This window comes from Strix aluco, chromosome 3, assembly GCF_031877795.1.
Source record: "Strix aluco isolate bStrAlu1 chromosome 3, bStrAlu1.hap1, whole genome shotgun sequence".
NCBI lineage: Eukaryota > Metazoa > Chordata > Aves > Strigiformes > Strigidae > Strix > Strix aluco.
Window position 1 is genome coordinate 31,198,540 of NC_133933.1, and position 72,089 is coordinate 31,270,628.

The 72,089-nt window shown below is 38.7% G+C and overlaps 1 long non-coding RNA gene across 2 annotated transcripts; it reads left to right on the plus strand.

The window, feature by feature from the left end:
* Positions 1–1,356: 1,356 nt before the first annotated feature.
* On the plus strand, positions 1,357–48,602 carry LOC141921729 (uncharacterized). 2 transcript variants are annotated; one of them, XR_012622756.1, is made up of 4 exons: positions 1,357–1,484; positions 30,176–30,363; positions 40,828–40,935; positions 48,388–48,602. It is a non-coding gene; the product is annotated as an uncharacterized LOC141921729 (long non-coding RNA). The 2 variants fall into 2 exon arrangements; XR_012622755.1 differs by lacking the exon at positions 1,357–1,484 and adding an exon at positions 11,076–11,211.
* Positions 48,603–72,089: the final 23,487 nt, after the last annotated feature.

Consider the following 72,089-nt stretch of genomic DNA (forward strand, 5'->3'; position numbering starts at 1 on the left):
GAAATTAGTAACACCACCATGGGCATTCATCACTCTGAGAGAAAGCCTGAAAACAAGTGGGCCCTGTTGCCAGCTGAGGAGCTCTGGTAAGTTTGTATAGAGAGTGAAGGGGGTTGGATGGGCAGTGAGACACTGGTGAAGAATCTGAGAGAGATTTTCTTTCAACATGAGATAAAGGAGTTTAGTGTAAGTACAACTATTCCTAATGTGCTTTGCCCTGCCTCTCCCTGCTTCACTGAGGTATTTTGCTTAGTACTTCTACCAGCCATGACAACCAAGTTTCCTGTAAGATCTGTGAGAAGGATGGCAGAGTGGGGTGCAGGGAGGACAGCAGCTCGGAGTGGAGGCAGGTCTTCCTATTGCCAGTGGTGTAACTGTTGGGGACCACTGTCCTGGTCACGTGGTAGGTGCACAGTGAAGACCTTGTCCCTGCCTCTGAAAGTCACCTTATCAACTTGTACCACAGCTCATAAGTCATCAATGCAGCCTTCTGTTCATACCAGGTGAGCTCTGAGTAGGCTCAGAGACTAATCAGTCAGTCACAGACAAACATCCTGGAAAACATAGCTACCCACATGGGCTCTCTCTGCAATGGTTATGGAGAGCAGAGCCCCAGCATCTCCCCACGGGACTGCCCTTCAGGGCTGCTCTCCCACAGCCTGCTCTAACAGACACCCCGGGACATGCAGGAGGCATGTGTTACTAGGAGAATCGAAGGGAGACAAAATAGATACTGTTATTCCACTTCTACTGGTGCTGACTCTGTTACTGCTTATAAGGCCTCATGCCTTCATGCACTATTTAGAGAAAAAAGACACTCTTGTTGATAATAATTTAGATTAAGAAAATGATTTAGAGGACTTGTAATTCAAAGCATATGGAAGGTGATAGTGAACATCCAGAGATCATGTTATGTTGCCTGTCAGGAAGAAATATATGAATCCAGGGATGTTCAGACTTTAGTAGGGAGAGCCTTATCTTGTATTCTTTAGCACTAAATTCTTTGAAGACTGGCTAAAACCTACTATTGGGGAAAAAAAAAAAGGAAAAATGGAGTGGCAAGACTATTCACAATTTTTTCCAGGGAAACATATCCCTAACCTTTTGGTCAAAATGTGAAACACTGTTGAAAGAAGTCAGACAGATTTGGGTCGAGAAGGCTCGACTGAAGTTTTCATCAATCAACTGCAGAAAGAAGAAAATGGGGCTCAAAGAAGAGGAAGATGTGTGAAAAGCAGGCAGTATATAAAGACTTTATAATCATACCCTTCTTAATGATTTTTGAGATGTGATCATTTGATCCTTTTTTTTCTTAAGAAAACATTTTTTTTTTCTCTCTCTGAGTTTTAAGCAGGAGCGAGACACACCAGGCTGACTCGGGCTGACTGCCTCTGAGAGCTCCGAGGGCACATAGAGTCCATATCCTTCCTTCAGCGCAGACATGGACCTGGGCATTTTAATTCTAACGAGTAAGTTGCTTGCAAGTAAGTACAAGTGATTTTCTTCAAGTTGACATGTATGCTTTTAAAAGCTGCATTTTAAAAATGTGAAGGAAACAAAATGTTGTAGCTCTTCCCTTTGTAGTTGCATGCAATCAACAATAGCCTTTGTAAATTGTGTAATAGGTGCCCCACTTCCCCATGCAAACAGAGGGGAAATATAATTCAGTAGGAGCCGCCCTCATTATGGAACTGTCTGATGTCAAGCCAGAGGGCAAACAACACATTTATTAGAAATTGTGGTTTTTAAACAAAAAATTGCTGCTAACCACAGTTTTTCAGCAAATGACTGTGAAGCTGAGAAGGAAGACTAAACTTGGCTACTTGAAATGATAAAGGCAGATCTTAGTTTGATTTTACCAGTGTAATTCAGTTAATCCTTGATTAATGTTTACACAAAACAGAATCAGACTGTTAGATTTTAAAGTATCATTGGTGGAGTGGGAACTTAGTAAAACCTTCTTCTTGGACCTAAATGTTTGAACTATATAAGTGAGGAAAAATACACTGATTTTCCCATATATACACACATATGTGAGCACCTGTGTAGGTTCCTGTGACAGTTAAGCAATGACAACATGAAGAGTTACCTTACTTTAAGGTGGAAGCTTTAGCAAGACACAGCAAATTAAAGACATACTCTTGAATAAATAACCTTAGGAAAGGAATAAGATTTCTACACATTTACACTCACTGTTTAACAGGTATAATGCCATTCTTATTTATCATCCTCCTGCCGACTTCAAGTATGCCCTAAGAACAATTTCCAGTTTTCAATATTACAAGTACCTGGCATGTATGAAGATAATGGTACAAATTGGCATTTACGAACTGCAGCTTTCTATAAATACACTGGAAGGAATGTGGAGCAGCCAGTCTGACAAATAGATGACCAGGGGCACAGCGGCACTTTTAGAAGTGGGTGCACTTAATGTTTTATACAAGACCTTGGATTTGTACGAGTTCATGACCTATTAAAAACCTTATATGACTTACTAGCAGGTATTACCTCATTCTTGGACGCAAGCTGTTAATCAACATGAATGCTACTATTTCTACATGTTTTACTGTCCTGTCCTTTAGTTCCCAAGAGTAACAAACCTAGAGCCTGTTTGAGGAATGGAAACACTTCAATTAAATGTCAGGTTTTCATCTGTATACAGCTCTGATTTCTGCTTCATTTTAGAATTTTGATAAAAACCAGCTCTTAAGCAGAGAGAATATTACAGAGGCAAAAAATAATGCTCATTTTGTTGTATAGGCAATGAATTTGAAAACAGACTCTGCACAGTCTACCCAGAGAATTGAAATGTTTAATGACTTAGATTGTGGGTCAATGTGTCAGATGTGAAAAGAAATCACCATTTTGCTGCCTTATATTGCAATACATGTTCCATGACCTTTAATTATTCTGATATACAGTCCCGTTTCTTAAAGACTGAGCTAGAATCATGTGTTCATATGGGAACAAACTCCTCTTTGCTTCTTTTTACCAACTACTAAAGAGTATGAATAAAAGAGAACTCTATAAGTGTAATAATAATCTTGCAATTCAGAAACCACTGTAGCTGTAGTGCAACTGATTCTGCATGGCTTCTTTGCAGTAACAACCAATGGACAATAGTAGGTGACTGAAATTAGCAGTAATTCCAAAGTGGATGTTGATGCTAATCAAAAATATCACAGGATGTCAAACATATCTCATTCTAAAAGTAATAGAAAAGAGACATGAGAACTATATAGTAAAAAAGGTGTAAGAAAACCAGAGATACCATTTATATAATAATATTTGTATAATTTGCTGTGGGGGAAAACCAAATATGCAGTACCAAAAATTCCACTCTAAATCTCAGGAACAGATTAACTCTTACCTCTTTGAAGTCACCAGCCCATGCAATATCAGTTCTCAGTTTCTATGGTACACTTTGCAATTTATTTCTGCCCAAATCTCAGTCTTCCAGTTCTAGCTCAGAGATGGTAGACCCCTTGTGTGTGACAGAAGAAAACTGCAGCAATACGGTGACTGCTCAGCCGGACTTGGTTCTTGCTTCGTGTTGCAATTCCCTCACCAAAGTTACATAGAAGATGCCTTCAGCTTGCTTGGAATAAATTCCTTAACTACTAGTGTTCCTAATAAAAATTACTATGGACTGCTGGCAAAAGCTACCTTTTTCCTATGATGAGATAAAGCACCCTCCAATGCCATCTAGTGATGCTGATAGAATCTTATTCAAAAACCTACATCTTGTGCATTCTAAGTAAACTTTATGCATGTGTATACTATGGTGTATACTTATGTTTTCATAGCAAACCCAGAACAATTCTGCTTCAACTAATTTCAGCAGTTTTTACTAATGTATTCAGTTAATTTACTATACTAATATTGCCTTTTTTTTTCCTTCTGAATTGTTTGGCAATGTAAGAGGCCACTGAATCTGCTCCAGCTGTCACCTGGAAAGTTATTTGGTGCCATATTCCATGTTGATTGCCCTTAATTCAAACTCTACCACAGGACCATGTGAAGCTGGCTGTTCAGTGCCTTCCAAGGGGCATGCAGCTTACTTTAAAGCGGAGCTCGAGATGCAGAATCCTACAGAAAAATACTAATAATTAAAAAACTGCACATAATTTATTGTAGCAAACCATATATGAATGGCATCAAATTTCTGTTGCCATATCCCCTCGGAGCTGTTGAGGCTGATAAGATTTCATACAGCCACAGAAAATCTGGGGAACGGAACACAGAGGGGATGAAGGAGGGAATGGCAAATTTGCTGTGTTTCATGTATTGGACACCATCTGTATTTTATTCAAATAGGGTTATATATTTTGTGAAAATAAAAACCAGCTTCATGAGTCAGTGTGTGCAAGGCAGTCACTTGAATATCTATAATGGGAAACATGTTTTAGGTTGGAAGTTGCAAAGGGAAATCAAATGTTTGAAGTGTCAAAGTTGGAAAAATATAAAATACGCCTGACACCGTAGCTATTGAAGCCAAAATGAATAAATCATCATCTCAGGAAAGAAAACCCCACCAAGCTCTTGGCTATAACCTTCATTTTCCTACACTCAAATAAAATTACATACAACCTGATAATTTAACCAGACTTGTCAATAAGAACTGATGGCTTCAACAGACACTATCACTTCATGCTTCATTGTAGACTTCAGAAGCATCCAGTATATTATCCAAGAAATAAATTTAATGTCAAACTTTTCTCTTTAAGTTGATAGATAGAAGAACCTTACGCAGTGGAGCTGATGTAAAATATGTCATATTGCAGAACACTAGAGTAAAATGAAATTAATGCCAGCTCAGGAGTTTATTCCCCATGTACAGCTTTTCCTGAGCAGTTATATAAGAAGTATTTTAGTATCTTTCTAAGTAGGACAAGCATGACTTCCAAGAAGGAATTTGAGAGTAACTTTGAGGTTACAATAATAGGAGCCCAAGTTTACACTCCAATTTCTGTTACAGTCTCGGTATTGATTCTGGTCAAGTTTTAAGCCATTCACGTTAGGCTCAGTGTCAGAAATGTGATTTGAAATCATAATAGCACCTATCTGTGCCTGTCTGGGGAAAGATATTGGGGGACAGTGTTTTCTGGCTTTGTCTGACTCAAGTTTTTATTTATAACAAATGAAGTAGCCTGATGGAGAGATGAGAATACTGCCTTTTTAGCTACAACTTGACATGCAATAATTTGGGCAAACTGAGGACTTTCATTTACTTTTTAAGATGCATCCATACCTACTGATTTATTCATCAGAAGGGAATAGTCCCTGGAAATTGCAAATCAGAATAACAACTTACTTTTATTTGCTGAAAACAACCTAGCTGGCCTTTTACTTGCTAAAAATGCGTTAGCTGGTCTAAAGCCTCTGCTGTGCATAGCCTGATCTGAATGCACCAGTGAAGGAAAGAGTGATTGGGACTGGATTTGGCATCCCAAATCTCTCTTTCACTCTGGCCCTAGGTACATGTTGCAGAAGGCTTTCCTTACCTGTTTAGGCACTGTACAGGTCTGAGAGGACCATAGCCCCCTGGGGAGCTCTTGGAGTGCTCCACATACTCTGTCCTCTCTAAGTTCCTTCTCTTTCCCATCTGTGACCCATAGCGAGCAGTGCAGCTTGTTGGTCATGGGTTTACACTGTGAAAACTCTCAACCTTCACCACGCGAATTAGTTTAGGGATAAGTTGGACTTTTCCTGAATGGTGCCATGTAAGCAAACTGGGCAGAGGAAACAAACTCCAATACCTTCCCCCACACTAAGCAGCAATTAGATTTCAGAAGGTCCTGTTGGCTTTCAAACTATCACATGAAGTTAGATATCCAAAGCTGTAGTGACATGGAGAGTCTGTCACCCAGGCGACTTTCATCTGCTCCAAAATGACCCTGATGGGTCTGACCAAAAAGCCAATCACCCCGACTGCAATGTCTGACAGTGGCCAGCAACTGACCCCAGGGAAGAGTAAGTACAGACCTGACCTTTTTTCTGACACTCTCCTCCTCTGTCAAGCAGCAGTTCAGGATTTCCATGAGGTTAAATTATTAAACCAACTCCAGACATTATCTACAAGAGTGTCATATCACTTGTCTTGGCAGCTGTGGCAGGACTAGCATCTCCTACTTTGAAAATAAACTCCTCAGCTTTGGCTCAATGCATATACAGCAGCAGGAAATCGTTATTCTGTGACTGAGTGCTTTTCTATTGACATGATATCTTAATTAAATCTACAAATGGAACACGGCTTTGGTGTTTTCAGTAATTTTTTTCCTCTGTGAATTACTTTCAATATTTGTTTGTTCATCAGCCAGAAATGCAGTCCAAGGGAAGTTGGAAACAATGCTCCGCTTAGAATCTTGATATTAGCACAGTCAGTCCACATAAGGCCATTAAAAACATATACTTAGCAAACCCTCAACGTCCACAAAGAAGGTAGGGCTTTTTACCATCCTTGAAGATTAATTTAAACCTCTAGCAGTGGGTGATATTGCTACGTGTAGATTGGAATTTTTTATTACCTCTGGAATTTTTTATTACCTCTTCAACAGTTAGTTAGGAAAGTTTCTTAAAGCACCTCTGCTGATGGAACTAAAAAAAAAAAAGTGCAATACTGCAATCTTTTTGACATATATTACTATTATATAGATCTGGCCTAAGCAATAAGTTTCTGATTTTTCTGGACATAGTTTGCAAAAACAACTGAGGCAGATTCAGTACTATCTGATCCTGTAGTGCAGGATCTGCAATCTTAGTTGCTGAGTTCTGAGACACAATTACCTTGTTGAATGAATGGATTATAGGTTGAACTAATTCAGGAATTATGGTGAGGTAACTGAACACTGAATTTGATCTATTAACTTCAGACGACTGTGTGGAAATGAAATATATAATGTGTCTATTTTTTTACAGCATTACTGTTAAATTCACTGTTTGGAATGCAGGTCTTAAAGCATGTCCAAAATCTCTCTTTTGAGGTCACCTGTTAATCAACTGTACTTACTAGAAGACATTTATATGCATGAAATTGTTTTCCAATCTCCAGTTGCACTTAATGTGATAAACTTGAAAAGCCCGTTGATCAAAGGTATTAATTACTCTGCTTCATACAATGAATACCTTTGCTGTAAATGAATGTAAGAGATCTGATCTTCTTTTCAATCTGCATGAAGATTTTATGAACGATTCTTTATCTCCAAATGTCTAAGTTTCAAAGATACAGTTATGCAGCTTTCTGGTAACCATAGAAGACTACTAAGAACAAAATACAAATGGCTAAGGAATTGGACAACCTGAGATTCCCTTACTCTTGGGAACAATAACTTGTGCGAACAACTCGCATCCTATCTCCAAACCAGAAAAACGTTTGCGAAAAACTGCAGGAGTGCAGAAGAGAGAAGGAGAGAATGAAGCCTTCCTATTTTCCCTAAACTGTTATGTTCACTCATGGGACTCAACTCAAAAAGCTTATTGCTGTCACATGAGGTGCAAGAGAGGCAAAGGAGGCTTAAGACATTTACATTATAGCTACTTTAACTTGCCTTTCTTACTCCTTTTGGTTACTTGCTCTCTATCAAATTAACACTGTCTTTTATACATAGCAGTTGTATGTGAACGGATGGCTTAAGTCGGTTTTGTCATGAAAAGGTCAAATTCCCACTGCCAACCCATCCTTTCTGAACTAGACTGCAAAATGAGGGCTCCTCATGCAGCCTTTGCTCTCAGGCAAGTCCCAGCCCAATACAAACAAAGCCATTGACTTCAGCGTGCCTGCTTGTATGAATAAGGCTTGTAAGATACAGCCTGTACATTCCAAATTGCCTCTTTTTTATGCCATTCATGCCAGGGATTAATATCTGTGGGAGGCTTTTGTGAAGCCTTCACCCTCTTGCCCTTCCATGGTCCAGCAGTAGCTATGACTTCAAGGATGCAGCTAGTTTTTTTTTATCCGTACTGCCCTTTGTAAAACAGCCCTTTAGTTGAGATTGCAGAAACCAAAAATTTTCTTCTAGTCTGCAATTTAAAGTCCCAAATTGCCTTTCTTGGAATACTGTTGGAAGTGCTGAAAGCCAGGGCTTTTCAGTTCCCAGTACCAGCTGATACTTCCCTGCCCTCTGTCAAAATTTCAAAATTAGAGAATGGCAGCGGCTGTGGAATACAAGCTGTCCGTTAGCTCACCTAAGAAATGGCACATTGAATATTCATTGTTCCCTATTGCAAAATGTCATTTTTCCATGAGTACTGCTTGAAGCGGTACAGAGAATACATTTGCATAAACCATTTGTCAGAAACAGAAGACTCTTTGTGAAGAACTATTAAGAAACCACATAATCTACTTTTCTGTTCTTATGCAAGTTCCAGGGAGAACACAGAACTCCTTTGTAAACAGAATCTAAATACAAGTGCTGGGTATGTTTTTTCTGCAATCAAGATTCCATAAATAATAAAATTGGAGTTCAAAACCAGAAGTACCTGAAATTGTTAAATGTAATGTTAATGATTTCCTGTCAGTTTTTGAGATTCGGAAAGTTTAACACTATTAATATCCACATTATTTTGACTGAGCTGAACTCCCCCTCCCTGGTTCTGCTAAATAAAGCTGTAATTAATCTGCAATACAAATTTTGGTATCTCCAGTTCCTGGGGAAAAGCATTTTTATAATACATCAGGGGAAGTTGATTCTGTAAATTCAGTTGTGGGTTTTAATAGCCTTCATAATTCATTGCTGTCTCAATGATTTTCTGCTTTTATTGCCTGTCTGAGCCCTTTTGTCTAGATAGGTGGCCTTGAAGCTTGCTTTTTTTTTTTATGATACCACCTTTCCTCCTTAACGTTTCATTGCCCTTCTCCAGTAGCTGATCTCGTGCACACTTAAAGAGGCCCTCCACCACCTCCATGATCACACAGATTGGGATAAGTAAGCCAGATAAGTCAAGGCAAACAAAGCCCAAGTGTGGCACACTGAACAGCCAAAGAGATTACTGCTCATGCGATTAACATCTTTTCATGCCCCTTCTCCCACCGCAAGATGGTCTTGTTTCCTTTTCACTGGACAGCACAGTTCAAGTATTTACTTGTTGCATTTCCCTGCAGTGAATTACTCAGGCGTTTCTATCATTCCCTGGGAGCCCTCCCGTGCCTGGCTGTGCTGCAGAGGGGAGGCGCAGGGGCAGTGCCGCTCAGTGGGGAAGCACTGGCAAAAAAGCTCTGCACGTGTTTTGCTAGGCAGTCTTGGCAGAGAGCACATTAATGTAATCGCTTTCTGTTTTATTAATGGATAACTCCTTGTTTGAAATGAAATATGAAACCTTTGCAGATAACATATGCCCTCAGTGCACAGTGACAGTCATTTGGATTCGCAGAATGCAGCCAGTTACCTGTAATTATTATCAACAAAAGTCATATGGACTAATTATATATCACCTTTAATCCCAGTGTATCAGTCTCCTGCCAGCATTCATTTACATTGGCCAGTCATGCTAGGTGCTGAGTGCCTCCTGATACCAGGCAAAGTCAAGGTGCCCCAGCGTTTCCTGGGGCAGTGCTGGAAGCCCCACAATGCTGTTTTCTGCGTGCCTGGTTTTCCAGCTGATTACATTCCAGAATTCAAATAGAAAATAAATAAATCAATAAAGTTTAAAAAAACAAAGGGAAAAGTGTAGGAACCACAAAATGCAGGAGGCCTAGTTTAAATTACCCACATTTAAATGATTGTATAATGGTATTTTATAACTGCACAGTTCTAGATTCAGCACAGCCCCTACACACAAAAGCCCTGTGAGACTACAGTTGCACAGCAGGCTAAGTCCAAGCTTAAGCAGTCAGAAATATTCCTCACTACTCACCCCTTACAGTATATCCCAGACTTGGGGCTCAAATCCTTGATCCATCAGCTTCTTAGTTAATTACACCAGATAGCACGCATTCAGCAAGAGGAATTGAGATCTCTTTTTCTCAGGAGCTACAGATAGTGATACCAATTGAATTCTGTGAATGTTCTCCCCGGATTTTAAATTAATTTATTTGGCTCACAGCTCTTTGGTGTTTGTTTTCCATAATGTTTGTGTGATCAGATTTTACCAGCTCAAATATTTGCAGAAAGTGAGTTACTGGAAAACTTGAGGAAACACATTTCAACATAAACATGAAATGATTCCTTCCGGATGCATTTGTTCACACATTCAGTGCAGAAACAGAGCCAAATCAATCTGAAGCCTTTTGGCGAATCTTCTCTAAGCAGCACAACCCAAACGTGCTTATCAGTGACTCCAGCCAAAAATTTAAAGCACATCTGACTGAGTGGACTGAGTTGTGGTTGACTTGCATGTATTGAGAAAAGAGGCAAATTTAATCAAACAAAGTCTCATGGGCTTGCCAGAGCCCTGACTGAAACGGAAGGTAATTTCTCCTGCAGGGTTTTGCACTCTGGGATGTGGTGTGCATCCCATGCCTGCCTCCGTCTCCATCCCCTCCTTGTGCTCCCTCACCCCGCTCCTACCCTCAGTGGGGTGTGCCAGCTTCTGGTCAGAACAGATTTAAAACTATCCTCCAACCTCCTTTACCAAACTAACCAAGGACCAAACCAATGCAAATCAGAATAGTGTTTGGTGGAAAGAGGATGTATTTAATTTTAGCTCACATTTAATCAGACTCAAGAGGGTTTGTTACATGCTAAATGAAAAGCATGTAAGATAGTCAGGCGTGGTAAATGCCAAATGGAAAGCATGTAAGATAATCAGAATCAGGTTTAAATATTTTAAAATGCATTGATGGCAATATAATTATTTTTTTCATGATCATCTGTTCATTATTTATTTGTTTATTTCATAAATTTCTTTTAAGACACAGCAAAAAAAGTATTTACCTTTTGCTCTGAAGGTTTTCAACAGCAGATGAGTTTTAGGCACATATTTTTTCTTATCAGCATACCTCTGTTTTGAAATCCAGTACATAACAGCTCATTCAGTACTAGTCAACAAAGTTGGTTTGATAACTGATGGTGCAGGCAGAGAATCGAACAATTAACTCTGAGGTTAATAGTAAAAGTATAGCCCGTGTACCTGTTCGTCCATCTATAGATCCAAGAGTTTGAAAACAGCTGTGCACTTTAGGCAGATTATTTACTTTTTGTTAGTAACAACTTCTAGTTTAGTGTCTGTGGATTCAACAGTTAGCATCCTTGCTGGAATGCAGAAGTGTGCCAGGTAAGAGTGTTTTCTTCTATCGCGTTACTGCTCATGGCTGGGATGGATCAAGTGGCTTCAAACAGGAGCAGCCCTGTAGTGCTGTTGCGGGCTTTATATTGGAAAAGTGCATGCTCTTCAAAGATCCTGGTTTTGTTCAGTATTTATGAAATACACCGGCTGGGCGTCTGAGTTCTCAATTTCCAAGGCGGTAAAATTTTGTTCTGTTTTAAAATGTTTTTTAACTGTGGTTTTCGGACTGCCTCTGCAAAGTCCCCACAAGAATACAATTTTTCTGCTAGATTCTTGAACTGATAGCTGTCACATGGGCTTTTCAGGCTGAGATTTTTGATATTATTATTGTAGCCAAACAGTAACTGTCACCTATATTTATCAGGATTAAATCCCTAAACTCTTCTGAAAATCTCAGCCTTTCCAGTAAAGTCAAAATTTGGTTTTCTATACCATCCAGATGAAATTACTCTACAGAGTAACTGCACATAACAATGGGTAAAGGTAAACCTATGCACATATTGTGCACTATTGCTCTTCTGGCTGCAGAAACATGGCATTGGTGGAAAGAATTCGGGCAGCCAGCTGGAAAATTTAATCTTGAATATTTTACTAAAAAGAAATGATTGCTCTTTAAAGACAAAGAACAAAACAGTATGAAAATAATCCTTATATTCAAAGTATGTACCTAGATGTCCCTTTTCCGGGATTTTCTTCTGATCTTTATGTTCCCCATATTCCATATTTATATTGATTTAAAATTCTACCTGCATATTCCTCCTCTCATAGATGCATTAATTGGACATATATTTGTACTGAGAAAATGAGTTACTAAAAAGCAAACACTCCAAATGAATGGTATATTTTGTGGCATGCTGCAGCGAGGGGTGATTAATATGATCCCCAAATGCAAGAGGTTCAGTCAAATAAGATTACAAGCTTTGCCCTTCAAAACCCAAACTGGGCACATGAAGGTTTTTTTCAGAATGGAGGACTGCCCAGAGCCACAAGTTTTTGCAAGCTCTTGCATCCGTTCTCTCTTTCTAGTCTGACTTGTGTCCAAAATAAGGTGCTGGCAGTCAGCGAGCTGCCATGTATCTTGCAGAAGCACTAACTTGTTAGCTGAGTGATGACTCCAGACTCAGCATTCCCTCAGCTCTCACTTGTGACAGGGATTGCCAAAGCTAGTGGTGAACTAGATAAAGTGGGAGGAACAAGCACAAAGTACTCCTTTGGATTCCTTTTGAATTTTTGAACAGTGACACATCATATGGCCTTATGTTCTTTAGATAGCCTAAGGCCATGCATTCACAAAGAATGCAGAGTCATTATTTCTCACTCTGTTTTCAGGCATGAAATTAAAATCTCGTATGTTGTGTCAGAATTTAAGAGTTTGTTACTTTAATAGCAACAGGATTACTAAAATCACCTTTTTATCAGGGCCTGATGGAAGACTAGCTTAGCAAAGTGGCTATAACTTTCAGGAGATCCTGGGGATCTCCTGGGCTTAAAAGAAAAAGTCAGGATGAGAGAGGCAGGGCAGTGGTTGTTCTGTTTTTCAGAAAAGGTTAGGACAGTGCTCTGGCATGAAGGGAGGGAGAGTGATCTGCTGGGCACATCTCTGTCCAAGCAGTAACTTAGGTGTTGCTGGAGCCTCACTGTTTCTGAAGCTGCCAGCTCTGCTGGGTTTACGTTTTTGTCACAGAGAAGCACATAAAGCTGCAGCAGATCCACACCAACCACCCAGCTGGTATTGTGGATGAAGGCTTGGGAAAAAGGAACCCACTCCAAACAAATTCCTCCATGACAGATCCAGAGCGGGGGTTAAAGCATCACAGGAAAGTGGTAGATATGTTTATTTGTCAAGAATTCATTCTAATAGTCCCAAGACACCCATGATATTTAATATCTACACAGAAGAGTAACTGCCACATGTAACAGTATCACCTTGATTTTAGGGCATCCCTTCTACTGGCTAAATTTACTGCTTTTCCAGTCATCGATCTATCTGGGAATCCTTTTCAAATTCATGTGAGTTTTATTAAATGTTGGGTAATATGTGACCCCATCAAGTGAATGCAATGTCCACTTGGGAGACTTTTGTTCTATTCAAACCTTTGTTGACAATGCAGCAAGCTCTGCTCTGGGCTGTTGGGGGGCGGGCAGCCCGGGCTGAGCCGCGCTTTGATTGATTTGCACAATAGGAACAAAAATATTCCTGAAACTCTTGAGATCACTCAACTCTTCCTGCCAGACTTCCATGAAATATAACATGCAATCCATTTAGCTTACAGCCAAATTCTCCCCTTTCAGCCCCCTCTTTCCTTTGGTGTGTCAGTGAAGATAAATGAAAGAAGCAATAAGGAGTACAAACAGCAGTAGCAACGAAAGCAGCAATTGCTTGTGTAGGGGGGGACTCATGGTGCCAGGCCAGAGCAGAACCCACAACAACTTGACCAAACACAGGAATGAATGAAAGGTCCTTTTGAAAGGGCAAAAGAAAGACCGCGTTGACCTCTTTGCAGAAAGAGGAAACTTCAAAGGGTTTACAACAGTTAAAAGACCCAGTTACACGCAGCAAAAATGACTTGCATTGGATGCTAACACAGCGAAACTAAACAACCTCACAGGAAGAGATATAGTAGAAGGTGGAATAGAGGGGGCATATTTTCCACTAGTCACTGGAAAAATGTCGAAAAGGCTAATTCTGTCAGTTTGGTGTTAGGCGTAGGGTTCTTTTCAAAGCTGTACATCTGAGGAAAACAGAAATTTAGACAGAACTCCTAACAGGCTTTGGAAAATTCAGGCACAAGTTTTCTTTTTTCATTTTTCTCACCAAGAAATGTTCTCATGTGATTCTTCTGGAAACATTTGGCAGTTCCTCAGGTATGACAGAAATTGTGTTTGAAGAAGTTGGAACTAATGAAATAGGGTATTTAAAAGAGAAAGCTTCCGAATGGTCTGAGCGTTGTGTATGGTTTATGAAAACTATATTGAAAGTGGCAAAAAAGTGCTAATTGCCTGAGACAGTTGCATTCTGCTGGTTTTTTTCACCCAAGGTTCAGGTTTTTTACTTGCTCAGTACAGCTTGGAAGGTATTTGATCACACATGTAATTTTAAGCAAGAGAGAGAGCCGCTGGCTGCAGTGAGACTTTTTGTGCTCAGGGTTAAGCAAGTGCATAAAACCTTTTGCTAGACAGTGGTCTTGCAGGCCTCTGTCTCTGAATTCCAAGGATTTGAGAGCAAGTAAGTCACAGCACTTCACTGAACAAAGACTTTCCTCTTTAATCTGCTCTAGTTGGGAAAGATAAGACCTCAAATGGAATCTACTTCAAGACTAGATTACACATTAAGATAAGCATAATACGATAAGGACCAACTGACACAGCTTCTGTAAGGGCAAATTGTGCTGCTCTATCTTTCAAAAATTCCCTGAAAAAGTGCATAAAGTAAGAAACAAAATGTATCTTTCGAACATAATTTACGTGGAATTTCAAAAGGCTTCTGACAGCACCCTTTGTGAGAGGTTTTGAAATAAAATAAATAGCAAGTGAAGTTGCCAACATATAGGATGCTTGGTATTCATAGTAAATAGCTAATTTTAAATTAAAAGAGCAATAAGAAAACATGTTGGGCTGCTGTTGATTATTTGAATTATGTTTGAAAAAGAGATTTAATGCAATTTGTTAACAAATGATTCTGGATTGGAGGACTCCTAGAAATACTTGTATTTGCCCAAAGCATTAATTTTTTCATCCATCTATCAGCATTCTGGCAGCTCTAATGAAAAGTAGTATGTGTTAGAAAATATAATAAACTTCTCATTATTGTAATGGATTTTGATCTAACATGGTTCCCTGAGGAAACAGATATGAATCATTTTGGGTATTACAGCTTAATGAATACTCCTTTCCAAAATAAACTAACAAAGAGAAGGATTAGAGAAATACTTTACAGCAGTAATATCTCACTGTAATAATGATTTAATAGAAAACTATGAATGATACATTTCCAGTTGCACCACAGCTCAGTTCTGGATGCCTCAATACAAATTGACATGCTATGCATAGAAAGTGTCTGGAGAAGAATGACAAATCTAGTCAAAGTTGTGTGAAGATTCACATGAACGATTACTTTGACTATGGGCATTTAACATTCAAAAGACGAGGTTAACAAAATATCAAGCAAAATATGCTTTCTTAAATTTAAGCTTTGGAGTGCCCACATTCAAATTTGTGGGTTTCTTATATGCTTAAAATAAGCATATGCTTACCAGATGCATGGTCAGTCCTTTTCAGCATGAGAGATGGAAACCCATTTTCATGAGATCCATTGACATTGTTTGTTGCAGTTACCTTCTGCAGACTTTTTACAAAGTAGTCTGTGAATCCCTTTGTCCACAGCCCATGAGCGGAAAATGACTGGCTTGAGACTAAAATGTGATTTTAAACACAAAATGATGACTAACAATGAAAAGAGTAGCCATCCATTTCTTTCTTCTTTGCCCCACTGTATAAACATAACAAGGCATCTGATTGAACTCAGATGCAATACATTCAGGACATTTAAATTAAGGAAATACTACTTTATCTAGTATTAATAGTAGTCAATTTGTGAGCCATTGGCACATGTCACTGCAGAACATGGTCATTAGATTCAAAATTGAATAGGGGTTCTCTGTGGTACTTGAGTAGAAAAAGGTTTGGATTGATTTGGCTTTTCAAATCTACATAGGAACTTCCCAGTTTTAGAACAATGCCTCAATTTTTCCTGACGAAATGCTACTGTCTTGTGATTGGTAAGGATTGTACCATCTATTTATTTTCCTTTATTTATTTTTTTTTATCCCCAGTAGAAAGATATCTTTTCTAAATCTATGTACATGTAAAAATTCTACCCTTAAATATGTTACCAGTGATGGCAATGCCATATCATTTAGCAGAACTTTGTCTTATAGTCAGTAATATAAATGCTCTGGGGAATTCATACTCCGGTCTTCATAATCTGATCCTTTTAAATAGGATCATACGTTTGAAACCAAATACCAGTTTATAAATCACCATTTTTCCAGACTGCAGTTGATATCAAAGTTCAGAATGACTAAGACATTAATGTAATATTGTCTATTGGGTTGGTTTTGTTTGTCTCTGAATATATCAAACCAATAAAGTGAGATGAATGTGTAAGACAAGATTTTGTAAATGCCGTGTATTAAATTACTGTATTCATATTAGATACGACATGAAAATAAGAAGTTACTGCCTTCTTTCTTGCCTTGGTGAGCTGTTATTTTGATACTTCTAAGTGGATAGGAATAAATGGTACATGCGTCAGCCTGTTGATTCACAGTCACTGATTATTCTTATGTGGATAGATGCAGTAGCATGAAGATTGATTGTACTGGCTCATAGGCAGCAGCTGCCATTTACAAATGCCAGCTAGTGCTTCTCATGGGGATTTGTGATAGAGTACAGAAATAAGCCAGAATTACTTCTATTAGCTGAATAAATGCCTTTTTCTTTTTTCTTATTTTGCAATCACATCGTGTGTCCCCACAATAATCTTTTTTACAACACTAGCTGATTTCAAGTAAATTTGACAGAGGCAACTAAAGTTTAAAAGGCAATTAAGACCTTACAAGTAGCGTCAAAATCAGTGACCAAATAGAAGAGCGAGAAAGAGGTTTTTCAAGTGTTCTGTCTAAATGACAGGCTGCCACATGTATTTATTATATATCAAGGAATCTGTACTACCAAAAAATCTAAATGTTCTAAAAACCAGGGTTTTATAATTATAAGATGCAAGCAATGCTTCCTCTAGCCAACCTGGTATATGTGTGTCAATTCATGTGTATCATCTTTTGATCACACAGTTGTGGTCTTTCTGTGGCAGTTTGGCATTTAGGAGGCCATAAACAAATTCCTTTCTTTTCATACAGATACAGTTCACTTGATTTAAGATCACTGATGTTTTATTTAAGAAGGTGTGTTCATACTGGAACCATAACCCAAGTAGTTCTATTTAGTTCAGAACCTGGTGCAGTATTTTTAAGAGTGTTGGTATATGTGTGTATATAGTTATATGTATGTGTATATATGTGCATACACTGTATACAGTGTATATCCTATAACCAAGACTATCAGGCTGGGAGCTTTTTTTCAGCATGTTTTGTGTCAAACAGGGCATATTTCTGCCAGCTTTACTCAGAGTGAATACTATCTACTGGTGACTTACTCCATTGGTTTATATCAGATTACTCATGGAGTAAAGAGCTAATCAGCAGGAGGCAAAAGTGTTGCCAAGCTTTTCAGTTTTATCACAAAGTCTTGTGTTATTTGTTTTTTTCTGTGCCCCAGCTGCTGGAATAAGGGAAGTTCATGAGAATCTAAGCTTCCATTAACTAGAGTGAATTGCTAGCCTTCCAGCATGTGGATAAAAGTTGAAAATATGAAGCAAATAACCTCTGAGGGTCAAGAAATGAGAAGTCAAATATAAACATTTTTCTTTCTTGAGACATTCTCATAATATCTCACAATTTTCCAGTGTCAGTGATGAATGAGTAGCAGTGTCAGAATTTCTTCCTCAACTTTAAAATGCTATGGGGTGACTTCAGCAAAGATGAAATATAGACATTTGGTTTTCTGCATGAAGAGATGGATCAGCGTAAACAACATGTGGGACTGAAACAACAACAAAAAGTACTATTATGAATTGAGCAGAAATATGGCCCTTCATCTATGACAGTTGTCAAAACTACTAATCTCCCTTCTGGAATCATATTGCTGAGACTATAGCAGTATCCTTAGCAAGTACAAGCACATGTGTCTTTGCTCATTCAAGACAGGCGTTGGTGTGTGGGTTTCCTGATGATAGTTTTACAAACCTTTCTGTTTCAGTGAAAGAGGGACAAAAAGACTGAAAAGCTGGAAGGAGTTAAAGAATAAGGACATATCTTGTATGCAGCCTGGGGAATAATAAAATGACAAAGCAATGTTGGGAAAAGGGATTCAGAACTTTGAAAAGGAGCACTTCTGTTCTTTGGTTTTGGGGAATGACTACTCAAATTGTATAACAAATTGAATTGCATCAGACAAACTTTATTCCATCAGGTGGAGTGGAAACTGATATAAAAATTGACACACTGAAGTTGGCTGTTTAAATGGTTAACAAACTCATAATCCTATGCAAAGTGGTAGTGGCTTGCTAAAGAATTAACTTTTTTTTTTTTGTATGTTCTTGTTTGCGTGGACTCCAGTTCCTCAAGAAGTTAAGAGGACACTAAACTTTAAGAAACAGTGTAATAAATTGCAGCAATCTAAGAAACTTCAGGACTGTGGCATCAGGAGTAATGGCCTAACAGAAACAACAGATATTTTAAGAAACACTATTAATCAAAATCACAGACAGAAAGCCAAGTGTAATGTACTCAGCTTTAACTTCCCAGAAGTAACAGTTTTCCTCTGCAGTGAAGGGTGTTCTGGATGAAGCCACCTAAAAAGAAGTTGGAGCCAAACCTTTAAACAGAAGGTAATCAGCTAGTGAAAAATTCCCCAGAACCTCTCCGTCATTTCCCTCTCACTTGGTATTTCGTCTTTGGCTTGTCCCCAAAATAAGCCATGTTTCCTAAGATATAGCTCTCCATGGCTCCTGATGTTGTCTCTCTTTCCCCCATGGATACTCTCCCCAGCGAGAGTATCACATGGATATCGTCTTTTGCATTTTTTTATAGCATTCTCATCTCTAGCTGTAAAAGATTAAATTAAAAAGACTATTTGACCTGTGTTTCCTGGTCAGTGTCACTCTAGCAAGCAATACATCACTGGAGGAATGTCAACTTCATGACCCATTACTCAAATGAGGCGCCAACTAGGAAGAGTGAGCTGAGAGATCCAAGATTTTTAAATTTATTGTCATCATACATCTAAAAATAAAATAGACTCTTATAGTGTGGGGAGTGGGAGGCAGAAGAAAGAAAGTTTAGGAAGTCTCTCAGGTCAATCAAAAGCTTTAAATAAAGTGACTCTGGCAAGTGGGGTTTCTTTTCACATGAGATAGCTAATTCTGCTAAGTTTATTTTCATCCTGAAAAAGGCAAAATCTTTTTTATCCTCCCCCACTGCAGCCGTTAAAACTAGATTTTGGGCAGATTTACAGCATCAGATTGGATTTGGGTGGATGAAGATATACCAATGACTCCGCCTTTGTGTCATGAATCATTATCATGAAGCAAGAAAGACCAGTTTGTGACTCAGCTGCTGACCTGCTGCAGTTTTTCAGGCCAGATTGTTTAAACTGGCTCTCATTTCAGGGGAAACAGTTGGGGCAGTAATAACTCCAGAAGTTTAGTTTGTCTGTCCTGTGCCTGCTACAGTGTGGCCATTCTTCCTGCTTCCATACTCTTTCCAACCTCAAGTTTTCCTCATGGCTTTCCTGCAGCCTCACTCTCCCTGCCCTGTGGTGTTTCTCTGATTGTTTTTCCTTTTTATTTCCATTTGGCTTTTCCATAAAGATTTTCCCATCTTTCCCTGTGTTAAATTGCATATCCTACTGACTCACCTCTTTTGGGCCACCCCTCCAGGTATCCGTAGCCTTGAAACAAATCTGGGAAAGGAAGCAAAACAAATTCTTCACAGACATGAACTCTGCTCTCTCTGCTGGCACACTTCAAACCTGTTGCCCCACTCAGTCTGATACATCTTTATAAACTTCATACTTTTACAGAATATGGGGCTTTTTAAGGATTTCTGTAGCCAATAGTGAGTTAAATGAGTCTTAACAGAGCCCCAAGCCTGAGATGTACTTCAGGATGCTACTAGAAGGCGTATAGGGAGGAGGGAGGGCTGATATCTCTAAGCCAGGGCACAGCATTTCAAGCTTTAACATAGAACCTGAACTGTCTGGTTCTGATGAAGAAAGGCTGAAAGATAACATATGATGTAGTCAGAGGTAGATCTGTTCGTGTCATTGTCAATCCTCTTTTAGGGGCCCTGATGAAAGAAGTACATGGGAGACTCAAAAGTAAGGCATTAAAGGGATGAGCAAAGGACATGATTCCAGCCTAGTCTCTGGTGTGTAACATTCAGTGCTCCAGTATGAAAGAAATTCCAGAGACCCTTCAGGACTGGAGGAATTTTTAAAAAATGTTAAAGAGTTCAGAGCTGCTCTGTGTTACAGTATTTTCTTTTAAGTGTGTATGGTTTCACAGCTTCTGCAGTGCCAAGGATTTTTTTTCATTAACTTTGTATTAGATCTTATGAAATAATAACAATATATTATCTCACTTACATTAATACAGGACAATATAACTACACAAGACATTTATGAATTAGTTGATCAGACTTTTGAGGGATCCCAGTCCAGCAGAATGGAGAAACACACTGTCTGTGCCAAATTCTGCCATAAATTGTACCCATATGACTCTGCTCCTGCCTGCAGTGGTTTTGGTAGGATTTTGAGGGTAGGAGAGGAGAAAATCGAATCCAAACTGTTGATATAAACATCTCCTCATACATGTGTAATGGTTCCCACCTTTTCTTCCTCATCAGTTCTCCTCTGGCCCTACTTGGATCCAAGTCCTGACACAGCCATTGCTGGGTCATTTCCCCAAGCTGTCAACGACTTTTCTGAGTTCATTTGGGATTTGTCTGCATGGAGTTTCCTGTAAGGTTGAGGTTTTTGCTGCTTGGAAAAAAGACAGTCTAATTCATTATGTTTGATCGGCACCCAGAAAAATGAAGCTTTAACTGAGTATTACGCTACTACTACTACTACTAATGGTAATATTAATGATAATATTATTGGTAGTACATTTTCCTATTACATTAAAGTATTAAAATATGTTATTATATTATTTTTATTATTATAATAATTTACTTAGCTTCACTGTAGTGAAACCAATTTTATATATATATATTAATAGATATATATATATATATAAAAAGGGAAACACTTTTTAAAAACCTAGTTTCATAGCTGCTGAAAATGGCTCATTTTCTAGGCTCTGGCTTTTTGCAGGGATAATCCCCAGCACAGTAGTAAGCCAAGACACCGTAGACTGGAAACAAAAGTATATGACTCAAAAGAAAGGCTCTCATTCATGGCAGAATTACTGCAGCAGCTCACACTTCTGTGCTGGGACAAAGCAATCTCCAGAAGGGTGTGATCTTGGCTGAGAAGAAACAGTTTAAGTCCAGTCCTCCACCAGTTTTGGTTTATGGTGTCTCACAGGCTGACAGGAAGGTCAGTCCCTACGCAATAGCTCACCCTTCCCTGAGGAGCCGTGAAAGGCTGTGTGGTGCTCTCCCCTCCAGCCGCAGCCACAAAGGAAATGGGCTATCCACATGCAGGCTTACTAATGCAGAGGTCCCAAAGCTGCTGCTAGCACTCCCTGATATTTTGGCACCTAGAAACCATTTTTTTTTTACAGTACCTTGTAACAGGTATGAAGTGTATCCAAGCATTGCAATTTATCATGCCACGAAAGAAAAAAATAAATCTGAAGTATGGCAACATGGCAGTGGAATACTTAGCTTAAACCTTAGCAAAATAATTATCTTTGTGTGCATGTATTGTGATTTATAGTGTGGCTTCAGGAGACACCAAATGAAACCCTGGGGTGAATTTCACTCAAGAAGATCAAAAGTAAGATTAATGAACTGGAATTCTTTACCTATACCATTTATAGTATTTCACTGGACAGAGAGGTTGCTTTTGATGCTAGAGTCCCACCTATATATTTATATTTTAATTCACTGCATTTTACATTTTTCATATAATGCAACTTGCATATTTATACACAGTTAATATTATGATTTATTATAATGCCCCCCAAATGTGCCAGATGCTTTAGATACTGCTCCACATACACATAGTTCTCTGTTTCAAAGAGTTTATTAGCTGGAGACATAAACTTGGAAATGTCTACATTCAGGTATGGTGTTCCTCATTTTATGTGTAGAAGTGTTTGCAGGGTTGGGCTCCATACAAACAACTGGAAGATGGATATTGCAGACCTATCGTGACTCTCAGACTTACTTCAAGGCGATTTTTTTAACCATTTTGGAATTTGAAATTAATAGTTTTAATACTATTCAAATCTAGCTTTCCTTGGAGACTACTCGGGGATGTAAATTTGAGGGAGATACCCTGGAAATATTTGAATTCTTCTCTCCAAAAGCCATATGAATATGTAGTGGTATGAAGGGGACTTGAAAGCCCTTGTGAAAGAAATTTCCTTGTCAGGAGTGTACTGGAATATGGCCATAAGTGTTTCTCTAAGAAGCCTTCTCTACAGAGGTTGTGGCAGGACTGGGGACGGCACATCAAAGTGCAATTTACAAGAAGTTCCCATTAGTGCTTTGATTGATATGTCTCAGGTAAATCAGGGGTTTCACCAGTCCTCAGAACAGTGGTACTAAGGTAGGTTTTTTGGGGTGTTAGCTTCCCTTTATCTTCCCCAGAGTGTGAAGTGCCTCCATGAAATGCAGCACAGACGATCATGAACTGTTTTTCATACAGAAACACCATTTGTTCCCCACCCAGAGAGCCAAGGAGCGCTGCAAGGCCTGTGCTGCCCGCACAGCCTGCATTCCTTCACTGCCCATTGCTGGGCTGATCCCCTTCAAGAGTGTCACTAAACCAAAGCTAGTGCTCCTGTACACTATAATTGCTCTCCAAAAATATTTGTGGGCAAGCCTAATGGGTTTTTGTGTGGGACGACATGGTCGGTCCCCCGCGTGGCGGAGGACACAGGCCTGTGGTGGCAACTGCTATTTGGAGGGGCTGGAGGGAGCCCCGAGGCCTGGCCGGCAGGGCCCAGCCAGCACCACCATATCACGCTGCCTGCCCTTGCTGGGCCTTTCTAACGTTCCCTTTTCCCCAACGCAAACCCAAATAAACAGAAATGTCTGTAATGATGATGAATGCCCACCAAAGGCTAAAATAATGTGCAAGTTTCTAATTTGTTTTTAAATATAGTGATTTTATTTGTGAGGTTTTTTGTGTGAGCCTCTCAAACACCATTAAACTCATACTCAAATATTTACAATGTGTTTATACTTACCGTGTTCACCTCTGAACAAATTGTTTGACCTTATTTGCAAATGTGTTACAAGAACTCCCAATGACAGATGATCTTTCATAGGAAATCACAACATGTAAGTGAAATTGAAGCTACGCTGCTGCCCTATGCAGTATATCAAAGGGCTCTGATCTCCCCAAAACATAAATTTGCCGTGCAGCCACCCTGGCAGACCCTGGGTGGGGATGGACGAGAGTCTTCCTTTAACCTCTAGTGCACAGACACGCACTTCAGGGGTCAGTTTACGCCATGCGAGATCAGGGCATTTGACGTGCAAAACCTGCGGGGCTGATGCTACCCAGTCACTCAAATCACATAATTAATGTGCTTCTGGGTTCCAATAATAAACAATTCTGATGTCTACTCGCTACAGCCAAACTTCCCTGGCTAAGTAAACAGCTCTTTGCTTAAAAATGGCTCTTATCCAAAACGAAGTTTTTCACTGATCAGCCAACCCAGCTGTGAGTTTATATTTCCATGGTTGGGGGGGGACACCAACTGCTTTAGTTTCCCACTGATTATGTTAAGATTGAAAGTACTCATTAAAGAATTATTTATGTTTCCGTACCTATAAATTTTACGCCGACATTTGCTCACATTATCTCCAGACACAGTAGTCACACTTAAACCATGTCATTTTAGCTAACTAAATATTATTCTGATCATAGAACTAATGGAAGGTATGGAAAACATGAGAGAAAAGTGAAGTAAAATTAGGATAATTCGAAATATACCTTTATGTATCTGAATGGCTAAAAAACAGTAATCAGAGAGCAAGAGGGGGCATATTTATCATTGTGTATCTTACCCCATTGAGGAACTAGAAGGCTTATTAGCAAAGCATTTCACATTTGCCAACAAAATGTTTTGGTCAGACTCTTCTTTTGTTGCTCAACAGCATTACCAGCTGAACTCTTGATAGGAGGGATGCACAGCAGGGAAGCCTCTCCTTCCTCAGGTGACACTGCATGCAACTTATTGCATGAAAAAAATGAAGAGCCCCCTCTACCTGGTGACCCAACCCAGTCCTTCCATCCACAGATTTTATGTTGAACTATTTCCATGAATATCATTGGAGCTGTTGTAAATCAGCAATCCTGATTTACAATATCTGTGTCCAATAAAAGAATCAGGCCAATTAGAGTTCTTCGAACAGGAGCCTAAGCAATGTCTGTTCCCAGTTTAGACAGTCTAGACATCATACTTCAGCCATCCTAAAGTCTTTTTGGAAGGACAATATTTCATAGTCATGTAATCATTGGCTCTTTGTTGACACAACCAATAAGAAAGTCAATTGGTGTCAGCTGTAGTGGTGATTTTGTGATGGGAACATCTGCCCAATTTATTCCTGATGAGACCTAGTCTTGGTCACTGTTAATTGGGCTAGGATGAAAGCTCCAGATCCTGTTACAAGTCCTTTGAGTAAACTAGTTACTCACAATTTTTTCACATAGTTTATCTCATTTGATCTGTAAAATTGCTTCCATTTGATTCTTTGGGCCCAGGTGCCTTTTGAGTAATAATAAAACTTTGCAGCAAGCCCCTGGCAAATCCTAGTGTTCCTTTCTACCTATCCTGATAGTTTAGGAGATGCCATATCCTCCTCAGTACTTCATGGTCCTTTAACTTTTCATGTCTGTTAATTAATCATCCTGACACACAGAGTTCTACCACACCAAAAAATGTTGTAAATATCCTATATATAGTTCTCAAATAGGACTAGCAACTAGGGATTTCTGCTTTGTTCTTTTATCACACATATGTTTTACTTTGATGTAAACACTGTTTCAAAAACAGTAAAAAGAGCTTTTTCATGTTATGCACAGATTATTCTATAAACATGTGCATCCTGTCAGACACAGTAATAATTAGAAATAGCTGTAGTTTCATTGCTAACTCCATATAACTTCAAATTGCTTAGATTTCAAAAGACTAAAAATCAGATGCACATCTTTGATTCTGGGTAGAAATTCTTTTATTTCAATTCATTTGCCTGTCACTAGGACTCATTTAATGCTTATAAATATTAATTAAATAGTAAACTCAATAAACTAATTAATTTTTAAAAAATTTTACAAGAGTAAAATTTCACATTCAAAATTCACCTGGGTAGAGTGGTTGAAGTTGTTTAAATTTGAAAATGTCCCTTGTAAAAATGAAGGGTGAAAATCAGAAATGTTTTTACAACATTCCTGATTTTCTTTTTGTTGGTCCTAAAGATTTTTTACTATTCAGACAAACTGATGACATGTATAAACCTCTGTTGTATCATGCAATTACAGTCAAAGAAAAATTTAACATCAGAAAAAAACCCTCAAAATCTTTCAGAGGGAGGATACATTTAAATGAGTCTTATGTCCCATGCAGCTAGCTCTGTGGGTAATAAGATTGGAGTGCTCTGTTAAACAGTGACACATTTATTTTTAATTAAACATCCCTGAGTGCAGGCAGTGTTAGATGGTCTCTTGATAATGAACGCAAAGTTTAAAGGTTTTATTTGCTCTTACACCTGTTCATGCAATGAGCAATCTTAGCTAGTAAGCACGGCAGTGCCAAATAACAGAGAAGTAAAACTGGGGGTTTTTAAACCTGGTTGTCACAGGTAGCAGCAGGTTCATTTTCATCATATTTAATGGATCAGATTCAAAACTCAGTGAACTCTACAAAAATATTGGCAGTGCATTCAGGATGGATTGGGCATTTTTATACTGTCTGGCATTAAAGTTCAGTGTAGCTACAAGGGAATCATCTTGGGTACCCTCAAGACCTCTGCAAAATGCTGTAGTTCCAAGCTGCACTTGTCCCTTACTGCTCCCCAGCTCAGAGCCACGCACTGTGGGACTGCATTGCGTCTTACCATTAAGCCAGGCAGTCTCCTGGCTCTAAACTGGATGGCTTCATCTAGTGATACCTCCCTCAGCTGTTCAGCGTAAGATTAGGGCCCGCGTGTCAATGGGCAATTGTGCTTGCCAGCTTTGGGTCTTTCACTTCCAGCCCCGCTTTTTTTCCCTACCTCTTTTATAAACAAACTTTTCAGGAAAATTCTGCTTTGCAAGGAGTTGTGCCAAGTGACATGCTTAGTGAACTGTGTTACCCTGGATAATTAAGAAGAGCTAAAAGCCCGGTTTATTACAACAGCTTTAGCTACAGAGCTATTATTGACACTGTGTAATTATCAACAAAATAATCTCCCACCGATCATTCTTCAACTTTTGTTTTTGAAATACATTAAATGAACTATTGCTAATGCTAATGTCTCTGAAGATTAATGAAGAGGGTTGAGGAGGAAATTTTTTTAAACACAGATCAAGAAGTAACCTTTTCTGACAGATGTTTCTAGTGCAACTGTAGGAAACCAAGTGGCACATCATCTTAAAGATTAGATTTTGCTGAGTGGGAATTTCCAGTACAATTTTATTTTCTCCAAAATTATACTAGCTAGTAAAGAACAGACAATAATATTTTTTTGTTGATGACATTGCAACTACAGTTTTCAAAAATATTCAGATGGATAGCATATAATCTGACTTTTATGAATCTCACAGTGTGCCAGTGACTTTGGTGTATTTGAGATAATACCATATTTGTCCATCACTAAGACCCTGGCAGAGATGCCTTCTCTTTAATTCTCCTTCGACAAACACAGGATCTGATCTACTTCCTTTTCTCCCCTCCCCTTCAAGGCCACGGAAATTTTTGTTTGTTCTGCTAGCATTCAAGTCAAGAAAGTATTTCTGCAAATGCAGAAATATGGTATGCACTGATGTTGCTCTTATTCAGCATTTTGTGCTATAAAAATTGAATACTGTTAGAATAAATAATGATCCCAGGATTCCCTCTGCTGCTTGACCCTCCCTGCAAGTGATGCCAAGCCTGAGAGGGTAAACTAGAATTTTCCAAGCTTGCTAAGCTCTGCTGAGTCCTGAGACTGCCTGTGTTTGAGGCAGTGGGATCCAGAGTACTCCATCACTCCAAGCTCTTGTGTTTTTATGACCAGATGGAGTTGTGATTCAAATACCAACAGGCAGCAGGAGCTGAGAATTTAACTAAGTATCTTAATAGATAGGTGGATAAATCACTGATTACATGCTGTTGATAGCCCATTGTTCATTGTTCAGAAATAAATGCCCCTAGCAATCCTTCAGCAGTAATGAAATCAGCAATACTTATCAGAAGCAGACTGATGCCTTTTGTAGGAAAGGCTCTGATAAAGACCTTGCAGAACAGAGCAGACAACAGTTTAAACAAGTGGAACGAACAAAGAGGTTTATGGCTTATCTTTTGTGGCATTTTCCATGGCTTCGGAGTATCTGACAGTGGAGCCAATGGGAATATATACTTTCCATGATAACAGTTACATATGTGGCTTGCACTTTTGATGTCTCCACTGGAGCACGCTCAGTCTCCTGTCCGCTGACGCAGGGCAGGGCAGCTCTGGCATATGGGATCAGCCACCACTTCAGCTATCCTGGCCTCAGAGGGCCAGGTGATTTAGGCTCTGTTTCAGGGTGGTTGTTTTCCACAGCTGCACCTATTGGTCTCCAGATACATCTCAGTTTTTGTCAATAGTTATCACAGTTCTCAATCCCAAATCAAGAGGCGTAACAGAAACCCTCAGGGTTGCCATTTGTCACTATTCTGACTGCTAGAGTATTGCTTTACTTCATTTGCACCATGCTGTGGGTTTCTCGTAAGGAAATATTAGATCTTATTTTAGTCCTGATTTTTATGTGATGACACCCACATTATGTCCATCCATATCCCTTTCCCTGCCCTTCCATCAACAATGTGTAAAGATGGACTTGGGGTTGGAGCCTACATTGCTGATACCTTCTTACCTCATTTTCTTCATTTATAACAAGACCAGTGAGATCTCTAGGAAGGACTCTCATTTCATTTACGCTATCTGAAAACAGTGGAGCTTTTCTCCTTCCTTATCTATCAAAACCTATTCATGTTCTTTCTCCTTCTATCTTTGTTGTCTTTCCTGCCTTTGCTGCTCACATATTTTTTCACTATAGTCTCTTTGCTGTCCTCATTAGCACAGTGTCTGAACCTGTGAAAACTTGCTTTTGTTGCCTTTGAAATCATTCAACCTAATTTACTGTTAATGCTCTCTGAATTTAAGTTTGCACCTACCCCAGAATGAGCTTTCTTGGTATTATACTGTGGTAGAGCATTTTCATAAAAGCAAAAGCACAGTGCAAAACCAAGAAGCATTTTATAAAATAGCCTGGATTAACATTAATGTAATGATTCTTTGCTCTTAGATGTAATACTCTATAACAAAACACTGGAGAAAATATTGCAGCACAAGGAACAGCATTCCAGTGTTGATTAGATGCCCGCTTGTGAAAGACCACCTTGTCAGGTCCTAAGAGCAGACGCAGAACTCCTCTCTCAGCCACAACTAATACACAGATTCCTGTCATTATTTATTGCACTGTGGAATATACCAATGCAGATACAGTGCTACCCAGAGTAATTCGGTTCACACACACAAATTAAGAAATTAGGATGATTTATAGTTTAGGTTAAACTGAAAGACAAGAGGCTTAAGGAAAACTTTGATAGAGACTGCATGTGAAGAGGGTAGAGCTTCATTTGACCTCTATTGGTTGAGCATTGAGCATAACTGGGTTGGAGCTAATGTCCTTGCATGTTTGTGTGACTGATAAACAGAGAAACCTTACATCCTAACTTATGAGAGTAAAATTAATAGTCAGCAACTGTATGTTACCTCTTTGGGCAATAATAAGCACTTTTTTTTTATACAAGCAGTTACCACTAGTCTGAAAGGTTACATTTTTCAAACATGTAACATCAGTGCAAGAATCTTGATAGACAGGTTGACCCAATGCTTTCCAAAGACAGTGGAAAGTCCTGAACTGATTTCACCGAACTGAAGCTCAAAGCCAATGTTGCCATATATAAAAGTGAGGATCTTCATTGCTGTCAGTGACTATGTGAACTATGACTTCTATTTCCTGGTTGACTTTATATAATATATTGTCAACAGAATAAGCTAACTTTTACATTTGGATCAGGAATTTAGAGTGCAGTTAATAGATATGGAACTAAATGGAGGATACGTCTGCTCAGTCTTCCAGGTATGGTTTTCTTACTGAAAGGAATGATCTGCGGGCACTTCATCCCTTTTGCTTTTTCAGCTGGGTGTTATCTTTTCCAAACAGCTGCCTGCAATATGTGTGTCCCCATATCTCATGAGAGACATTTTTGATACCCTCTGAGGTTAAGGTTTCAAAAATATTATTGAAAAAATGTCCCTACTTAGAATATTCTTACTTCAGATAGTTATAAAAAGGCAAACCCATGCTCTGAGTTTGAAATCCACATGTTACTCTCCATGTGGTTCACACATGTGTAACATAGGCATGTTTTTATGAATCGTTTGTATATTCCTTAGCCAGACTCCTGTGTTTAAACAAATGTGGAAACAACACAATACAGCTGTATAAGGAATTTTTTGTTCATAAGAGGTTCTATAGATTTTTAAAACTACACTTTCAGCAATAAAGAAATTGTCCATACTGCTGGAATGTACTTCATGCCTTGATAAAATCTTTCATTCTTTTGCTGTGGAAAGAAAAGACCTATGAACATTATAATGATGCCAGCTTAGGGTTACAAGAGTTAGTAATAGTCAAGGCTGAAGGTGCTATTCATTACTAAGATATCAAAACAGGCCTGTCTACTTGGCAAGAAGATTGGATCTGGTGTTGTTTCCAAAATTAATAACATCTTATTAAATGAAAGGCTTCAGACCTTGGGGCAGTTGAACACTAAAAAAGACTGAAAAATGAAATACAAAATGTATGGCATTTGCTGGCAGTTCCCTCCAAACATTTTTCTATCCCTTCCCCTTTCTTTTAGACCATGAAAGGAATAGCTTCGGATGGTTGCAACAGCATATGAGAAGGTGGCCTCATTTCTTGTACTGGATGATTTAAAATATTACTTCCTGAATTACCGTACTCTGAATCGTCCAAGAAGTAAAGACCAAAAGGCTGAACACATAACGGCTTGCCAAAATAAAGTGCTGAATTTGGACAACGTGAATTGTAAGTGTCAGATGTAAGATGGTCTACATGATAAACTGTCTACTGTCTGCTCCACTACTAATTTGATGAAAAGATGAGTAAGTTCAAATTCTATATTGCCAATACAAAGAAAATAAACTTCCTTTTACTGGCATACCATTCAGTCTTAGTCCTGGGTCTCAGGTACAATGTGAAATGGTGTTCTGCTCCCAATAGACATACATGACTGCTTGGAAAAGAGTAATTTCTAACCGTCTCAAAGCGATACCTCACACTGCCTTCCCAACAGTGTCTCTGACTGTGCTGCAGTCCCTTATCTTCCTTCTCTGCTGAATTCATGTCCAAATCAAGTGTTGTGCAAACACCCAGCATGTTCATCACCAGGTTTGGTATCTAGAAAAAAATTTCTTATTCCTTTCTCATCTTATTTTCCCACTGGGAAGATAGCACTGGACTCATACTCCTGTAGGGTCCTTTGAGAAAACTAATAAACAAGCATCTTGCACAGACATTATTATTTTTGTTTAAATGAGGTTTTAAAAATCTGGTTAGTAGGAGATTTCCAAAAAAGTAAAAGTATTTTTTCCACAGAGTATGAAGTCAACCCAAAATATACATCCCCATGTGAGCTGAATTAATGAGTTCCTACCACTAAAATAATCAGTAGTTATTCTATTTGATTGATGATTAAATATTCTCTTATTAAAAATATTGGTTAAGAAGATCCTATAGTATCGGTGGAAAGAAAAGAGAAGAATCCTCCCATAAAAAAATAAGAAATAAAATAAATAAAGCTAAAATTAGAGTTTGTATTTACTTTCCACAAATTGAGCTTAAGCAACATTAAGCATTTGTGTCTGAAGTATAGTTACACAATTCACTTCCAGAGAAGGCTGACATTTCTAAACACTTCTGAGTTAGCATAGCATGGGGATTCATGCCTTTGAAAGTAGACACTTTTACATAGTCTAATATGCACTCTTTGTTCAGTAAGGAAAAGCAGTGCTTCAGATGCAATATTAGATATGCTTCATGCTGAGGTGCCATTTTTTAACCCTCAGCGTTTTTAATGGCAGCAAATATGTAGCAGGGCAAATAGATCCACAAGGGTTAGACACTGACAAATTGTTTACTCAAAGTTAAATTGGCAAACTCAGTCTTTCAGAAGGAACTGTGTCTGATGATTTTTCACCACGTATGACGCGGTACATTTCAAAATAATTATCACCAACAGTTTAAGGCATGTGAACTTAGCTGAAGGCATGAATTTTCCCCATCTGATTGTGTGGAATTCAAATATGTATTAAAATTATTCTAGAAAAAATAGTATCACTGGTTTAGTAGAGGAATTCTAGCCCTGCATATATGAATAATGGATTTCTCCATTCCACAGCTGCATTATGAAAAAAAGGAATGAGAGGAAAAAGGAATGGAGATAATTTTAAGAGATCCAACATTTTTAACATGTAGAAACCCTATCTGAGGTGTTACTTAACTTCCTTTTTTTTTTTACTCTACTTATAAGATTTAGGTCAATTTAATTGAAAATAAAAAATTCATTTTAAGAAGAAAAGCCAAAGCATGTGATTTTAGAAATGTCCTGATTAAGTGTTTTGACTTTTGGGGATTTTCTTTTTTTTTTTTTTTTGGCTGAGATGTTGCCAAAGCTGATCTAGATTTTGTATTCCATAGGCTGTGTTTTTAGTCTGTGTATTTATGTCATATAATTTTGTTTTCATCTGGTGTTATCCAGAAGATGGAGAAATGTAAGATACTAACAGAGGCTATAAAGTGTCTTGACACTGGTATCAAATGAGAATAAAACAGAGAATTCCCCAATTTTTCCACAAAAGAAAGAACATTTCTGTTTTTTTCAGAGAAGAGGAAGAGGAGTTTCATTACCTAACAGAATTATCTTCTAGTATAGTTCATTTTGCTTTGCTAAACTTTTTAGCAAGGACTTGTACCACTGAAAAAACTTGCTAGAAGGAAAAACACCACTCCTTTATTCACTATTTCCCCCCTTCATTTGTGCCAAGAAAGATAAATTTGAAAACTCCGAGAGCTGGAAAAATAATTATAAAATAAAGGCCTCTGTAGATCTTCACCTACAGCAAATTCACTGATGAGACAAACAATAAACTCAGTAAATGTAGTCATCAGGTCCAGCTTATAGATATTTTGTGTTGCTAAAGCAGTCAAAGCAGCCGGAGTTAATCACTTGCTCTGGCCTGAGGTCTGTATAAACATCAGTAGAACAGCCTCATATAGATCTGAGGCTGGGACCGATTCAACAAAAAATTTAGTAAGTGACATCTTGTTGGATTGCTAGCAGGATGCGCAGAGTCAATATTTGTAATAGTAATTAGTTCTGGAACTGAGACAAGTGACTTGATACACATGTTATGGCATTGTCCTTTAGGTCTTTCCTTTTGGAAATAAATAGTTATGTTAATCTAATCTTGCACAAAGTCTTTTCCTCTCAGTCCGAAATTTCTTTTATACGGGAATTTGTCTAATTTACCAGCTGCTCAGAGGACAGCTTCTTCCTAAGAAGTGAAGTGTTCCTGCTGAAGACAGTCAAAACTAAAAAAGACTCGTTAAATTTAGTGGTAAGGTTTAAAAAAAAAAGTATGCTGCATTGAAGGATGCATTTTGTCAATCAGAACCAAACACGTTTCAAAGAAATGTTAGCTAGACATGTTAAGAGGCCAGCTGCTTCCCTTTGGAAGCTTAATTCTGGGACTTCTACTGGGACACTATGAAACCAGGTGGAGGGAGCATAATCATTTTGTCTGACCTCCAGCATAACTTAGACATAGAACTTTCATAAGCTATTTCTCATTCCAAAAGAAGCATCTGATTTAGAAAAGATTCTAGTCCTGATTTTAAATGGCCTATGATGGGAATTTGCTATAACCTGTTAAGCTGTCCTAGTGGCTAATCAGTCATTGTACAGGATTCGTCTATCTCCAGTGCTCAGACAGTTAAGCTTCTTATAACTTGATCTTTTGCAACTCTGAAGAATTACAACATTTGTGTTGCCAAGCAAGTCACCCTTTTATATTCTTCTTGACACAGGAATCTGTTGAGTTCCTGAGTGTTTCAGTATAAGGCAAAAATTTCAGTCCTTTGTTTCATTTCTCCAAGTGTTTTCTGCACTCTTCATGGTTCCTCAGTACTCAGTACAGAGTTGGACACCAGTTCCAAAAGTAAATGTACGGTGACTTTCCTTGTCCTGTTTATTACTATCCTATTTCTTCATCTAATCCTCAAATAAATTAACCCTTTCAGCCATAGCATAGCATTAGGGACACCTCCAGACCCCAAGTATTTCCAGAGCTACAACTTGCCAGATGTAGTCTGCTGTCTTGGCAGCATTCACTTTGCGTAGCTGGTGTCCTGCACTTGGCCGAACTGGAACTCAGATTTATAACCATGCCTTTTTCACACAGCAGTCCAGGTGACTCTGCATCTGTGACCTGGTTTCCTAAGTATTTTTTTTCTGTGTCATCTTCAACTTTCTCATGAAATAAACAGACAGGGATATGACTGTGCAAGCTTATTTCAGCTCTGTAAAACTAAAAATCGATTTTCCTTTTCTCATTTCCCTTTGGAGACCTATTCAGTTGTCCAGCTTCAGGCTATTTTGCAAGGCTGAATAAATTTAACAGAGTGCTCATTTCTTATTCAAAATGTCACTGGCTATTAACATAAAATGGCTTTCATAAATCTTGCTATATTACACTGGTACTACTTTTATCAGCCAAACTTGTTGCTTCTTGCCTCTATGCTTAGAAGAGGATATTAGACCTAAGCTTTTCCTTTGACTAGTTGACACTAATTAAATAATTTTTCTTTGTTTCTTTATCTGTAGAGTACAATGCCAACTATTCAGACCTATTTCTACCGTGTCTCATTCATCATGTTTAAATATTGGCATAGGACTGGCTTTGTTCACCTCCCAGTAATTTCTAGAAAGTTTCGCAATTTCATGAAAATCTAGAGTTGTGCTGAACAGAATTTGCTTGTCTTTTCTTTCTAATCTTGTAGGAGGTTGCACTGATAAAAAATGTTCAATTGTTGTAATTGCTGTTTATCATGTTCCTTGTTTACTTGTGTAAGGAAGATTATTCTGCTTCCATTGAATGATAATAGGTGTATGAAATCCTAAAACAGCACTCTCCAAATATAAGATTATTCAACATTTAGTTATGGGCCAATAGTTTGTATTACTGACTTTATCTGTTCCCTTATTTCGTACAAAACCCCCACATAACTGAAGGTTATACCTTAAAAAAACCATTATGTTTTAGGATCAATTCCACCTTTTGAATGAAAATATTACATCTGTGGTTTTTAAGAAGGAATTAATGAAATGTTTAACTGTATCTTAAGGGCATAGGTTCAAAATTATTTTCCAGATATGCATACTCTCCCGTTCTCTGTAAAAAAAATACAGTTAGGGTTCAAATGCCACCATGAGCTCCATCCCAGGCCTTTCACTGGAATAAGCAGTGAAAATCTTGTGCCCATTGATTTGGTCAGGATTACATAGATCTTTGTTTTGTTGTCTGTTCCCAAAGCTGTCAGAACAGAGAACCCCAGTGAAGACATTCCTGATGTGGCAATCCAGCCGACATTTAGTGTCACAAGATTTCTCTTTGGATGCTTGAGAGCATCCTCGGTAAGATGGGAGCCACACTGGTTTGTCAGCCTGTTGTGTCTATTGTAACCTGTGTGATGGGCATGGGGTCTGTGGTGAACCCGGCACCGTGGCTGTGGAAGAAATCCAGACGTGTGGAAACCCCCTGGGAGCAGGGGCTGCAGTGCTCAGGAGCCGCAGAGCTCATTGTTTGAGGGCTGCAGAGCATTCAGCCTGAGGAGCAGAATTCCTCCCATTCTGCAACAACTATGATTGTATAAACATACAGCAGGTCCTGAATAGGTTATTCAAGAGGTAAATACTCTTTTATAACTTATTTATACTCTCGTGCTTTCCCTTCAGGCTGGTGATGATTTGGGTCAGAGTTCTGTGTGGTAACAACAAAAAGAAACTTGGATGGTGTTTTGGAAATAGGATAGCCCATCTAGTTCTCTAGGTACCTTTACTTTCAGATGTTTAATAATAACTTTAGTCCTCAGCAGGCATTCAGATTGCTTATCAACCTGCAACGAAACCAAGAAAAACAGAAATAAGAAAAATGAACAATTCAATAAGCTGTAGATAAAACTCACAAGTAGACTTTCCAAATGGATTCCATATGGTGAGTCAGATTCTGCTTTCCATTACATGAGTATAAATCGGGAGTCACTCAGCTGATTTGCTGGGGTAACTGCATTGAAAACAGGCAGCAGAATTTGGCCCAATAAGCAGAGATACAGCTTATCCTATTGTTGTTGATGTTCTTGCAGTGCACCAATATACTTGCAAATATTCTGTCCTGTCGCCACATGTTACATGTTCTAAAACCCTTATTTTGCACTTTGTAGGTTAGCAATATTTGGGCAGCTAGAACACAGAGTCAAGGTGCTCCTGGAACTCATTGTTTTCCTTGCTAAATTGTAACAGTATCTGTAATGAGCTGAGGATAAATGCCTTTTGGAAGTGAGTGTGGGAGCCATTCAATAGCAATCAGGAAAACAAGAAGAAACTCTAAACACTTATTTTTCTCTATGCATGAGAAAAAGTTAAATAACTTCCTCCTCTTTTTCCAAAGACCAGCAGCCGTGTTCAAAAACCCAAATCGCGTGCTTCTAATAGAAATCTCAGCATGGTTAAAAAAAATTAACGAGTGTTCATTAACTGAATGTGCTAGGGTTCAGACAGACAGCTGAGTTATATTTATAACTTAGTAAGTTACTGCCTGGCAGCAGAGCTGCAGTAACTGTTGGTTATTGGCCATATCTGTCTTAAGTCTGTCCCAGTTGTAAACTGATATAGTTTAAAAGTCAGTGAGTTTTAATCTTGGTCTTTCTGCCTCTAACTTCATCAGTTTGGCGCTTTGATGCAATACTGCAACTGATAGGTGGTAACTACATTGATCTCTGTCCCTTCTAGTGATCAAAACACAGTAGCTTTATGAATTTGATACTGTATCCAAACTAATTGCTGATTGCTGAGTTAGGGCTCAGTCCCTGCAAAGCTGGAATTAATTACTAAAACCCCTTGTGTATTCTTCATGAGTCAGATTTTGTGAATTTTTATTCATATAATTCATGTAACTAGTTACACTGAAGACAGCAGAAGTATTTGAGAGTACAAGCCCATGCCCATGCACTAGCCATGAGATCTGTGAATCTGCACAGTCTCCTTCCCAGTGAACCCTAACACATGTAGTTCTGTGTCTGTCAGGAGCAGTTCCACACCCAAAGCAGGGGGGTCTCCAAATGATTGCTGGAGGTTAGAAGATAATGCTGAGTGGAGGCTGTAGAACAGTGGAATGGCTCATATGAAATGTGTCAGAAGCTGCTGATAAGTCCCGTCCCGTCCCGCCCCCCCCCCCCCCCCCCCGAAAGAAAAACAAAAACAAGCTAGAAATCAAAAAGCAATCCGAAAAAGTATCAGGAAGTGTCCCACTCCGGGATTGAATGGCAGCTGATAGTCCCTTTCAATGAATGTTTTATTTCCTCATCTTCTCCTCATCCTGCCTCTAAGTTGAGGTTGCTCTTTGTTGTCCAGAGATCAAAGGGTGTACAGTGTACAGACACTGATTTTAACCAAAAGAGCTTCAGAGAGTGTCTGTCTTCTTGCTTTGTAAGTTTAACTAGTTCTAAAATGAAGAGTTTGTGTCTCTGCTAAAATAACTTGTACTGAAATTCAAATGCAATTGAAGAAACTGAATTTGCAGTATCTGCTTAGACACAACTCCAGATGCCATTAAAAGAGACCAGATGTCAAGTACTTTCTGTTATATTCTAAAACAAGGGGCAATAAAAGTTTCTATTTGACTTTACTCAATTTAACCTAATGATGAATCACTGTGCAGATATACCCACATATTTTAGCGATAGAATCATGACATAGGAGATATGGATGCTCTACAGCATCATGATGATATCAGCATGTCCAAGACTGTTGAGAGAAATGATCTCCAGATCCTCTATCTTCATTGTTGTGGTCATAGATGAAGACTTGGCTTGACAGATGCACAGGGCTGAATTTTCCCACAATTTCCACCAAAAGAGAATGGGAACTGTGTGCAGTGTGGGGGGGCAGAATCATTCTTGTTGCTTATTCTGTGTCACATATTCAATTTTGACAGGGCTAAGAAGTTCATTTATATGCTCATTTTGATTACTGAGAAAAGTACTAAAAAGGAAAGGTCTGTGCTTGTACTTTATGCAAGAGTGAACTTCAGGTTTACCTTTCACTTATCTCTTAATGTAGCTCCAGCCTCTGTGAAGCACTAAAGAAAGTTCTTCATTTAAAACATATGAATTCTTGGACAAGATTGCTGCCATACTTGGAGTTGAATACTTGCTTGAAGATTCTTCTGGACTAGAGCCCAAACAAATTGACAGTGACATTCTGTCAGATGGTGCAAATCTGGCTCATCAGGGTGATGCTGGGATACATGTCTTATTTTGCAAGTTTTTCAGAACTTCCCAAAAATATTCCATTTCCATCAAAAAAAAGTTTGTGAAGTGAAATCACATGACACCACATTTGATAGCTTTCCATGAATGTGTTGAAAACATCTATCTGGCCTGTCACCCTATGGTGGGTGATTAAGATTCTTCTTTCAATGGGATAGTTCCTTGATTTGCAGCTGGTACCAGGTGCATGCTGGATAAACTTTAGGTGGAACTTTACTGATACTCTATATTTCTGAAGCAGATCAAACAGAAATTAGAGAACCTGCCAGATTTGTAGGAAGAAATAAGCATTTCCATAAAATGACATTTTCCATCTGTTTAATTTTTTTGTGGTGTTTGGGCTTTTCTGTGGTTTTCTGGAGCTTGCTTTGTAGCACTAATAAGAAAGTTGGTGTTTCAGGCTTCCTGAGTTTCATGAAAACCTTTGTTTTGGCTTTGGTTTGAATGAGTTCATACTCAGGAATTCTGTACTGAGGGTTAGGGTTCAAACCCCAAATCTCAAAGCAATTCTGTGTTAAAATGATTGAGCTTTAGGCTGTTTATTTGTTGGAACCAGGGAACTTTCACCCAAACCATAGCCCTCACTGAGGGTTCAATTGAAACCTGACCCTAGTTTTGCTAAAAAGAATCTCAGTTTTCTAGCTAGGTGTATAAATGAACAGCATGGTCCTATCTGAACACTTCTCACTCACAGATAATTTTATCTCATAACACACCACTGAGGTATGAAAATATTTTCCCTGACTCGTGCAGAGCTTGAAATGTTGGTCTGAAAGTAGATCAGGGGTATGTTTATACATGTGGGCACACACGGACAGAAAATTCCCCATGCACTGACCTGGCCAGCCAATGCAAATTTGGATTTGAAAGCCATAAAGTTGAATTTTCATGATGCCAGAGTTGTCCTAAATGGACAGATGTTATTTAAATGCAACGCTATGGTAATGTAGCTGTATGAATTTTACCCAGGATCTGGCTTGGGCCTCAAAGGTGGATTTTATCTGCCTGTCTATTCTTGCATGGTGCCTCACAGAAAACAAATGGTCAAGCTGGGAGTCAAACTGAGGCTTGCTGTCCTGAGTCGGTGCTGTCCGACATTGCACCCACATAGCCATCCTGTCCTCCCCATCTCTGCGACTCAGCTGCAGAAACTTCAAGTCTGAAATCTGAAACTCCTGGGCCAGTCATTTTTGCACAGCTCTCTTCCTTCACAATCCATCCATTTGGGACAGGAATGAAAGCTTGCAGTCTGCCTCCTCCTCAAAACATTTTAAACTTTCACTTATCTTCACTTAGAATAACTTGCCTGACCGGAGCGGGAGTCCAAGCAGTCCTAATTTGTCCATTTGCCAGAACACTTTGTAAGCAGTCAGCCTCTTATCTTTTGTGTGAGGAGGGGGAAAAAAAAATGACCTTATTGCGCTAGCAGGTCATGTCATAGGTCATCCTTTCATTCTCCTCACAATCAACTACATTTGCAATCAAAGAGACAGCACATTTTCCACTAGCAAAACGCTCCTTTCAAAAGAATTGGAATGCTTAGTGTGCACCACGCTTGTCCTGCTCATCCTGAGTCCATGGATTTTTAGGGGGAGAAGAAAGAATTAGGAAAACTGCAAGATACAGTGGATTTTAATCTCCCTGTTTCACAGAGGGATATAATACTATATCCTGCATATAAACTGCTTTTTCCTATCAAACCTTCAGTAATTTCCTCTTTTTTTTTTTTTTCTTTTTCTTTAATTTCACAATTGTCAGAGCCATCATGAAGAGTGGGGGTCAAGTTTGTTTGCTTTTTTCCTTGTAATTTAAGCATTCCGAACTGTCAGGGTTCACTTTCCAGTGACCTCTGAATTCATCTAAAATTGCCCAAAAGAACCCAAATGCATACAAGTGTGGGAACTCATCTGTTTGCCATCTCCACCCAGAGCAGACCTGCAGCACAGCTTGCCATTGAGTCTAAGTAGAACGGGTGAGTGTGTCTGTGCTGGCAGCAAGGGCTCACAGACTCTCTGAACTGTATAAAGTTAGGTTGTTAGGCTCAATATTAACAATGAATCTGAAAGCAGCCATTTTTATGACCCAGAGTTTCTTAAAAGAGTAGTAGCTTTTGGTGCCTTTGGTTTTATATGTTTGAACGGAGACATCATGCAGCTGGTTTCTGTAGAGCCAAGGTGATCCCTAGGTACATTTGAAAATCTTAGGGTATGCTTTTGTTTTAGGAAATACACCTGCATTACCTGACACTGAGAATAGAGCAAGACCAGAACTAGGAAAAGATGTGTCTTTAATTATATTCTTCTGGAATTTTCTTTAAGCTTTTTTAAAATATGTGATTTTGGGTTTTTTTTTTGCTAGTTGAAGGCTTACATGCTTTTTATTCCTGTGGTCTGTGAGATTGGATGATATCAGTCTGTTTCTCTTGTATCTTTTCAGCTAACATGAATAGAAAAACTGTACTTTTCCTTTTTCTTTATTATCATTTATTAATGAACTGACTGTGTATTTAGAACATTTGGGTCTGTTTTAGACTGTTCGTAGGCCTGCATATATGGTGAATTTATTAATGGAAAAATGGTAGAAGTAAACTAAGTAGTAAAATCCTCATATGTTAAACAGCTGTTTTAAATATGAATATAGTGTATATGTAGCATATAAAACCTTCAAAAAGAACTCCATGGAATGCTGGAATTCAGTTTTACTCCATTTAGTTTACAGTGTAGGTTTGCAGATATTACACAGAAGTTTTGAGGGAGATTAGGTAAGCACTGGATTTAGGGCAAATTATTTACATGAAGATATGTATTTGATGAATTTTGTTCCTCTTCTATACATGAATTTCTTGCAAACAAATTTATATTTTATAAAATTACTTTGTTATTCAAGTACAGCCACATCCATTGAAGTCTCTGAATGACTTACATCAACTCCAATGGGCTTTGAACTAGGGATCCATCCAAGCTCTCACTGAAGGTAGTAGGTGATGGCTTCTTGGTGAGTATATCTCAGCCTCTGTATTTTTAGCTAACTATTTGATTATGGTTTAGTTCAATGGTTTTCAAATATTTTCAACTTCTGGTCCTCTAGCACTCGTCTAGTGAAGGTATGGCATTCTGCATTTAAGCCTGTGGACAATTTTTTTTTGCTTTCTTTGTTACCTCTCATAGAGTCGCAGATAGAGGTAGTGCATGGACTTCTATGGCTCTGCAGATCACAAGATTAAAAAACCTCCCTTTGTCATAGAGTAATCCGCTGTTCATGAGAAATGAGCAGTCATTCAGCCACACAGATTTCTCTTCTAAAATACTCCCAAAATATTTGTTTGAAAACAGTCTTAGTCCAAATACTGGTGCAAATGCATATCCACAATGCAGTTACAAAATTTCTTTCTGGGAAAGAAAGAAAGTAATTTTCATGACTTTCATATGACTGTTCAGGAACAGTTCTACACACTGCTCAGTCTCATAAAGCTCTGCCATATGCCGGTCGGTATTTCCTCATTTCCTTATGTTTTATGTATTGTTTTGCATGCTTGACAAACAAGCAATCAGATGAAAAAAAATAGCCTTTGACCCTATTTTCAGAGTGACAGCTAGTAGTTTCGTATTTATTTAGACAGATCCTGTAGGGAACAATCCTCCCTGGTGCTCATTACTCAGTGGACTGACATTTGCACCCACTTTAGAAAGCTTTAAGATCACTGATCCATGCTAAACCAGTACATTCCAGCAAACTCTTGTGCCAAGGGGCATTATTTATAACACATATCACCTTTCAGGACAGGAAAGAAATGAAACGTTATTATCTAACATCAGTACATCTTCTTTGCCTTTGGCTATTGTTACAATACGCAGATTCAATTAACTTCTTAATTTCCTTTTTGAATTTTTAGATTTACTAAAAACAGGGCATACTAATAACAAGTTCAGTGAGATTCTCATCTTTTTGCAACCTGTTCAGCTCCTCAGTGTATTTAGTTGAAACTGTAGCCACCATACACCTAAAGGTGATATGCAAAATGGAGAAAGGGGACTGTGCACCTTTTACGTCTATAAAAGACCTGATTTATTAATTTATTCAACATTTGGGTTTTTGTTGGTTATCTAAGAAAATGTGAATAATATCCAGCTTGATCTGTGAGTGTTTCTCTGGAAAACTTATTTGGTCTCAATTGAATTTCTTTTCAGTTTTTCAGATCCTCCGACTGATAGGTCAAAATTTCACATAGGTATATTTTGAGACATTGATATTGAAAAAAAAACAAAAAACATTAAATTATCTAACACTATAGCTAAAATTAAATTCTCCCTATGGACTGGCCTAGACTAGTTTAGTTATTTATGTCTCTGATTCCAGTTCCACAAATAGCCACTCAGCTAATTTGAGTCAGTGCATAATAGAGTAAACCTGAAGCAATAACTGAAAACAAATAGTTGGAAACAGAGCGATCTAGGTACTCTTAGTTTTTTTGGCACAGTATTAACAAATACTAAAATACACCTACTCCCTAACTTGTACCTCTGCATCATTTTTTTAATTGCAAACTTTGTTTAACTGCACTACAAGTAGCTTCCTGGTGTAGTTTGCATGTGATGTGACATGAACTTATCCCTTTGATTGATGTTCATCAAGAATCGTACACTACAAAACGAGCTTATTTTATTTTAAATATGTAATTTCTTTCATTAGGTTGTCTAATTATTGCTCTTATAAAAGTTGTTTATCTTTACTGGAAATTGTCCTAAAGCTAAAGACTAACCTAAATCTGCACTGTTGTTACTTAGATTCATTATATTTTTCAGTCCTAGTCACTGTAAGGCTGTTCTTTCTTGTGCTACCTTGTATATATTTGAAGATTATTGTAATTTCTCTTCAATTCTGTCTTTTTATGGGTTTACCTCTTCCTTGAAATCCAGTGCCTAAAACTTGGAACAGAACTTCACTTACAGTTTTGGCAGCACTAGTCAGAGAAGAAGGATTGTTACTTTATTCCAACAAAAGTGTTTATACAATGCAATATGATGTTTTCCTTCCCCCCAACCCTTTTTTTAAAAAAATTTCCAACTGCATGGTATCATATCTAGCTTGTAAACTGCTATTATCCCCAAAACCTTTTCTGCAGAAGCGATCATTACCTGTTCTGCATGTGTACAAATAGTTACTCCTGACTGTTTAGAGCCCTGCCATTGTGCATATTAAATTGCATCCTACTACTATTCTTTTTTAGGATTACATCCTACTATGTTTTCAGACCATTTGACCACTTTCTCTGTCATTCTGAAGCCTAGTCTTGCTCTTCAATGTGCCTGCAGCCCCTCTAAGCTTTCCCATTGCTTGAAAATGTAAGAAGCAATTTCATCAATGAAAATATTAAACTGACCCAGGAGGGATGTCTAGGAAATTCTTCATTATACAGCCTTGTAGTCTGACAATGAGCCATTGCTCATTTCTTTTTAAGTATGTTTTTTCAGCAAATTCTATACAATAGTTTCGAATCATATAAGCACATGTCTTGGATCAATTATTTTGTTTCCTTAATTTGCTTATGTTAATATCACCTGAGACAATATAAAAAAACTTTCTGAAGCTGACATATAGCATCTTACACTGCTCTTCTGTAAAATCTCTTGCCTTACTAGGGTGGGAAATAAGGATCATTTGACATGAATTGTTCTTGACTAATTCATGTTGGCAGCTACATACAAGCTAAGCTCTATAGCAGTTTTATGGGAAAAATGTTTTGCACACAGAGGGACTATTATCTCCTGTGAGTGTTCCTGAAACTCTCATTAACTGCAGTAACAATCACACTGTCAATGTTGCCAGCTCTCAGGATTTTATCATGAGTCTCACAAGTAAATCCTTAGTTCCTGTACTCAAATGATTATCTGTGAATCCCAGATTTCTTTTTTGTACGGCTGCATTTCCAGTGGACAAGTACTTGGTAATGTGACCTCAAATGGATTTCAAAGGTGGGAGGTAAATAATAAGTCAATGGTGACTTAAGGGTTTTGAAAATATCGTGACTTTGGGACACCTGAGATGTTTCTAAGCATGAGAGTTGGGATGACTGTCACAACATACATCAATTCAAAAGGCAATGCTACAGAACGCTATATCCTCCTTTCTTAGCATTCTGCACGAAGAAAATATTCTAGTGAGACACTTAGAAAGTAGCAGAGATGAACTATTGCAACAAAACCATTATAACAAAGTGCAGTTCACTCAATAATGTAGAACTGTTAGCAAGGTAGAGTCAATAATTATTTCTCTGCCTGGTCCACTCTGATTTATTTCTGTAGTTCATTATGGTTTATTTCTGTTGTAAATAACATAAAAGTAGGTTATGAATATAACAGACTCCAGAAGAGAAAAAAAAAACATTTTTGTCTGCACAGGCTATGATACTGCTTTGTTAGCAATTTACATGTAGTTCCTTTTCCTAATCCTTGTGTGTCTTCAGTTTTAGTCAAGGGATCATAGGACCCCAGACTACAACCAGAATCTTAAAAGACCTCATATCCCAGTTAAACATGTAAATAAATGTTAGATTTTCCAAAAATATTCAATACCCAACAACAAAATCTGGCAGGTATCTGGGACCTAAATGGGAACTCAGCACTTCAGAAAAAGTGGTCCTAAATTAGTTTATCTTGTGGTTTGTGGGAGTCTTTTCCACAGCAGCAGGGGAGAGAAAGGTATGTTAAAAGGGAGACAAATGTGGTTGCAAAGCCATGGAAATTGGAAGGGGAGGGAGCAAGGGGCAAGAAGGGAGGAATAGGAGCACCTGAAACAATCTTCTGAAACTCTGGATTTCAAGCACCCATTAACCTTATATCCCTCATTTACTCATCTATTCTTTCATGCTGTCTGACATCAGCTTTATGAAAGTTAGAAATGTGTTTACGTAAGCTATAGGCCAGACCGGAGGCAAGCTTTGTGCTGCTCCAGCCAGCTCAGAGAGCACCGCAGGGAAGGAGGTGGGCAAAGGGGCTCCCTTTCGGTTTGCTTTTTAGAGCTGCCTCCCTGTGGGTTTCAAGGCTCAGATGGTTGAAATTCAGCTACCAAACACTTTTATTTTCAAATACAAAAGTTAAAACACAGAGAAGCTTTTAGATACTTCCATCTGTAGAAAAGGCTGGGTATGCACCTACCTACATGCCCAGCCACAGGCATGAATAAGATGTTATGGGCATAAACGTGGGCAGAACCCGCGATGACATACATTTTACCATTTGTCCCCTCCCCAAAGATACTGAACTACACACCTCATCTACTTGAGTTTCTTTTTTTAGTATTCCCAAGTTACAGTAATGTCAGAGTACTGCAGAGGTTAATCAGGTAGGCACAGTAAGGTTCCTAAAAGTGTTTGTGAAACTTTTGTTCTTAGTTTCCTGTTTATATAGTGGTGTACCTTGTGCATATTTGTTCTGTGGGGTCTTTTTCTTTTTTTTTTTTTTTTTTTTTTTCTCCTGATAAAATATTAACCAGAAAGGTTCTAAAGGTACTCAAAGTCTGGATTAATTTGCTCACTGGAAATGTATCCGCAGCCAAGCATCTTTGATTGGGAACACTGTCTCATGCAGCTTTGTCAGCTAGGTTAAGCAGAAAAGGCCAGCTGGCTTACTAGGGCATGCATAAATATGTACTTGCTGATGGTTTAGGTTACGTTTTAAAAGCATGTTTGGTTTTGATGGAAACCTAGGTATTAGTATGGGGGGTGTGTTAGGAGCCTGGCAAGTAGAAATTGCTTGACAGAGAAGATTTGGTAACACTAGACTGCAGCAAATTTTCATGTAAGCAAGCTGTATTGCTCTGAGATAGCGTGGAGGCACCATAAACCAGGAGATCTGAGTCCTGGATAGTTTATACTTTGTGGATGTGGAAATACATTTTTATTCTGTTTCATCTTTCCAATTTGGGGTTAAATTGTCCATTATCTCTGTGCAGATAAGGACTACTGTATTCAAGGAAACTTCACTCAGATAATAGGAAAGGATTTTTTTAAGGAACTCAGTCTGATTCCTCCACACCATTGAGCATTGCCGGCTGAATGTGCTGGAGGATCTTTGGGGCAAAACAGGATGGTGCAGGCTGTGCATGTCACTGGAAACGGGATAGAGAAGGGAGGGAGGGGAAATGCTGGGCTTCAGCATTTCATCTGGGATCTAAAAAGAACCAGAGCTCCTAGGTTTTCACAGGAATTTGGGAGAAAAAATAACATTTTAGTAGTATAGAATGCACTAGAACAGCAGACTTGAGTGTGTCCTCTTCAGAGTGGGAATCTAGAATTACATAATAATAAGGTCTCTTTCTCACAACCATCAGCAATGTAGAGACCATGAGATCTCTTCCCTACAAATCTTAGATTCATCTGTATTATGTTTATTCATACAGTCTAGTTATAGTCCTAGGTAGCCTATATTATTTTACATCAACAAAAAGAACTTTAAAATGGCCTTAGAGTATGCCATAATGATGCATTTTATGTCTTTATTCATTGGTCCCCCTGCGTGAAGTTTTATTGTATTGTATTTAGTAATATACGGTAGATATAAAGAGGCAAGAGACACTGCAGATCTCAGTGCTTCATTAGTCCTGCACTTTATCATGTTTTAAAACTTTTCCTTCTCCAGACCACAAAATAGCTTCCTCCTGTATCGTTTGCATTAAGTGTGAATCCACAGAGGGAACTTTTAAATGTTGCTTCTCCAAAAATAATGATTCCTCTGTATCTCTTCTGGTATAATTTATTATGTTGGAGGAACTTCCCTGTGTAAATGACTAGCCCTGAATACAGTCACTTTTATCCAGAATCCGTGCTTGTATGTAAGTAATTTTGGCTCAGCTATAAGGGCATAGTTAATGAACTATTTCAGAAATAGTCATGTGCTCTGTTTCCTATTGTAAAGACAATCTCCCTCATTAGTAGGTACAGAAGGCTATTACCAGAAATCCCAGGGCATTTTCAGAAAATCCTTAATGAACCAGTCTAGATGGGCATTTGCCCCTGAGATAATATACATGAAATGTCACCAAAAATGAATTACAATAAGAAATCCTCAAAAAAGTGCAAAAAAAGTCACTGAGGGCTTGGTGTTATTCTTCTCAGAGGGAGGCCTTTCCTCTCCTGGTGGAAAGAGGCCAGATACTGAGTTGGGAAGAAAAGAATATGAAATAATATTTTTCCTAGCATGGTTCCAGTACCTGGATGATGATCTGATGGCTTGGATGGGAGTTAATCCAGTTTTTTAACTGGACTGACTTTTCTGATGGCTTGGATGGGAGTTAATCCAGGTTTTTAACTAGACTGAATTTTTTTAATAGAAAAAGTAAAGAGATTTGTTTGCCAGCAGGGGACAAATTTTCATGCTGTCAAATTAAGCTGCTCCTCACACCTAGTTTTCATTTGAGTCTACACCACCAATTTAGTCTTGATGAGATGGGCCCATAAATCTCAGCCAGAGGAATTATATGGCCTATTCATTTTCCTTCTGCTGCAGCCACCGGCATCCTCCCCTATACTATCCTAGTGGTAGAAACTGGTGAACAACTGCAACGACAAAGTACTCCCATCATTCAAAACCTTACCCTGCCCAAGGGGTGAGGGTACCAGAGCCCTGACTACCCGCGAAAGTGTGTGACTTAATCAGCTCTCACCCTCTCTGAAGTTAAAATGATGAGGCACTGACAGGCTGCAAACAGGCTGTGGTAGCTTCCGATGCTGCCTACTCTCTCGTGGTGTTGAAATGCTGGGCTGCTCTGACACCTCCCAGGGGAGCACTGCTTCTGCTGGGTGAAAACTGACCCAGAAACCTCACCCTCATCCTTCCAAGCCAGCCAGTGGCCCTTCTGTGCCTCTTTAGTCTGTGACATCTCTTCATGGACCTGGTTAAGGCCGTGAAAAATATTCCCACTGGCTTGAGTACAGTTGATCAGTAGAGCAAATCTGGCCATGAAAGGCAAAAAAGAGCTTTGTGTGAACAGTGGCCTTATAAGTGGAGGTTACTCTGTATCGGTTGCAGCTGCAGGACTGGCCCCTGGGACGTTAAAATGGAGTCTGGAGGAACCCCTGCTCTATGCTTGTAGGGCCTGTGTCTTAACAGAATTATCAAGTAGCAGGCTGAATGCAGAATTCTGTGACACTGTCAAAATAGGAAGGTCTGGAGAGGGTTTTATCTACATTAAAAAGTTTTATATCCATCATTTGGGTTAGAGCAATTGTCTTATTATCCTTCAAGGGGCTGCACATTTTACACCCGAGCAGCATACTTGAATTCACGTGCCCAGGTAGGCTTCCATCTTGTTTTCCAGAGCCATTAAGTTCAGTGTTCATGAGCACTGGGTTAACCTTAACTTCCTCAGAACTTACTTACCAGTTCCTTGTTGCTGTGTGTTTTTCACTAAACTACATGCCTCATACAAGTCCACTGTTTTATCTTTCAGCACCGAGGAACAGTTACTGCTGGACTCAGGAGACATTTATCAAAGACATGACTGCTGATTTACTACAAAGGGCTGCTGAATTCCTCTAGGAACTGTCTTTTGACCTGTTGCTATAAATTTTGCACTGTAGAATTGGCAGACTCTAACAGCTTTTTGTAACTAAGTATTGCAAAAAGAAGCCTTGACCTCAAAGGACCTAAATATTTTAAAGTAAGAAGTTGTGCAGTGGTTTGGGTGTTAGGCTAAAATGTAGAATTAAAATATTGAATGTCTTGGATATATAGTCAGACACATTAATTTTCTCTTTTTTCATTAAAAATTAGTCTATGTTTATAACTTTTTAGACATTTTTATATTTAGTGATTGGGTTTTGTGCCTATGGAGCCAAATGCATAATGACATGTCACATGGCTCAACATCAGTGCATAGTTTTTTTCTGAATAATGAAGCAAAAGTGCATTCAACTACCTGAATTATTATTTTCAGTATGCTTGTGTTCCAGACTGGGAACAGTATTAAAGACACAACTGCATTCGTGAGAATACTTGAAACCCATTTGGAACAGGGGCTGCTTGTACCCTCCCATTTTTCTTCACAAATAATCTGGATACAGGAGAGGAAACTCTAAATCAGTGGTACAGAGTGGGTACAAAGCCCGACATTTGCATACACAGGGATGCATACAGAGCACTCCTGGGAATTCATGGTCAAGCAGGTGGCTGAACCTACAAAGTAAGTCACAAGTTTGTCTTTGTAGCACACTAGAGATGTCAGTGGAAAATCTGGGACCTTGTGGGTCAACCTGGTGCATGTATCAATGTTCAAAGCCATTTGAACATCATATAGATAGTGATTTGTGACCAAGAAAAGCAGATGTATGCCAATTTCTCTTCACCCAGTCTCTCTTCCTCCCTGCCCCATGATCCCACAGAATATTGCAGAGGGTCTTTCTGCAGTTATGTTGATGTTCTTGCATGGAGCTTGGATGATCTATACAGCCTTCCTGCTGGGAAGGGAGTATTGAAATTAATTCCCATTTTATAAGTCATATTGGGAACAGGAGAGCTGGTTCAGCTTTTGTATGTGAGGCAACTGGCCAGGCAAGGCAGACTGGTGATAGATACAAAGGAGTGATAATGAAGAGAGCGAGCATCTGGAGACAAAGGAAAGTCAAAGGCACAGAAGAAGCTGGTAGCTATAGGGTAAAAAGAGAGAAAAAAAAAATCATAGGGAGTGAAATGTCAGGAGTCTTAGTGGAAGGAGAAAGTATGAAAAGAAAGAATAAAACAGCAAAGAGACTGATAAAAGATGCAGCAAATAAAGAGTATGTGAAGAGAGGGATAAAAAAAAGAATATTTCACATCTGCTCATGGGGTTCAGATGACAGTTCCTGCTTAAATTCATGATACATGTGTGAACATGCAGGTTCCCTAGGTGACTTTGAAAATCTCAGCCAGGAAATCCATCCAGCCAGAAACAGTACTTCAGACAGGAAGCGTTACCTCTAGAAAAGCCAGTTCAGGAGCTGAATCACATCAACTGGCCAATTTTATTTTATTTTTTAATGGAAAAAAATGAGGTTAGGAAAAGAGAAATGGCTGCTGCTTGTCTAATAAGGGCATTTCAGACTGTGTACATGCTCTAATATTTTCCACTGGAGGAATACAGAGCCTTTCCTCATTTCCCATCGCCCTTTGGGACTTGTATTCTGCACCGAACTTCTTCTCTTGGCATCTCCTGCTCGGTTTTGTTTTTCTTCTCCATATCCATTGCACTGGGAAAGGAAGCTGCTGGGTGCTGGGAAGGAGACTGCTGCCTGCCCCCTCCCTGCCTGCCCTTTTCCAGGGGACCTCACTTGGAGAACTGGGGAGGCCAGCTCCGCACTACATGAGCTTGCCATCAGCTGTGACCTGCACTCCCTCAGATTTCTGTGATATTTGCAATAAGATGAGTAGATGTGACTGTGCCTCTTTTACTAGTGCTTCTGTAAAGCTATTAGTTTTGTATTATAATTGGGTGCACTGTCTGGCACTGTTGTTATACCCTTCCGAGGGGGGTGGTGATTAGCCCTTGCCCTGGAAGCACAGGAAAGGTAGCTCTTGCAGACAGGTCTGCTCCTTGCACTAGCTCATGTCTTCCCCATTTGGAATCAATGCTTATCATCAGGTTTATAAGATGCTAACACGGGACCGTTTTTTGACTGCTACTTGGCATAACCCCTCCTTTGCTTTATAATATAATTCCCCTCTGATTTAAGGTAATACTCTGGTTTGTGACTTTTCCCACCTACACTTCTACTTCTCCTGCTGTATACATGTAAATGAGGGGTAGGACAGGTGACGGTCTGCAAATTTACCGAAAAAACAACTAACAAAGATCATCAGCTGGAGCTTTAAAGGCAGCATATTTAACACACATGGATAAAATTAAACATGCACTAGCTGTTGGTTGAAATCACACTATGTTTTCATAAAAATACAGTTCTGGAGGTGCTCTTAATTCCTGCTTCGCTGGCTTGCACATTACAATTTAATCCCAAAATCCAGAATTTGGCACTCTTTCCACACAGTAAGTGGAAATCCGGTTCTTTGTGTTTCCCTAATTTGTATTATTTATAATAACAATAAGTCTCCTGAGCTGGTGGTGGAAGTCAAATGACAGACCCTTCACCTATTATGCCATGTTTTTTATCAATTAGCTTGCTGAATATTCCAGATGAAACCAGTGTTTGTATTGGCCAGCATCTGGGCTGTGCCTGAAGAAGTATTTTAGTGAAACGAGAATTAGAAAAGCTTTGGAATATTAAGCCAAAAATAGATTTTTGTGCTTAAATAAAATACTCTCCTTAGCCTGTTGCACACATGATGTACTATTAAGCTGTTATTTCAAAGACCAGCCTATTTTCAGCATTTGTAAAAAAATTAATAATGATAAAGAGGGAATTCATTTTTTCAGGCTTTTAAAAAGCCCATTGTGCAAGTCACCAGCTCTTACAATAGGCATCTGTTTGAAAAATACTCCTCAAATTTTCACATGAAGTGGTGCTGTGTTCATTAAACGCCCTGCTTTTGTAGTCCCTCCTGGTCAAAGATAAAACGTTTCTGAAGAGCGTTTCTATCAAACGTTTCTATCAAAGTAGATTTGTGAAATCACATATATTTCTGTCTTGAGGAGAGCCTACCTGGATGTTCACAAGCTACAACAGACTTTGCATTTATTGATGGCTGCATCAAGAGCTGAGCAAATTTATTTCACATGAGTAAATGTTTCAGATGAGATGAAGGATGGGAAGTGAATTATCTTCCAGGTGATAACTCATGCTACATATCCACATGCATTTTCCAGAACTAGGCTAAGGGACTACTGGGTATGTAAGGACTCCAGATGCCTTTGGTGTTTCCTTTTTAGGACATACTAGAGCTGTATAATTAAAGGGAGATTATTGGCAACATTATTTAGCAGTCATTAAGGAGTCATTAGGGTTCTGCTTGGGCAAGAAGATAAGTCCCCTTCCTCTCTCACACTTAATGCTTCTATCAACAGCTTAGAAAAGTGGTTCACAATGAATTGCTACTTAAGTAGTCCTATCTTCCTCTGCAATCTCCCTCCTGTTGTTCTTCCCTGTGGGCTAGCTCAGAGGGTCAGTACACTTAGTTTGCCTGATGTAACACAGACTTCTTGATAGCTTTTGGCACTTTGCAACTGCTTCTGTAAAAAAAAAAAAAAAAAAAAAAAAAAAAAAAAAGGGACTCCCAGGGAATGGAGAGTCACTGCTGATCCACACAGTGATGCCTTTCTTGCACTTTGTTCTGTAAGTAACAGACTGTGCTGTGTCGAGTCACTGTCTGTAGGCTCCTCAGACACGCAGTGCTCTCCTTCCTCCACAGCAGATGCTTCACACCCTGACATAGCACAAAGCTCCGGGTTGCTCCATGAAGAAGGAGTTATGCCACCAAACTGCTTTCCAGGCCGAGTGGCTCTCTGATGGCTGCTGTAACACAGGATTTTTGAGGGCTGGATTCCCTCCATACCACATGGTGGAAGTAGGCATATAGTCTGGTGTCATTACATAGCAGTTAATACTTCTGCAAATATGTGTGTGTGCGCATGTGTGTGTCTGTGTCTGTGTGTATGTTAGAGCTGGCCAGAAAAGGAAACGTCTGTTTTGTGGGAAATTCCAGGTTGTCAACATTTCGTTTTGTTCTGTGCTGGAACGAAACATCAATATTTCCGAATACCTGGCAAAACGGGGCAGTGTGTGTCGGTGCCTGCCTTCCTGTCGGTCAGTCCTTTTAGCTGCCGGCCAGGCAGGCAGCACTGCCCGGCGCCTGGGCACCAAGCACCATGGGCTTCCAGCTCCCTGGGAAGGGGGCAGAGGCCTGCCAGCTGGCCAGGCTGCCCGGGGTGTTTCCAGAGAAAGTGTAATGAAAGCAGCATGCTTCTTCTGACAGGCAAACAGCCCTGTATTTTCAAAGCAGAGCATTACTGTATTTTGTTTTCTTATGTTTTGATTTGAAATTTTGTTTTAAACAAGGTGAATGTCCCCTCCTTTTCAACTGATCACCTGATAAAATCCAAGCCCGAGAGGCCCAAGAAATGCACTGACTGAGAGGCAGAATGAAAGATCATGCATATATTCACATATGTACAGAAGAAGTGGCAGTATTTTCTGTTCTTCCAGGATAAAGCGTTCTTTCAGAGTTGTGTGCCCTCAGACGGAGGATGTGGCAAGAAAGCACCCAGCAGTTCCCAGGATAAGTCCTTTAAAATAGGGGAAAAGATAAGTAAGAATTTTAATTATGACTGTTTTTTTCTACTGGAGTGTAACTGAGGATTTAATTTTATAGGCTTCATTGCTGAACACTCCAACACTTTCTGTTTAATGCATTTATTTGAGCGCAGAGGTGAGGAGTAAGAGGTGTGTTACACTGGTGGTTAATCTCGCGAGGTGCTGAGCGCTGACAGCAGGAGCCAAGGCTTACTGGTCGGAGATGGAGGAACACGTTTCCACCTTAAACCAGTATCAGTGACATTCATCCTTACTGTGCACATCTAAACTGAGTTCCCAGATCCAGTCCCACACCCTGGCCACTGCTGAATTTTGTGTCAGGACACAACCTTTTCTCCCTTGTCTCCACCATGTCCTCCCTGTGTCCCCTGGACACCAGGCCCATGCCTCCCTGGCACTGGACCTGGCCACCGATACTAATGGGAATTTTGCTGGCAATTTCAGAGGTACCAGGGCTTTGTTAGAGAATTTTGCTGTCCGTTTCAATGACAGCAAGATTAGACCATGCTGTTAATATAAAATGAAAGGGCAAGTGTTCCTGGACATGAACAAAGCGGTATAGATGACTGCAATCTACTGCCCTAGAGTAAGCATCTCAAAATACACTTTTTCCCTAGAAATAAAGTTGTTCCTCTATTCTAAAAGCTTTTTCTTTTTTTCCTCAATAAAAGAGATGCTATACCTCTCACTAAACTGTTGGCCATTTCCTCCTATGTGCTGTTGCAGACACTTGCCTGAAATATTATTTCCATTATAACTCAAAGATATTTAACAGCTAAGCAGTTACAAAGCTCTGAGACAGATACTAAAAATGTATATATATACAGAAAGATGCCATTACATTTGAATAGCAACCTACCATAGAACTTTGATTTTCAGAGGGAAGTTAGTATAATGAAGAAGCAAGAAATCTGATATGCAGAGCCAGTGACTTCTCAATATGTTTTAGATCCTGCAGCTCATCTTGTGAGTCAGTTGATCCCACTGAGTATGTTCAGGTCTGGTCTGCATTGCAAATGGAACTCACCCTGGCAACGTTATTTTGGAAACAGCAGCTGGGTGAATGGCACGCAGGGCAGACAAAGCCCCAGCAAGGCACGTGTGAAGGCCTGAGCAGAAGTGCCAGAATTTCATAGTCATTACTGCAAACTTTTTCACTATTATGCATGAGTAGTGACAGGCTTGCATTGTTAATCAGAGTAATTAGGATTTAGTCGAGGCATGACAATAACCTGTGTCTCATAAAGGCCTAAAGGAGATCCATTTTCTCCCCTTTTCCTAGGAGTCTCCTATTGTGATTCATAGATAGCCCAGCAGGAATGCAATCAGGAAATCTCCAGTGAATCAGTGTCCCTAAATCTTCAGACTTGACATGTTGAAGTCTGACAAGCTATTAGAAAAAACTACTTATCATTAGACTGTCTAAAATAGACTTAGATTGTTTCTGTCTGTATTCATTGATTTATCTATCTGCAGAATGATACTGTTTGAAGCTTAGATTACTCATGCTGCCACCGTGGCTCTGGCTAAACATACAAGTCTTTCTGTCTTTGCTGTTTCATTGCTTTTTACTCATTCCATAGTACAAAAATTGGTTCGACATTATTGTGAGATGCAAAACCATAAATATAATGAATGGTTTCAAGCAATTTTTGATCACCAGACACTAGAATCTCTGACAAATATGGAAGGATAGTGTCAGCTTTCCCCAGATCATTTCAGAGCAGTGATTTCTAGGTCAATGGCTGTGGGCTATGCACTTTGCTTCACAGAGTTCAGAACTAGGCTTATTACAAGATCTCTGATAAAAGCTCTCCTTTATGCATGTCTTTTGCTCTCGTAAGCAATTCTTTAATTAAAAAAAAATTGAATTTAAATTTAATTTAAAATAAACTGATTAGGTCCATAATACATTATTTGAATTGTGAGATTTACTTCAGTGTTATACTCTACTCAAGCTTTCATACCAAAAAAATCACATCACATTGGAAAATTTCTGAACAGACATTTTTCTTGAATAGGATTGCATTTTTATGTGTCATGTACAGTGACATCTATTTTTCCAGTCTTCTCGTCTTATTTCTTCCATTTTTCAAAAATTACTGGCTTTTTTTCAGGATTCAAATCTCAAAGTGGAAAATGAACTAAGTCAGCTCTTCTTTCCCATTGGCAGGAATACTGTCATCCTACTCTCTTGAAAAAAACCCCATCTATTTTGCACCATTATGCATGTAGAACATATATGCATAAGCAACCTTAAACATGTATTTATATACACTTGCATATGCATATAGTATGTAGGTGGTACGTTATCTACATAAATTCTCCTGTTTGTGAAAGACACATAATGTGACCTCTAAAAAGAAATAAAGATTCACTTGTTATTTAAAGCAGATAGAAATACAGAGAAGTAGCTTCATAAATACTTACTTACATTTACAGATACTAAAGAAAAGAAATTTGACATGGCACAAGCATGGTCATATTCCTGCAAAAGGATCAAGTCATACTTAACAACATAGCTGTCAAGTCCCAGGTTTTATGCAAACATGACATTATTTGTATTGCATTCTTTTTAGTAGCCGCAGTAATATGTGCCCCTTACATTTACATTGCGTTGCATTTCCATGTATAACTTGCTAAGAGAGACAGCGCAAAAACTCTGCGATTTTCCTAATGCTCTGCACAAAGGCTGAAGCTGCAGTTAGAAACTATTGTGGCTTAATTTGTAGTCTTCACAAACAGATTTGCTGAAGGAGGTTTACCATACTGCATCTTGCATGAAAGGTGAAATATATGCAACCAAACCAATGCTTGCATTTAGCCAGGAATCAGAATCTAATTATGCTTTGAGTTTTCACAAAGATAATAACAAATCCTTTCGTAGAGGACAAAGAATTCAGTATGGTACCTTGATCACATATTGTCTGCTAAGATTTAATATAATAGAAATCTACATTACTGTACTTTCAGGAGCAACAAAAAATACTCACTTCAAGTTCTTATATAATGGTAGGTTCTACATTTGTCACCTGCTACTCCGCCCCAAAGATTCTATGGATGATGTTAATGTAGATCTGTGCAAATTTATGAAACAAACACTGATGGAACATTAACCTCTGAGTTAGTATGTGAATCAGACGGAGAAGGTTTTTCATGACAACTTTCCTTAGGCCCTTTCATTACTTTGTTTCGTTATCTGATTTCTATGCTTAGTGAACATTTAAAAAGAAATTTGGAGACTTTTGGGTTCATTAGTAACATAAAAGTCTCCAGCAAGATACTTCTGAAAAGCAGTGAGTTGGGGAATTATGTAAAAATGAGGAAGCTCTTTAAGGGAGAATTCGAAATAGCAGTTAAAGGAGTAAAATATTTGCAGGTAACATGCATATTTTTAAAACAATAAATGTATGTCAGTCATCAATAGCATGGATAAAAATGGACCCTGAATGAGCCACAGCCAGAAGCAACTGGCATAGTTAAACAGCAGTGTAATAGACACCATTCAAAATGAAAAGACATCTTCCAAAATATGGCATTTGTGTCCAAAGAAAGAAAACAGAGGAAGAGTATAATCCCCAGCAAAATAAATGTTAAACCACAGCAAAGCAGGCCAAAAATATTAGTGGAAGCAACTCGCAGAAGTAATGAGAGCTAACAGTAAAGCCTTTTGTAAATACATCAGAAGCAGTACAGTTAGACAGTTTGCAGGATGACAAGAAGCAGCAAAGGAAGATAAAGACATTATGGAAAAGCTAAATGAATTATTTGCACTGGTTCCTGCTGTAAATGAGGTGGGAGTCTTTCACACTGGGGTCATTCTTTACACAAAATGGGTCTGTGCAAATTCCCAGATTGGAGCATCAGAGATTTTAGAGTAAATCAGTACCACACAAATCAGTAACAATAGATGGTATTCACACTGGAGATTTGGAATAATTCAAATATGAAATTGTCAGTCAATCAACTGTCATTGTGATTGATCAAATCAGCAGTAGTGTCAGGATAACATGAAAGGTATAGATAATGGGAACAAGAATAATCAGAGGAGTTTATTTCTATAAAGGAGTCTAAAAAGATGACACCCTTCACTTGCAAAACTGATGACTGAAAAGGTAGCATAGTGAAAATATCTAAAATTATGAAGATATGAAACTTTTGAAACAGTATGGGAACTAAGGGCCATCTTATTAAACAACAGGAAAATACACAAAAAGGAAGTGATTTTTTGTTCAGCACATCATTAATTGTGGAACTCCTTGCTGTGGGATGGATGCTGTGAAGGACAAGCAGTTGAAGATTTTTTCCCCTGAGGTTACTGGATTAGACAAATTCATGAAGATCGTATGCTTTGTTGGGTATTAGTAAGTGGTGATTTACATGCTGCCTCTGTCTCAGCAAGTACTTAAGTTGCTAAACGTTGGAAGATGGGAAGTAGGCAATAGCTGAAGAGCAGACACTCATAAGAAAGGTACAGGATGAGCCCAACCTTAATTGAACCTGCTGCCAGAGATAAAACACTGTCAAAGAGATACTGGTCTGGGCCTGTGTTATATTTCTTATGTTTTCACCCAATGAACTAGTCTTTTTGTCTATGTAATCTTCCTCATTTCCAGGGATGCTCATTTGTCTGATAGTTTTCTGACTGGATGACTGGGCACGGTCTGGGCAGGAGAAACATGAAAGAAAGGCCTAAAGGAGGAGCCTTTTGGAACATTTGGATAAAAACCTGTTAAATAATTTCATCACTTTCTGTCTACCTTCAAAAATAATGTGATTCAACAAACAAAACAACTGACCACAGGGAATTTTTCCACAATGATATTGGCTTTACTGTGTAAATAGTTTAGTATTACCAGCTTTTATATCTTCAGCATTTATTTTGCTTTTGGGTGGGGACAGGAGTGACAGGTAAGTTCTCCCACCTGTATTGCTTCTGTCAAAGGAAGCAGAATGTGATTTATTTTCTTTAGCCACGACTCCATGACACAGGACAAAGTGAGTTGCTCCTGTGTATGCAGGAAAACCTGCAGCCAAGCCAGAAATCAAATCCAGGATGTCCATTTCCCACCCTGACCATTGGAATGTCCTCTGTAATCAGTAAGAGTGATCAAATCATGAGGTATCACTTCAGAATCTGTTCAGGGTATATTTGACCATGATATGTCTTTTTAAAAAAATGTTTTCATGCTCTATCATCAAAAATTTCAGCTTGAACACAGTTAACTCAGCCCAAGTTTTGGAAACAAGATTTAGGCCCTTCAGGGGATTGTCCTTCCCTGGTGTTGTTAATCCTGTGGTTTTTAAGGCATTTTTTTCATAAAAAGGAAATGTGTTTTGTTTTACTTCAATGTTTACAAGTGTTTGTCTGGGAAGTATAGGATTATAAAGGAACACATTTCAAGCACCACGCTGGGTGTGTTAGTGCTTTGTATTCTGCTACCACATCTGAACTTCCTTCATGTTGTGTTTCATAATGTCCCAGACAAATAAGAATGAGATCATATTTGCTAGAATTGTTTAATCGTCAGTGGTCTGACCCTGAAAAAGACGAGGCACGTTAGCTTTCCGTCACCCTGGATGGAAACTGAGGTTGCACAGCATCTGGCAGGATGTTCACAGCACCTCACAGAATTTGTGCTTTTAACTTAAGTCCCAGACCACATCTATTTTCTTCAATGTACTGCAAACATACAATTATAGTTAGCACAATTGGTGCTTTCACTTTTAACTAAAATGCCTCTACCCAGCAGGCAAAATAATAACCATGAGATGACATTGTGATGAATGATGATGCCTCCAACAAAGTGCTTGAGCCAGAAATGGAAAGAGACAGTAAATTTCATCCTATTTTTTGAAAATGCATATGCTGCAAATCCATTTTTAATGAAAATTAAATAACGCATTTTAAGCTACAAATCACAATAGGCTTAATGCAATAATGCACTGACTTCTCTTGTCCTCAGTTCAAGTCCTGCCAGGGAGTTTCAAGACAATGCCTAATAGAAGACACATTGATTTGAGAGTGGTTCCTGTGATAAGGCTGTTTCCAGTTGTAGCTCTTCACAGTCCTTCATTTTAAGGAATAAAGAAAAGGAGGTGAAGCCAGGAAAATGGGTAAAGAAAGATAAAAGGTGCAAAACACAATGTGTTTGGGGCACCCTTGTGCTGCTATCTGTACAATTGTACAGTCCATTGATTACAGTGGTATTTCTCCTGACTCAGATTTACAGAAATGGAACAGCATCAGTCCTTCAGATAACCATGATTTATGCCTTTTCTGGCAGTCACAGCAGATAGCAGTGTTAAACTGCACCTTCTCCTATTTAAACACATTGACATTTGTGACATAAGATATTCTCTTGGAAATGACAGATATGATAATTTTGTACCAAGGCTCACAAACAGATTTTAAGGACTTGTAAACAATTGCATGTCCAAGTTTTTAATTGTTTTCTTTTTCCCGGTTCAAACTGGATTAATTTTCTATTCCAAACACACAACATTTATGATACAATTTATAGACTGATTGAAATGCTGTCATTTTTCAAAGAATGTTTTCTGGCTGAAAGCCGGGTTTTCAGTCAATGGAAATACTTGATAAGAAGCTCAAATTATTTCAGAAAGGCTTAAATAAAAATATTAAAACTCCATCAGAAAAAATCATAACCATGTTTTTGCAATGAACATGAAATACTTTATCCATTCACATGTTCATTCTTTGAATATCTCTAAAACCTGCTTAGATAATATAGACGATAATTTCATCATCTAAGTTTCCTGAATTTTTAGACAAAATGAAATGTCTTTTTGCCTCACAGGCTAGCACACAGTCTTCCTGGGGAGGAATCCTCTTTTGGGGTTACCCCCTACCACCTCTATCATTCGGCAGTTCCTGGTCTCTGATGGAAGAGAGCGAAGCACATACAAGTTGCTGTTCCATCTTTCCATGCAGCTGACACACTCTAAGCCCCAGTACCAGGGCAGTAATACAGACGAATTAACAGACAGTTTGTCTATAACACAGTCACAGAAATTCCTCTCCATATTATGGAAAAAGTGGTTTCAGGGAATCTGTCTTGTCTGCTGAAAAAAGATTTAATGAAAAATTGATGACCAAATCAAGCACTAGTCTCTTCTCAATGAAACCCTTCTTTGAGCCAAAATTCCCATAAATGTTAGTAGCAAACTTGAGTAAGTTTAGAAGAGCAGTACCAGCTGAGGAATAACTGCAGCACCATGTTTGGAGAATGCCGTCTGTTTGCTCTTGCTTTATAACATTCCTGAGCGTGGTAAGCACTTGAGATTGCCACTGCTGGGCATGCCAGCTGGCTTGCCTTCCTTATTCTGTTCTGCAGAAGAATCCTGGCAAATGAAATATTTTCAGAATATGTTTCTGACACAGTGGTGGAAGACTTACAGCTATTGTTTGAAACAGGCAAGAAGAAATAGCTATATGTGTTCTTCTTGTTGGAAGAAATCACATCTTAATGAAAAAGTTCTGGATTTTCACTGCAGAAGATAGGTGTATTTTGAACCTTTCAAATGGAGACAACCTTAGCAGACTAGTTCTAGTGGAAATACTTGTTTTGATAAGTGAGGGAACACAACAATTACTAATGTGTTTTGCCACTTGAGTCTTTCTTGACAAACATTCCGTGAGGATTATAATATAAATACATAACTGCTTTTCCTCATTTCGGCATGCCACTTGTGAAAATTTTGTCATAACAAACCCCATCTTCCCTGCTTTTCATTTATCTCCCTAAAATAGAAATGGTCTTTTTCCATTTATCCTGCTAGAATAAACATCTATTAATTCTCCCAGGTCACAAAACCTTCAGCTTCTGAAGGTTAGAAATGTCTGCACAGTATGCAACTCCTTTGGTTTAGTTCTGCCTTGAATCAACTCAACAGAAAATGTCCAAATATTTGCCTGGTAATGGGAAAAATGAATGTAATTGATCCACGGCTCTTATGTACAACATCAAAGTACTTAGAGACAAGAAGCTATTGTAAGACAGTGACTAATAACTCTATGAGGGGATTTCCATTAGCAGGCCTGCAAGGAAGATGATTCTAATTTGTGACTGTCTTGTGAGAAGTTAAAACTGTCATGAACTATACAAGGAGTTTTTAATAAAACCAAAGTTGTGGAAAGAGGCATCGCTTTTTATATGTATGACCTTGGGATACCCCAATTAAGGTCAAATGCAATCATAAATTACTTGAATCCACTGAATCCTCCTTAAAATCCTCCCATAACACAATTTAGAGTCTTCTACCCCAAATCTTGCAAATGACTATATTTTTGATATCTCTGTGGATAGCAATGAGCAAACTGAGTTACAATGAATAGTTCTAAAATCTTGGGGGATGTAGTGATCCTATTTCTTACTCCAGAAAATGCAACCTGATAGAAGTCTAGCAGCTCCCGGCATGGTGTCACTTGTGAGTCTTCCATAGATGAACTCTTGAGGTACCTGCTACTGGTGTCTGGACAACATATTTAAGATGAAAGAAAAGAGAAATAAAAGACTGAGCAGGGAGCTGATTCTGCCACCTTTGCCTTTACTTTTATTTTGCACACAATATTTAAAAAGTGACAGCAAATATCTGTCCCTACAGAATCTCCTTCTTGGTTGTATTTTCATAATATTCTCAAATGAAAGTTGCATTTCAAATTTTATTCTGGTTTAGGGAGCTTGTGCTGTTGTCAACATCTACTTAAATTATTATCTTAGACTCTTACAGATAATAATTCATCTTTATTTTTGTAATCATACTTGCATATGCAGGGAACATACACACATGCATGACATTTCTTCCATATAATCCCATATACCATCAGAATATTCACTGCTAAACCAATTTTGGAGTTTTTTACCCCTGCAAACTAAATTGTTCATGTTAGAAGTGCATATACAGTGGAAGGAGGAAGAGAGAGTAAGAGCATCCTTGTCTTTTCACAGTCTTTGTAGATGGCTGAAGTGAGGGAATCGGGGACCAGACCCACAAGTCTTTGCCTGGAATCAGTGTGAAAGAGAGGTAAAGAGCATATTAAATCATTAATTTCTTCTTTCTCTGCATTCCAGTGGGGATGCCTGGTAGGAAGGAAAGGAGATAGCTTGTTCCCTGAAAAGACACATCACAAATTCTTCCCTATTTGTGCCAAATGCTTGTAGTATAATGGATTGTATTTTTTCTGAGACACAGTGCTTTGGATGTGCTCCCTAATGTGGTTCAGCTTCTTTGCTGCCTCTTATTTTAGCCCATGCCTTAACGGTATAATTTAACCTTAAATTAGAGGCATATTTTACCCTTGTTTTGTATGCAGAAATTCCTTTGATGTAATTGGGAGCCCTGTGCAAAGATGGAGGGTTTATCATGGCCCTTTGAATGCATGTGACATGGCAATTTGTCCAAGACATATTCTCATGCAAGAAGAATGGGATCCCATTGTGGGAAAATCTAGGGCCAAATACTGCACAGAACTGACGTCAATAGGATTGAACACAGTGTGAAGTTATGGCAAAATCTAATGTATTAGCTGTTTGGTGCTAGTGGTTTTTTTTATGCATCCACTACTCTTGGCGTTGTTGATGGAGAATGCATATCATATTGTCCTGAGAAACCTGCAAGAGAATGAAAGGAAGATGATTTCAAGAGTCTGAGTGACCATTTTAATTGGACACATGTGGACTGAGTCCAATACAAAGCTCACAGAAAACCATGGAAGTGATCCTGATGGCTTTTGGATGAGCCCCACTATGAAATCTTAGGAGTAGGATTTGAAGTAGAGTCAGTGAGCACAGAAACCACTGTTTCACCAGATAAAAAGACATGATGCAGTTTTGCAGTTGAGCATGCTCTTTTCAATCAAAGCATCTCCAGGCTCTTTTCATCTTTTTTTTCTCTTCATTCTTTCTTAATAAGGCAAGTTTTGCTGACCTATACATGGCCTCTCACAAGAGACTCCCTTAAAGAATAAAGTTCTAAGCCCCAACTCATCTCCTACAGAAACCTAAATAAAAAATATAAACAATTTAAAATAGGACATAAAACTTACCACATCTTCTTATTTAGGCAGCAATTTCATCAGTGTTGTTTTAGCCCTTTGGCTATAATAGTGGTCACATCTCCTTTGCAATCTCTCCATGAGGTCTTAATCTCTAGATACATATAAATTGCATTCATTCTTTTAGCACAGGACAGGATAATGCAGTGGAAGACAGGAGGGATTGGTTTGAAAGTTCTGGAGTTTATGAAAGGCATGTGAGATAAGAAAATGTCAAGGAAAACAGATCATGGGCAGAAGCAGATGTTCCGCTTATGGTCACATCTTTGATCCTTTCTTTGCGTGTCTCTTACATGATGTGTATACAGAGACAGTATAGAGCCTACATTGCTAGTGTGCAGAAGTGAGGGGCATCATGGACTCATAGAAAGGGGTCTGTAAGAGGATTGAAGGGGTCATAGAGTCAATTTTTGCACTGTTTTCTCATGAGAAAGTAGGTCCCATGTCAGCTAGAGCTCAATCAGTACACAGCCTCTAGCCCACATGAGTAGCTACACAAGCAAATCTGGGTTAATAGTACTGTTAACCTTGAAGAAATATTTTTGTGTATGGATGAGAGAATCGCTAGGAACAATGCCTGTACCAGAGCCTGCAGAACTCTGCAGCAAAGACCTAGTCAAAGAACTTGAACAGTGTGGTCAGATGATTTATATGAGGATGAGGATCTGGCTTTAAACAGGCGGAGGAAGAGAATTTTGAACATAAACAACATAAACATTTAAAATTAGTTCAGACTTTTGTTAGAAAAGCAATACTTAAAGTGCTACAGAGAGCATGTGAATCTCCTTGTACCTGTGCATCAGTTTTCTGGATAATGTCTTCAGTACCTCACAGGTACTGAAGCTTGCCAGCTGTGTGTTTCTGCAGCTGCTTTTTATTGAAAGACACAATAAACACTACAGTCGTGTAAATCCTCTATAAATAGCTGTTGCAAAAGCCATCCCTGCACCCTGTTCAAAGTTAAACACCATGCTAACTTCCTAGCCCCTCTCTACTAGCTTGTAAATTGAATATAATACTAATAGTTACCCTTTTCTAAGTGTTTTGAGATCTTCTGGTGAGAGGCGTTATATACTAGTAAAGTCCAAAACATTAAAAAAGTTACTTATTTATTTCTTATAATTTCTGAGCCATCATTTCCAATCCACCTCTATTGTTCCCAGTAAGCAACTAAAATAATTAACAGCAGACAGCCTATTAAGAAATGGAAAGTGTTTTGGTTACTTGCTATTTGTGGGTATGCATTGTTCCAGCATGGGAGCAGCCAACTGCAGTTGGGAGAATTTTCTGCTCACCACAGACTTTTTATCTCCAGTGTTTACCAGACTCTGAATTTGGGCAAGTTCTGAGATTGTCCAATTTCTCTAAATTTCAATGTCCAAAATTATGTAGTCCACAATGAATAACTCTGCCTAAGTAAACTCCTTTTAAGTGTAATAATTTTTTTCCTGTTTAAGCCAAACTTTTTTCCTCCCCAGATTCTCTATTCCCAACCCCGCCCTTTACTCCATGGAGCACTTTAGACCTCCCAGAACTTTTGGTGCAATCATTGATCAGGGGGTAGAGATCTCTTTGATGCAGGACATGTACAAAGCAACAGAAATACCAACCAATTGGCATTTTATAACCATAAAAATTAAGTAAAGCAAAAAAGGTAAAATGAAGAAAAGCCTGGATTTTCCTACATGTAAGACTTGTCTGTGTGTACTGAGACTCACTTTAACAACGAGGCTTTTCAGTCAGACACTACAAAGCAGAGGAAAGACTATTGAAGGCTGCAGAGACAGCAGTCAAGTGGCTGTAGACAGGAAGAAGACTAATTTTCTCTCAGATGTCTTAAAGGTTAAGATATCATAATGAATCAAATTTACTTGGCCTTTGTTTTGAAATTTTGTGTTTCTGTTCCAGTCCTGAAGAAGGGCTTCTTCTGTGCCTGCAAGTTTGACATTTGTTCTGAGGATATTAGTTGTTCTAATCAAACATATTACTTGTACTCTGAGATATTTCCTATTTTTCTATAAGAAGAAAATCTATCGTTGTTAGGAACACAGCTCCCTCTCCATTTCTGATCTCCATGAGGTATAGCTGGATCCAGGGCAGATCTCAGGAGACTCCTTGGAGCCCAAGATTCAGGCCTGGCTGGTGCATGATGGAGACAGAAACAGGCAGGGCAGAGCCTTCATGCTGCTGGAGTGGTCTTACTTGAAAGCAAAGTTATGGCTTTGGTGTGATATCTGGCATAGATATCTAGAAGGACTGAAAAGAATATACTGCCTTGAGAAGACTTCCGAAGAGAGAGATAAGAGGACAGCTGAAATACTTGATCTTCTGGGACCAACACTGTCCTGCCCCACTACCAAACTTCAGACCAGAACCATTTAAAATTAGAATCTGACAAAACTATTCTCTAGTAAAGCCTTTATATCATTCCTGGATATCATTTTGTTTGTGGTCTAGACAAGCCAAAGCCTTAGTGCTCAGCTTGCCTCAGCACTGATGTTGCTCTTTGCACATATCAAAACTGTGTTCAGGAAAAACTACCAAATGATGTCAAATAGGGACAGAGGACTATGGCAAGCACAGACAGGGTCCATATTGTCTTCACAAAGAATGCCTTCCATGAGGTATCAGCTGCTGCTTTTAATTAAAAAAGTTAAGTGGAATCCTACCCTGCATGAGAGGAGCAGCTTCACAGATACTCCAGCAGTTAATCACATGCTAACAACGGTGATAAGCATAATGGGCTCAGTGACTGAGGAGCCTGGCAGGAGGTTATTATAAAAATAACTGTTAGCTTTTCTCCTGCAATCATCCTGCAATGTTACTTGGAGACAGAGGGTTTATGTGCTTGCTCCACTGCTATGACATCGTGTAGTCTATCCCTGAATGCCTTGTAAGTGGTCCTTAGCTTGGAGCCACCTGCGACTTCAGGCCACCCCAGCGCTGCTGGAGGTGGTTGCTCTCCTCACTGATTTTGCATTTGGACTCTCTTCTGGTGTAGTTAACAAGGCAACCAGCTGGGATTGCCTGTCTGCCAAGAACTGTTTGGAGATCACTAGCTCATTTAACCAAAACTATCTGTGAGGACCACAATGACGCTATAATATTTCAGATAGGTTTTGGGGATAATTACTTGATCCAGGGGATATCCTAGTTTATTAGTCACTATGCCAAGGATTAATATAATTTTTGATACAAGTAGCAAGATTGAAGGTACCAGATACTTAGTTACAATTAAAAAAAAAAAAAAAAAAAGTCTCAATTTCACTTTCTAGATAACTAATTAAAAAGTAGGAAGATTTTAAACTGGTCTGTATAATTCTGCAAGACACAGTCCCCTTCCTGCTGCCTTTTTTCTTGTTCTATTTCTGGCCTGCATGTAGAGAGGATGATTTCTCCCTGGTGAAAAATAGTAAATGAATTATAAAAGCATGAATTGTAATTTTTTAGGAATGGAATATGCTTCACACGCCTAGTGAGTGATATGCATGAAAATCCATGTACTGTACATGTTGCAGAAGAAGGCTTTTTTGTAAGTTTTTTTTTAATGACCTGTGCCTAGAATACTAAAATCGAAACCTTGCTCTGGGTGGTCTTTATTTTTGGCTGAAGCCTCCTAATAGTTCCATAAATATTAATTTATGAAGAACGCAGAACACAAGTGAATGTAGAACTGACCGCTTTCTTGGTGTTCTCATATTACTTAAACTGTATTATTATTATTATTATTTGCTTACAGAACAGTGGGAATACTGTTAAAAAAATTAAATGGGACTTTTATCATTGAAAGAGTTTGTGGTTTGCTTATTTGGATCAAAAAAAAATCAACTGAGCACATGCAAATAACTTCAGAAATAAAGTGCAACAGTACTAGTTTTGACACCAGTCCCATTTGTTTCCTCTGAAATGTTTTGCCAGTCCAGCAGCCAGATATTTCAAGAACAGCCTCACAAGGGAAGATTAAATGTGTGTGTTTTTATAAAACAATGACATCTTGTTTTCAAAGCCCTGCAAGCTTAAAATGGATATTAGAGCAGTCACATATAAACTGCAGTTCCCAAGGACAACTGTTTAGCTGAAGTGCCATTTAATGCTCTCCTAAATGGTTCCGCTGTTTAGTGTGCAATATATCTTCTAGATTAGACCTTTAATCCTTTGCATTGTGCTTGCTGTGTCAAAGAGGGCTTCATGCCAACTTCCTCCTATTGGTGGGTCTCTTTCTCTCTCTTTTAACAGGCACATGAAGAACATCAAAGTCTTATGTTTTGCCTCTTTGAATCCAAACAAGAAATCCAGTTAAAAGTTTTTGTCAACTAAAAACTTTAAACAGTTTAATGTGTTTCCCTCTTTCTTTCTGCTTTAATTTAGTGCTTTTGTGACCATAAAGAAGTAGAAGAAAGACCAAAAATAGTTTATAAAGTGCTGGTTTTTTAATAAATGTAAAAATTTGATATAGTTGGGTATGTATAATGTTAATGGGCTACAACTTTCACACCTCAATGCCTTAAGAGAGAAGTCAACGCCATTAAAAATGTGATACACAAAGCAGAGAAATTATCTGGTACACCACATTTAAGCAGAGCAGGGTATGAAACTAAGCCCAGCTTGGATGCTTAAGGAACATCACTTTTTGCTGAGCCAGCAATTGAGTGGACTAACCAGAAGACCCTCATTATTGATGGACCTTAGCTTAGCAGCATAAGTCAATAGTGGGTTTCCGGAAGTTAGCTCTGAATTTCTTAGTCTTGGCTATGCTTGTGTTTGCTCCTGAGAGGAAAATAAATTTGCCCTGTATGGCCTAAAAAGCAAAAACATCTGCTGGTATTATGAGCAGCCCTATTGTCCGAGTTCAGCAGCAGGGAGGTCTGCACTTGTTCAGTTCTGCTTTCCTGCTAAGCATCAAGAAAGCCTATGGGCAACATTATCAAGACTCCTGAGGGCAGCAGGGGAATGAATTCACCAACCCACCAGGTAGCCAAAAAAGGCCACCCTGATGTCTTGGCTAGTAGCAAAATATGCTATGTACCACGCAGGGGACCCACATTTGGGAACAAATTTGGAACACTTGCTCCAAAGCCAATGATGGACAGCAGCCATGGGCTAAGGGAGGGATTCAGCTTCTGGGAAGGTTAGCTGTGGTAGCTGGCAGCTGGAGGACACGGAAAGCTAGGGCTCAGTGGGTGGTGAGGAGGGAAAAAATGATGGTGCAGACAGAGCGCTTGGTTAGAAGAAATCCCACCTCACTTGGCCTGATTCATTAACCTTAACATCTGCCTAAAGGAAAGAAAGCATTCCTCTCCTTATTGCCACTCACTGTAGTTGTTTCATTAATTACAAAAGGGCTGTGCTCCGATACCTGAGGCCCACCATAGCTTTTTACTGTCACTTCTGTTATCCTTACTTACAAACATGTAAGTTTGCTTTGTAATTAGGGGCATTGAGAAAAGAAAAGAAATACATTAAACTTATTTTTTACTTGTATTTCTGTTATTTATTTGGGAGCTTATGAGTAAGAAATACATTTCATATTTGGGTCCAGATGTACACACACCCAAAAGCAGAAGTTTGTCCCAAAATTTCCATTATCAGATGTTACTCACATTTGGACTTGAATATTAATGAAACGTATAGCCAGATGTCAACTATCTGATAAGAAATGGGGTCCAGGTAGCACTGACTAGGAAAGAAAAGAGACAAAACCCTTCCTGCAAGCACGGGACCTCCAGGTCTCCATCCCAGCTGATGTTTCTGCCAGCTCTGAGGAGAAATTCATTCAATCCCCAAGTTTCCTTGTGGTCCCTTATTTTTTTTCTTTATAAGCATAGGAGGGAAAAATAACATGGTCTGTGTTCTCCTGATCCTGTTCACTTAACACTACTACTTTGGTTTTACTGAGTACCAAAACCTTTCCAAACCAGCCTGGCAGGCCTATAAGAAAAAGCTTTCCAAATTTAAGCCTTCCCATTCAAAAACAAGCCTCAAAACTGAACCCAAGCCCAGTCTCACAGTCATTTTCAGCCTCTATACAAAAATATTTCCACTAATGTAATTATATTCCTAATCAAATCAGCTCTATGGTGGTTTTTTTTCAATATAGTATTGTTACAAAGGTGTCCATGGAGGACAGTTTAAATTGTTGATGTGGCAGATGTCCTGTCAAAGGGAGAACAAGTAATGGTTGAATTTGTTAACAGGATATGTTCTTTTGTCCACAGAAAGTTGTGCAACTTCTTGCAGCTACAAAGTAATTGCAGATCAAAGATTAGCTAAGTTAACTCTGGTGACTTACTCAACGAAATGCCAGTAGATAGGGCCGTTGATCTCTAGCTGGAAGTATACACAACTCCTCTAGTGATAAGGGACTGTAACAAAAATAGACCTGTCAGGAACTGTGAGGCAGGGTAAAGCATGTCCCTCTCACTGCGGACAGAGGTTTCACTTACCTGTCTTTAAAGATCTCCATGACGAGACTCCACATTTGCTTTAGGCAATCTTTTCCTGTACTTGACTTCCCCCAGTGAAAATGCTGCCCCCAAAACTCTAAACTTTCTTGCCACGGTATTTCATGTTCCTACTTGACCACATCATTTTTTTGTCCTATCTGCCTTGCATGTGGGGATTAGCTTGTTCCCTTCCTCTTTGCAACAACCTTTCATATCCTTGAATACTGTTTATCACAACTCCACTCAGTCTTTCTTCCCTGTGCTAACAGATGGAGGAAATCTTCAGTTAACAGGAAGATGGTGTAGCTGCCTTCCTATCAGCCCACCCTCGTCTTCACTGAGATAAGCAGGATTTGGAGCTCTGGTGAATTTTGACGAGCACAACAGCCCCTTGAGGGACTTTCTGAGATAAAGCAGCACTGAAACTGTTCTAATTTATCTTAAGGATATAACTGGATTGCGCTCATAATCAGAGTAGGGGACATATAAAGATAGCTGCGCTGTTCCTCCAATCTGTGCTATACACAGCTCAGGCAATCCGGAGTATTTACCCACAGTAAAGTGGTGATTTGACATGTTCTGCCCAAAGAAGTATTCATGATATCCGAGGACTTTAGCTGTGGGATACCAAACAGGCTGATACCTTTCACATTTTTCTTGCAGGTTATTTAGCAATTCCATTAACTTTTCCACCATATCTATAAAATGATCCATGTTTTTTTTTTTTTTTTTTTTTTTTAAATAGCAATAAGGGAATTACTTTTCATATATTGCCAAAATCAAACAGTGTCTAAAGACTTCTAACTTGACAGGCTTTAAATTCAGTACTAACAAATTTATGGATGATGTAAGATTGGTACACATGCAAGGGAAGCTGTATATTAATGAGAGCCTATTGGTATCAGTTTTTAAACATTTTTCTGAAAATATTATTTAAAGATTTTGGGTTAGACTCATTAATGTATCTTGGCTTCTTTGTGTAGTTCTAATGATGTAAAACAGCTACAAGCCAATTTAATTGGTTGGTTAACCTCAGTTTATGACTTCTTTGTGCTTCTGCAGAGGTGGAAAGCAGCCAGGCTGTATCTGGTTCTCCATCTCTTATTAATCAAAGGTATCCAATTGCCTCCAACTAAGGCATTTTGTGTGCTCTATAATACACCTTAATCATCATCTTTGTTGCTTATATTCTAATATCTAATAATTTTAATTTATAGTAAGCTTCAGCCTTTACAATTTTACAAAGGATGGAGACTATCAATTTATATACCAATGGGTATATGGAGAAAGACTTGAAAAGAGTACACAACCTCTGTCTGAGAAAGCTTTTTAGATGATGCTATTCATTGAAATAGCATATTTAAAAGTAATTTCAGAAGATGAGTGTAGAAAGCCACCCACTAAGCACTTGCTCTTTGTGTGTATATGAAGGCATAACTAGACTGCTCCTTAAAAAGAAAAAAAGATAATTCCAAAGATAACATCTTCCTTACTGAGTAGGCTTCCCATCAGCTATAAAAAATAAAAAGGACAGACACACCAGATGTAAGGATGGATCCATGTTTGTGGTAGCCCATAACAGAAAAGCTCATTCATCTGAAATACACCATTGTGTGTATGCTGAAGCCTGGAGAACTGTCGATGTCTATGCTTTCTTCCTACGCACAGCTGCAAAGATAACACTGTCTACTGTTCAAGGGCTCCATGGGGAATTCCTTATAACAGTCCGGTTCTTTCAATTCTTATTAAAGTTTACATCCCCATTTCAGCTGATGATGAACTTGCTAGTTGGGTCAACTGTTGGCATAAATCCCATCAGCAATTATAATTTTAACTTGACAGCATCATTCCTGTAGTGAGAGAGCATGTTGGGGCTTTACAGTGAGTCTGGCTGGATCATTTTCCTTTTTTCTGCCTCTATACTGCATGAAAGATTTCTTCCATTCTTACCTTCAGCTGCTAAAATTCCTGTGATGATGATATACTTTTATGATGCACTAAAATAATAAAGACAATGATATCATACTCTCAAACTGAAAATGCCTTGAGGAAGAAATGTAGATGCATAGGCCCTTATCTGAAGCCTACTGAAATCACTGTGAGGTTTTTCCATAAAGTTTAACAGACTTTGGACCTGGTCTTGAATTATTTATTAATGTCTAATCCAGGTGATGCACTTTCTCCAGTTTAGACAAACCTGAATCTGCCAATTAGAAATTCAACAAGGGTGGTACCTTCTGGTTTCTTTGAGGAACCACTGCTTTTACAAATAAAGACTTCCACTTCTAGTCTGTAGCATTTATAAAGTTATCGCAGCTTAAACCAAGTGTCACATTAAAAACAGTTTTCAGATCACCAGAGCTGTAGTGATAGATGTCTTGGGAGATCAAAT